This window comes from Mytilus edulis, chromosome 14 (assembly GCF_963676685.1).
Source record: "Mytilus edulis chromosome 14, xbMytEdul2.2, whole genome shotgun sequence".
Classification (NCBI taxonomy): Eukaryota; Metazoa; Mollusca; class Bivalvia; order Mytilida; family Mytilidae; genus Mytilus; species Mytilus edulis.
This window is the reverse complement of record NC_092357.1, coordinates 45,197,499-45,269,587: the sequence shown is the minus strand read 5'-3', so window position 1 is coordinate 45,269,587 and position 72,089 is coordinate 45,197,499. Positions and strand designations below refer to the sequence as shown.

Here is a 72,089-nt window from a genome sequence, read left to right as displayed (position 1 = left end):
TATACCGCTATTCAAAACTCATAAATCCATGGACAAAAAACAAAATCGGGGTAACAAACTAAAACCGAGGGAAACGCATTAAATATAAGAGGAGAACAACGACACAACACTGAAATGTAACACACACAGAAACGGACCAAGCATCTATTCAAACAAAATCCTACGAGAATAACAAGCATAACATTAAAACCAAATACATGAATTTGGGATAAACAAGTACCGTGACACGTCTTACCACAATGTGAATTTACACTAAAAAATAAGAGAAATCAAACGACGCGTAGCAAGTTAAATTTTAGGTTTTGTTTTTTTTTGCCAAGTTACTCATTCTGTCTTTTCTTAACTCAAAACTCCCGTCCTGCTTTTTTCAAATTTAATTCTAGTCCCCCCTCTTCCTCCCTGAAAAAAAATAACTGGCGCCTCCGTAGGGTAGTAATAGGTACCCATCCAACAGATTCAATTTCCTTGCAGGAAAGACCCATCGGTCATCGGTGTCACTTTTTTCATTATCTCAATTTCTTATGAAACGGTTGGCAAATTTCCACAAATGTTTCAGGAGTTTATGAAATACAAAATATCTGCATAAGGTGGTTCTAAGATTTAAATGCAAACTGAGGTCATTAACCAATGCTTTTGAAACTATCATGGGTTGTTCATCCGATGAGTAGCGAGTCATATTTTACACAAAACTTTTCTCGGTCTGAACATACATGAAATGTTTGCCACTCAACGTTAGGCAACCCAAAATCAATCAATCACAAACTATTATACAGAAAATACAAAATGAGCTGAAACTTTTGAAATTGAAACAAAGTTGGAAGGACATAAAGTAACAAAATACATGCCTTCGATGCTATATGATCGGGCGAAAATTTTCTATACTATATAGTGCAACAAGCCTCAAGTTGAACCAACCGTTGTATCAGAAAAAAATACACTGGTTATATAGCAGTTTGACAAACACCAATTTTGATCACTAAGTTTTATATTCCCTTCACAACACAACGTAATTACAACGTTTAGCTGACTTTACAGAGTTATCTCCTCGTAGTTTGAGGTACCACTTTCGTATTATTTGCAAGATATATTAAGGGCTCGCCAATGAATTCACACACGTATGTACCCCGTGTCTCCGTTGCCCCGCATGCACATCTACTGCATTAACATGAACCTCCCCCATTTTTTGCAGTAAGTTTCTTAAAAAATGTAATGGAAATAATTATTAATATCTATTTCTTATATTTCTTATCGTATACATGTTATTAAATATTCGTTCCATACAGAATTGCCTGCGAAAGGATCAATGCAGTTTTTAAATTAAATCCAATGTATACACAGGTAAACTCTGTGGTGTTGTGACACAGTCCCCACATTCAAAGTGTAATGTGTCAACCTCAGCGTCGTGAATATACCTTTTCGTAACATAGTCTAATGGATTGTGACTTTTGAAAAATATGGAGATATGGTATGATTGTCAATGAGACAACTATCGACCTGCGTTCAGATAAAATGGTATAAGTGATTATAGGCAAGTCTATGCCCTTTCACAATAAGAAAAACCGAAACCATATAAACAAGAAAGTAGTATGCATCGTATAGTTGGCTACAAAAGGCCCCAGCTGATATGAAAAATGTGCAAATAATTTAGCTGAGAAAACAAACGGTTTTTTGATAACACGTCGAAAAAACAGTATACGACAGACGTACGTGAATTAACAACACCAACTTATCTACAGGTTCTTGAGATGGGACAAGCACAAAAAAATTAAATAATGTTTTGGAGGAAACTTCCTGATTGTGCTTTGCCTCGAAATTGAAATGAAAGTTATTAACACTTTGTGTAAATACAATGTAGCATGTCATTCACTTTGAAGTTCTAAAATGTAATCGAAATCAAATAAAGGGGTTTGCGTCGATGTGTTAAAAAAAAACACTTTCGACATATTAACGTTTTATTTATTTGTCCTACTAATTGATACTACTCCAGGATTTTGTTTTTCGATTCATTTTTTTTCAAAGAATTCTGCTTAAACCGGTGCTTTAAATGCTGCATCAAACTTGACGTGATGTGAGAGTTACTGTTTGCTCACTACATTCAAGAAATCACTTTGACTCTTGGATGCAGAACATCAGTGGAAACCCTTTTCCTTCGCCCTTTTTTATTTTTTATTTTTTGCTGTGAATGTTTTTTTTTACTGATTTTGTGTCATAGATGGATTATCCATAAATCTGTTTAATTGTACAATTTAAAAGTTTTAGCATATTTTCCTTGTTTGCTTTGTGTTTGATGACCAAAAGCAAATATTTAAAAACAACGCAAATATGACATGTATTGGGTATGGAGAAAAGTGCATGTATACGTGCCACAGGAAAAGCAGAGATTCGAATACGTAAACATACTAATGTTTTTATAACTGAAGGATATAAACTTCTACAATAGTATATGTGACATCTTGATTGTAATGTAAAATAAACCCAGTATACAACTGCATATGATTGGAAAAAAGTTAAACAACGCAGTGAAAACGCACATCATGCTTAACTCCAAAACATTGAAATAAAATTAAATTAAAAAAAGCATACAAGATTAACAAAGGCCAGGGGATCCTGACATAGGATAGGCGCAAGCATGTGGCACGGTTAAATGTGTTTTGTGAAATTTCAACCCTCCCTATACTTTTAACCAATGTAGAATAAACAAACACACAGCAATACGCACAGTAAATCTGAGTTCCAAAGAAGTCCAAAGCCGATGTCAGAATATGTAACAAAAGAAACTAAGCAAATTACAATGTTACATAAATTAACAAACGACTTCTACCGTTTTTTGGTGTTTTTTTTATATAAAAACTTTCAAATGTTATAGTAAGAAAATGAACAGGCTAACTGTAAGTTGGTAATTGTAGGGTTCGTAATGCTTCGCTTATGTGAGGTTTGCTTTCAAATATCTTTTGTTTTTATGCATATTATTAATTTGCCTGTTTTACTAGTCACTGCATAGAACCATTTTTTTAGAACTATTGACAACGTTCCTTTGCGACCCTTCCTCTAACTTATACTGACCTAAACTATTAGTGTGTAAAACGGCCGATTCATATAAGCAACCCTTAATGAAAGTATAATAAGTAACTAAGGTTCTCATTTCCTCAGGCAAAAAAGTGTATTTACGCATCCGTGGTTTTTAAATGTTTCAGTACGAGCGTTCCTCATGAAGATTGAAACATAACAATATCGCTTCGAAATTTAAAATAAAAATAAGACTTTTTGTTCATGCGTTCAAAGCGCTTTTCTGGGTTTACCTTCATCATGAACGCTTACAGTGTAATATTTTGGAAGCAAAGGATGGAATAGAAGGTAATACTGATAAGATGTTATAACGTATTTTATTCCGTCATTCCAGTAACATGGCCATATACTAAAAGTAATGGTGTGATATAATTCGTTTCCTGATTATTAAGCTAGTCAGGTGCTGTTTTTGTTGGTGTATACATATTATGTTTTACAATGTATGTGTCGATCGGAAGAAAAATGTAAATGGAGATATTAAAAAATTAAAAAAAACACAGCTTCCACCTAGGTGTTTGTGCCTGTCTCAAACCAAAACTATCGTCAATGGTTGTGTCACGTCGTTTTTATGACAATGTTAAGTGTTGATGGCAAATCTTTGGTCGGATTCGAATTTGTTTGATTATTCACAACATTGTCTAAGACGTTTGAAGCTTGGTATGTCAGTTGGATATGTGTTTTTAGGTTGGATAAACGTATATTGCTTTTTAATTTTTTTTTTATTTCTGTCGTTTTGTTAACATTTACACTATACACTTCTTTTATTCGATCTAATGAAAAATTTATCTAATACATAACGCTTTGATTTGTTTTGGAAAATATTGGAAAGAGTTACATGTAAGTTGGTGTTGATATCGTTTTACAAATAAACTCAATCCAACGGTTTAGAATAATGCTGGTGAACAATGCAAGTCTGTGTTTATGGTTGTTTGAAATTCTGAGCCAATTTCCATTTGTTGAAAGCATGACTGTATCTCGACTTTTTATTCTTGTCACTCTGTTCATATACTGAGCACAATGATTCCAAAGAGTTAACTCTGTTTGCACAAACTATTCGTGCCAACCTCACCTTATCCTGTTTTGGACCAGGAGGCAGGTATATTACATTCCAGTTACAATTCGGACACGGCACCCAGTCAGGATCATATACATTAGTGTATGGTTTACCAAAAACCTGGGAAACTTCCAATGAACGATCAAAACAAAACTCAAATAAAGCTTTAGCAGCTTTAAGCAATAATGGGTTCTTATTGCTGCAATGTATACAGTCGTCTCCGATGTTATTATCAATTTGTTTTTTAAGACATTTTTTCAGCTGATTTTTTGACAATTCTGTAAAACAACGAGCGGCGTTTGAGTAAGCAATACACTGATACGTCACGTAATTTATGAAATATGCTGTAATTGCAGCTCGATTCTTTTCGCTTCCTGTGCAACATTTTGATGGTGGAAAGTCAATTATGCAATCGTAGGCTTCCCCTTGAAAAGTTTTCTTTATACCATCAATGCTGCTTGGAGAATAGACTTTCAATTGGTGGTCGTACGGACCTTCTATCATATGCTGAAACGCATTTATTCCACCATTTTTCATAAAATCAAACGAATCTTTGACATTGGTGCCCTTAAAGAATGTCGTGTATGCTACAAGCATGATGAAATCTTGTATTCGACCTTTTGCATAGTTCATTAGTTCTTCTGAGCACGAATAACCTAAATTGTGCACATGAGCACAGGGAATGTAATGGGAATAAAGAAGCATGATTGGATATTTATTTTTTGTTCCGGGATATATGGTTTTGATTGAATCAATTTAACAAATAAGCTGAAGGATGATAAGATAAAATAACATACCAACACATGTAAGCGAAGTTAACACCATTTTATGGATTTCTTTTTATTGATTGTTGAAAAACTAAACTGACTAATAAGTTGCGTGATGTCATTTTTTTCGACAGCTAGAATTTGATGTCAAATTTCAATTGATATATCAAATTCATCAGAAGGTTTGTATCGATAAAACATGCATATCATGTATTGGCATTATTTGTCTCTCCTACAACTTAATTTTTGTGGTATGATGGATATACAGTACACGTTCCTGTCATTCTGTTCAATTCTCAAATAAAGACTCTAGTTGCTGTAGTACTTTCTCTTTCTTTCAAGACAACGTTTCAGGCAGGGAGAGTTTATACTAATCTTGGCTAAGAATGTCCCTGGTACAAGTTTAAACAAAATAGAAATACGATAATTTGGCATATTGTTAAACTGTAAAAATATGATAGTTGTTAAAATATGCAACGAGAATGATCCTGTTCTAGACCGTATAAAATAGATGCTGTTCTAGACCCAGGTTCTAGACTGTATTCCTAACCCACAGTTAAATAATCAATGCGCTTCTAGACAAATACTTTGTTTAGAAAAATAACTTGTTCTCACCAGCAGGGCATGAAAAAGCGACCCTGTTGAAACCAACATGACATGAAAAAGCGACCCTGTTTTAAATTTGCGTCACACTCGTACCACTATATGAAGGCAACAGTAGTATACCGTTGTTCAAAACTCATAAATCTATGGACAAAAAACAAAATCGGGGTAACAAACTAAAACTCAGGGAAACGCATTAAATATAAGAGTAGAACAACGACACAACACTAAAATGTAACACACACAGAAACGGACCAAGCATCAGACACAATCCCACGAGAATAACAAATATAACATCAAAACCAAATACAAATACCAAATAAAATTATAGGAAGTAAACTTCCCGGGTAGACGGGCCTGATGACATATTCGTTGTAAGCAAGTTACTTTTAAAATTACCTATACAACTTATGTTGAAAACGAGGCTATTTTAAAATTTGTGAAAAATATTTTGTATAGGTGTACATTCATATAGATTTTACTAGCTTGTACAAATGTTTACAACATTCTATTTATTTTAAATTTCCCTTGAAAACTAAATAATAATAAAAAAAAAAACACTTTATACTCCTAAAGCTAGTCACTGTTTGCTTTCTGATCTTCTTATCGACTCTTCTGGGTCATAGATTTGTCTCTTGAGACTATCAAGATATAAAAAAGAATAACTAATTAAAACGCACCTTACTCATGAAGCTCACTTTAGTTTATACTGTATGGATATTGTACATGGTTGAAAGTCGTACAGTGACCCATCGTTGCTTTTATCCACCTAATACTGACTGCTGCTGATAGTTATCTCATTGGCAATCATGCCACATATATGTTTTATCATATCAATTTAAAAGAATGGGAGTGATAATATTAAATGTACCTCATTATTTTTTGAATTTTCGTATTCACATCTTCCTTAGGACTCATGAAACTATCTTCTTTACCCTGAAATAATATACTACTAATAATAATTCATTGAAATTTTGCAGGTAGACAGATCATACTTGTACAATATTTTAGGCAAAAAAAAAATTGGGGTCACCGATGTTATTTTCGAGATATGACGTCATCAAAAAGTAAAGAATCGCGTTATACCGAAATATAGAAATAGCGCTCTAAATTGCTAATTGAAGGCCAAATTATTGAAAAACGATGTTTTACTGGTAAAGCTAAATAGTCAATTGAAACTTTTACCTTATACACATTTATTTTTCTCAGTTCCTTATTTTTTTAAGGCCTTTGAACATTTCCCGCCGTTTTTAATTTCGATTTATTATAGATTTTTCTTGAAATAAAAAAAGTCTACTAATGTTTTTTCCTTCAAACTTCTGCATAAGTTACAGCTTCAGGGAAGATTTTAAAATCATAAATAAAAATGGGGGGTCACCGATGTTATAAATCCGCTAAAACGGAAACAATCTTAGTATCGATTTTTGGCGGGAACTATAACTAACGTTATAGAACGACGTTGCTAGCATAGGAGCACTTCTTGCAATGCTTGAAACTATAGGGTTAAACTAAACCTTGTCGCTACAAAATATAATAACATTTTTTCAGGGTATTTCGATTATTTATTGATATTTTTGTCAATCTATCGAAACGTTGAACATTAAATACAGTAACAGTTTATTATAAAAGTAATTGTAAAGTTGAAATCATCTGCATTTTTTAATTGCAGATTCATTGTATAGGGTAAACGATTGTCTGCCTCATGTCGTATTAAAGAAATAAATTTACAGCTTACAAATAAAGAATCTTCTACTTCGGAAGACTGATGGTATCCGGACTGAAACGTAACAAGTTCCAGTAGACTACAAACAGATTAAATTCACTAACTTGTTTATTCGCACCGGGAAGATTAAACCTTATATCCCGTGTTTAAAAATCCACATACTCGGTACTTGAAAAAAAAGCCCTTAATGACACCATTTTCGGAAGAAATTTTAAATTGGTTAACATTTCCGTAATTACATGTAGCGCTCCATATGTTTATATTAAGTCCGATTTCCAGGGCCTGATGACATATTCGTTGTAAGCAAGTTACTTTTAAAATTACCTATACAACTTATGTTGAAAACGAGGCTATTTTAAAATTTGTGAAAAATATTTTGTATAGGTGTACATTCATATAGATTTTACTAGCTTGTACAAATGTTTACAACATTCTATTTATTTTAAATTTCCCTTGAAAACTAAATAATAATAAAAAAAAAAACACTTTATACTCCTAAAGCTAGTCACTGTTTGCTTTCTGATCTTCTTATCGACTCTTCTGGGTCATAGATTTGTCTCTTGAGACTATCAAGATATAAAAAAGAATAACTAATTAAAACGCACCTTACTCATGAAGCTCACTTTAGTTTATACTGTATGGATATTGTACATGGTTGAAAGTCGTACAGTGACCCATCGTTGCTTTTATCCACCTAATACTGACTGCTGCTGATAGTTATCTCATTGGCAATCATGCCACATATATGTTTTATCATATCAATTTAAAAGAATGGGAGTGATAATATTAAATGTACCTCATTATTTTTTGAATTTTCGTATTCACATCTTCCTTAGGACTCATGAAACTATCTTCTTTACCCTGAAATAATATACTACTAATAATAATTCATTGAAATTTTGCAGGTAGACAGATCATACTTGTACAATATTTTAGGCAAAAAAAAAATTGGGGTCACCGATGTTATTTTCGAGATATGACGTCATCAAAAAGTAAAGAATCGCGTTATACCGAAATATAGAAATAGCGCTCTAAATTGCTAATTGAAGGCCAAATTATTGAAAAACGATGTTTTACTGGTAAAGCTAAATAGTCAATTGAAACTTTTACCTTATACACATTTATTTTTCTCAGTTCCTTATTTTTTTAAGGCCTTTGAACATTTCCCGCCGTTTTTAATTTCGATTTATTATAGATTTTTCTTGAAATAAAAAAAGTCTACTAATGTTTTTTCCTTCAAACTTCTGCATAAGTTACAGCTTCAGGGAAGATTTTAAAATCATAAATAAAAATGGGGGGTCACCGATGTTATAAATCCGCTAAAACGGAAACAATCTTAGTATCGATTTTTGGCGGGAACTATAACTAACGTTATAGAACGACGTTGCTAGCATAGGAGCACTTCTTGCAATGCTTGAAACTATAGGGTTAAACTAAACCTTGTCGCTACAAAATATAATAACATTTTTTCAGGGTATTTCGATTATTTATTGATATTTTTGTCAATCTATCGAAACGTTGAACATTAAATACAGTAACAGTTTATTATAAAAGTAATTGTAAAGTTGAAATCATCTGCATTTTTTAATTGCAGATTCATTGTATAGGGTAAACGATTGTCTGCCTCATGTCGTATTAAAGAAATAAATTTACAGCTTACAAATAAAGAATCTTCTACTTCGGAAGACTGATGGTATCCGGACTGAAACGTAACAAGTTCCAGTAGACTACAAACAGATTAAATTCACTAACTTGTTTATTCGCACCGGGAAGATTAAACCTTATATCCCGTGTTTAAAAATCCACATACTCGGTACTTGAAAAAAAAGCCCTTAATGACACCATTTTCGGAAGAAATTTTAAATTGGTTAACATTTCCGTAATTACATGTAGCGCTCCATATGTTTATATTAAGTCCGATTTCCAGGTAAATTTTGAGTTCGAGTTTTATATTGATTTCGAACATTTATTCGAGCAAGATTTCTAGTCAAAACTAGAGTTACACTTAGAAACTTTCGAGTTATACTGTTAGATAGAGTAAAAATTCTGGAAAGAGTACATACACATTTTGAGATCCGATAAAATTAGGAGTAAGAAATATTGCAGTTTCTATTTTCTGTTGGTGCAACTATCTTTCTTTGAATGTATATTCGTTCATTACATTTATCTTTCATGATGGTATATGTACTTTTTTTTTTACCAATACTGATGAATGATAGTTAATTTGAAAATACCTGATTGAATCGGTGTGTCAATTTAAGCACTCTCTGCTATATCATATTGGCCTTTTGTTTTTAAAAGAACCTAAGAATGAGCGGTTAATCAGCTACCTTTGTATTAAAAAACTAGTTGTCCTTTTCAGTCATTGTCGGAATCCGACAATCTGACTGTACCACTGTCGACAAGCAAGTAATCTGAACTAGCATTACTAGTTTGATTTTTTTCATTGTTTTCATGAATTTAGAAAAATTTTCAGTGGCGAATATTTCACGATCATCAGCACAAAACTTTTGTCTATATGAGTGGAATATACGAAGGACCATTAATGTGTTGGTTACAGTTAAGCAGTACTCTGTGAGACCCGTAACTCTACATAAACACATGTACGTGTGTGTGTTGAATATGTCTCTTGATGGTGACTTTTAAAGCCAAATGTATAGTACGTGTTAAGAAATTTGTATACGCCCGTTTACGGGACATACATGTATTATGGTTTATCGTTGTCCGTCCGTCCGTCGTCAACATGTCGGGCCGGCTTCAACCAATTGGCATAAAACTTTGGTGAAATTTTGTATCTAGTGGCGTGACATTTATTCGGACAATAACTCAATAAGTGTTTTCAGCAAATCTCGTGAAACTTTAGTGCATTGTTCATATCGATTGATGTAAGCTCAATTTAACGATTCTGAGAAATGGGGTTTTATTCATTAAAAATGGGGGCTTTTCAAGTTTCGTATGCTAACTCTAAGATGCTTTTACCAATTTTCATACAACTTTGATCAATTGTTTAAATCTGTTGATGCAAATTCCGTTTTGATTTTCATTAATTTCTTATATGACATTGAGAAGTTATGAAATTGTACCGCAAGGTTTCATATCCAAAATTGAGGTTGGGGGTTCATGTAATTGCTCCATACGTTCAGAAATTAGGGTTCAAAAACAAGCATTTTACGAGTTTTACTGTTTTACACAAACTTGTGTTTGAGTGAATGGATCTATCTAAAATTGTACTACAAGGTTCCACACTACAAAGGGAAGGCTGGGATTGAGTTTGGGGGTAATTACTACAAAAGGAATCGGGGGGAGTCGTAATTGTTTTCTGCACATTTTTGAAATTTCAATTTTTTTGAAATATATCAAGAAGAAATCTCTAATTGCACAATAGTTTTTTAAGACCTTCGACCATATTTATTTTGTGTCAGAAACTTATATTATGTCAAAATGTTTATCACAGTCCAAATTCAGTATATATATCAAGCTTCGATATTGTGTCTAAACGTGCCAAAACTGTTCAACCTCTGTGGGCGTATCAGGTTGCGCTCAGCGTAGCATTTTATTGTTGTTTGTTTAGGTCATCATTAGTAACAAATTATATTACTATGCATAGTGTTTGATATTCCCGGATAATTTGACGCCTAGCAGCCTTATTACTAACTTGCTGGTCCTACAGTTCGCTAACGACACTTTTAAGGAATACTACAAAATATGATTTTTTTTTGTGCCCTACATTTGTAATTATTTTAGCATGAACAAAGCATTAAAGAAAGATTGAGTATCATGTACAATACAACACGGTGCTAAATTTTCTTTGATTTCGACAGTCAGCAACCGATGTAAAATTTTGGATGATTTTCGTTATTTCATTAATGTTTTTAATTGAATATTTCAATAAACATGATTACTCTACAAATCACTCGTTTTCATGCCCCCCCCCCCCCCCCCCAAAAAAAAAAAAATCAAAAAAAAAAAAAAGTGAGAGGCATTAGATGTCAAAGGAACATTCGGGAAAGATTGAAAACACTTGAATAATTTCTGTCGTCACATGTGAAATAAAAACCGAGATCAAATAGCACTTCACACATTATTTACGTGCAGTGGCAAGTTTAATGCATACAAGTATTTAGAACTAGAACATATTAATTTTGACCCTGCTTTGTATTGACCCGACAGGCTGCTCCGGATAAATATAAATATGAAATGAGATTTTTGATGAATTATTTATACATGTAGTATAAAAAAAACTATAGTTATGACGTTTCATGCATGTGATATGAGAAAACTGTAGAAACTCATTGTTCCTATTTACAACCCTCTGTTCGACTGAAAACTACAAATTCCGGAAGGTGTACGCTTACATGCTGCTACTCTGGGTCTATTTGTACACCCCCTCCCCCCCCCCCCCCCCCCCCGAAAATAAACCATGAACTCTACATATCGCATCGTGACGATACGCTGCCAAAGAAAAGTATTTGTCACAACTTCGTTTTCGAGAAAATGGTCCGAGAGGGTACTAATTTCATATTGAATATGCTATGAATTTCCATCGTTCTTAGTGTTGATTATTCATGATGATTGGGTGTTTTGTATTGATATGTTCTGTTTATCATAAGGGTCTGGATAGAGGGTCAATATTTATTTTATGTTACCAATATGTTTTATTCTTTATATTTAAGCTTCATTCTCTATTCATCTGTGTTTTTGCCTTTTATTCTGCAGTATTTTCCCATTATTCTGTATTCCGTAAATTTACCCCAATACAATCAGATCCTTTTTTGTGGACACTTTTTTTTAATTTAATTATAACAGTTGTAAAAAATATGATATGTTCATTATGATTTCCCCATTAGTGGAACGTCCCTTCGAGCGGCTCGCTTTTTTTTCAAATTAGCGACCTTTACGACGGACACGAAAACGGCGACGTCATAATACAGTTACGACACTTAAGCGGCGCCGAGAGCGATGCGTACAAACAATAGTGTGATTTCCCTTTAAGTACGAATCCTAATTACCTTAGATTTCAACCTTTGGCGCGGTAAAAATCGCCCTTCTCAAGTTTTTAAGCTTTGATCATACACAAATATTTTCTGACATTGCCCTGATAATGTACATACATATATGTGCCGGTTGAATGTCATGAACATGTAATTCGTTGTTTGCTGTCTGTTGCATTTGTGTTTTTCGTTTATTTGTTTTATCGTAATTTTGGCTAAGCCTGTTTGTTTTCTTGTTTGAATTTACTAACAGTTGTAATGTCAAGGTATATATGGTATAGCTATTCTTGTTCAATGTTAATGGTCGTACGATAATCTATAGTAAGTTGTTTTAATTCACGTCTAGTATACATCTGTTGTGCAAACTTGTCTTATTGGCAATCATATCATTATGCACATCTCTGTACTTGATTATTAATTCAGTACGTTGGGAGATATAATAGTTTGTCAGAGCATTTTTGCATTTCTCTTCGTTATGACTCAAAAAATGGTCTGCTGTACACCGGGACTTAAAGTGTCAATTTGAAAAGTTAGTTTATATAGTTTGTGTTTATCAACAACATATTATCGTCCTTACTATGCGTGTAATATTTGCTGTTTGACGTTACTTTTAATTTTTATAATCTTAGATTTGAGCCCTGTATGGCTATCAATATTAAATAGAACCATTCCGCTAATTGTAATGGTTATAATATTCAGACCATTGAGTGTAACAGGATATTATTCATGATATTTCGTGTTGATTGCTTTTAAAAGGAATAGCATTGGCTGGGAGAAGCTTAGACAGTTTTATTGAATACGAAATAGGAATGTTTATTTTTTAACTTTACGACAAAAGAGATGATTTCAGCTTTCCAATTGTGAACTTTCCATTTCTAAGTAGCAAAATTCCAGAAGCACCTGCATACGGAGTATACATCTCCTAATTGATACGATATTCCCGTGCTTGAATTTCCTTTCATGATTTTCTTGATAGAGGGTTACTGCTCACAAGGAAGCTATTAAACCAAGAGTTCCAAATGGTGAAGTTGAAATCATCCCTTCGTAAATTTTACGGACGCCATCACGAGTTGGTTGACCGTTATGGAATAACCGTTTCACAAATGATATCGGATATGTTCCTTATCTCGTAACTACAATCCCCTTCCCTTTCATAAATGTGACCTACCGAATTAGACTATTTACATGATTTGTAATCACATAAGCAACACGACGGGTGCCACATGTGGAGCAGGATCTGCTTACCCTTCCAGAGCACCTGAGATCAGCCCTAGTTTTGGTGGGGTTCGTGTTGTTTATTCTTTAGTTTTCTATGTTGTGTCATGTGTACTGTTGTATTTCTGTTTGTCTTTTTTATTTTTAGCCATGGCGTCGTCAGTTTGTTTAGATTTATGAGTTCGACTGTCCCTTTGGTATCTTTCGTCCCTCTTTTATTGTAAAGTTTATTTTCAAACGGTTTATGTTTATTTCCAAAAGGAACAACAACAAAAAAACTCACCAAAACGGATTAATCGATATATATCTCCAATTTTCTCAGTACCATTATAATTGTCTTTAATTTGAAAATTTTCAAAATTAAATTCTCTTACTAATAACCTATATTACTTAAGCGTCTGAAATATTTTGAAGAGTAAAATTAAACTCTTAAACAGACCATTTATGAACGTCGTTTAAGTGAATTCGGGATTTATATGTATTAAACACTCTTCACTTTTCGGGATTCGAGGAAAAACATATTTAGCAAACACTGTTGAGGAACACAAATGAAAAAAAAATCATTCTGTATCATAAATTTAATTTGTTAATATTTACAACTCTTAAAACCAGCTGACATTTTTTTCATTTCTTCATGTTTAATAACCTTACAAATGGGAATACATGTATACACGACTTCCCAAATTTAATCTAAAATTCAACTACATTACCCATCACTTTTAATATAGAAACAATACAAGATATAAGTATATTTAAGTATATACGACATGTTCCAGATTGTTGGAATCTTGTTGAGTACAGTCATCCCATAATTCACGTGCATATTACATAATTGGTCTCATAAGAATAGCATATTAGTAATAGTCTTGTTCCGATTAAAATCAATAAACCAATCCTTAGACCATACTAAAATTTGTTCTAAATCTTAATCTTATCAAATTACCAGCTATGTCATATACACGAATAAGGAATAGTTGGGAACCTAATACAGAGCTTTGTGGAACTCCTGCATAAGTACTCTCAAAAGGCAAATGTGAACTTGAAACATGCAGAAACGCATGGGTGCGTCTAAACACTGCTAAGGAGTCCTTAGTGCACTAAGGACTTATTACATGCCACTAAGGACTAGATGAAGTGCTGTAACATGTAATTTCTTTTCATATTATGGTAGAGAATGATTTTTTATGCATACATTTCAATATTTGTAGAAAAATAATCATAGATAAATAAGATATTCAACATTATTTAGACACGTGCCCGTATTTCTTTGATGTGCCGAAAATCGATGAACCGTTTGACACGTGTCAAAATTACATAACTTATTACACGGGAATCATGCTATTTGTTGTGTTTAATGGACAAGATTGGTAAAGTTGCATACTAATAAATGAATTGTTGTTGAAATACTATTTATGTTGTTTTTTTCAGAAAGAAGAAGTATTTTTCTCAAGTGTAATTTGTAATTATTTCTTATGATAAATTTGTCCCCAGAACAATATATTATATCTAATATATTGTTCATATAATAAATGACAGAATATATATATTTCTTAATTTTTTTAAATAGTAAAATGTAACCAGAGACACATAATACAATTGTATTATATGTCTCTGATGTAACATAACTGATAAAAACGTCAATTATTATTCTTGGTATCTTATTGTTGAAATTTTTCAAGGGCGAATCGTTACCAAAACTTCGAAAATTATATAGGATAGCAATGTGTTGTTGGTTGGGTTTTTTGGGGAACGGTATGGTAGCAATTCTAAAAATATGAAATGGAGATGATTTTTTTCAATCCGTTTTTCAGAAATTTCAATATATGCTTTGTTTTATCAAATTTTATTCTGCACAAAAACAAAGTATTTACCGAAATTTTCTTACTTGACGAATCTTAATCAGAACAAAAAAAAGTATACTGAGCACAGTGAAGAAAAGGACAGCAGTCCTTTTGCGCCAATTACTGATTTTTAGGGGTATCATTTGCGCCAAATTTTATTTTCAAAATGTATCAATTGCGCCAATATTCGGAACTCATTTGCGCCAATATACCTGTAAACATAGTTATCATAAATATTAATGATTACTGTATATTTATTCTTATTTTTGCCTAAAAAGGTATCATTTGTTAGGAGATATTTCACCATAAAGATGAGTTTCTGAAGAGAATCAAATGACTTAAGCAGCATTAGACAGTCAATGTACAGAGAAAGAATAAAACTTATTGCTTTGCTTAACAAAGAAAATAGAATTTAAGTGTTTGCTCTTTATGTTTTAGCCACATATGTTGATGACACAGAGCTTTGTTCATCATGCGTATGGGCTTTATTATTATTATGAAATAATATAAACTATTTTATGGATTTCATCCTTCAATGTTTGTGTTTTTGGACATTAAATAGAAGTTTAAAGCTACTACATACATTAAATTTGGAAGTACCCATGCAGCAGCAGTAAGAAAAACACATGTTTCAGATAGACAATAGACAGGTTTGGAGCCAATTCAGCACCCAAATTTTTTTGACATGTAATTACATCCCCCTACCTAATATTTCATGCATTTAATATCAAGAAATAAATTGGGAAGGTGTATCAAAAAGAACATGCAAGTTACACATGTGTTATAGTAGTCTCAGGTTTACACTAGGGAGTATATTAGACAACGAAAACCAAAGGATGATAACTGTGTCATTGGACCAATCGATGTACTTTGCGCTGACTCCACTGTTTTTAGAAAATAGAAAGTTGAAAAATAAAAATCATGATTGTTATTTTTCGGAATTTACGCATGTTTTAGTGGTGCCATTTGTATATACCCGCATCTTTGTCAGAATTAAAATAAAAACAAACAAGAATGTGTCCATAGTACAAATGTTAAATGGACCATGAAATTGGAAAAAAATATAATTAGACCGTATTAAAATTAGAAAGATCATATCATAAGGAACATGTGTACTAAGTTTCAAGTTGATTGGACTTCAATTTCATCAAAAACTACCATGACCAAAAACTTTAACTTGAAGCGGGACAGACGGACGAACGAACGAACAGACGAACGAACGGACAGACAGACGGACGAACGGACGCACATACCAGAAAACATAATGCCCCTCTACTATCGTAGGTATAAAAAATTATAAATATGTATATTCATTTTGTCTTCATGTCTCTTACATAAACATTTTACCAAGCTGACCACACTCTTACTTATTAGTTGGCGCACATCAAAGATAAAACCTATTGCATATAACTTTGTCGGGAAAAAAGGAAACAAATGCAAAATCATTTGTCCTTTTTATCATTTTAAATAAGAACAACACATTTTATTATGATAATCAAGTATTAATATTTTCGATACAATTGTTAATTACTTAAATCAAAGAATATGCTTGTTTAATCAGTTGTTATATTATTTGACACGTGTCAATCGGTTCATTGATTTTCGGTATATCAAAGAAAAATGGGCACGTGTCTAGAAAATATTGAATATATTTTTATTTATGATTATTTTTCTATAAAATTTGAAATGTATGCATTAAATATCAATCTCTAACATAATATGTAAAAATAACACGTATAACAGTAGTCCTTCTAGTCCTTAGTGGCATTGTATAGTCCTTAGTGCACTAAGGAGTCCTTAGCAGTGTTTAGACGTACCGGAAACGCATTTTGTATATTTGAAATATAACTTAGTAAGTGATTAAATACGTTTTTTTTTCTTCAAATACTTTGCCAACTACTGATAATGATGAGATTAATTGATCTAAAATTGGAAATCAGTGATTTGTACCCGGTTTTGAAAATAAATAAATGCTCAAAGTCAACTCGTTTTTTTTAAAGAAGTTTTGAAAATAAAACAGTCAAATGCATTTTTTTTTTTACATAAGGCACAAATAAATTTACATGTCACATTATGAGATCAAAATACCTTAAATACCCCAGACCAGAGATATCGTGTATATTCGACTGAATATACCATATTGAGATTTTTACATTGATTCTTCAAGTTGTTACGTAATAAGATCTGGGCCCAGGTAAAAAAGATCCAGCAGGTGGTGTATATTCTAAAGTGTTTATCGCCTTCCATTATACATGCTGACGATGACATTTAGCTTGAGGGCCATTTTTTTTCGCAAAGACAAACACAAATTAAATAATTTTATTATTCTGTTGAAAAATCATTTTTTTAAAAGAAAGGTAAACAGATAAGCATAACCGTAGGCCGTACGGTGACCTATTATAATATAATAGTTGTTTATGTTTGTGTCGTGTTGGTCTTTTGTTAGTAGTTGTCTCATTGGCAATCATACCGCATCTTCTTTTTTATATAACGTCTTCGCAATTTCTTGTTCAGATTCATGGACACGGATGTCAGAATGAATAAGAAAGCAATAAATTCTTAAACAAATATATTGTAAAATGAACACCAAACACATTTTGATAGAATAGTGTACTGATAAATTTTCTTGTGTATTATCTATGTTCTGGAAACTTCAACATCCCAAACAATACTTAAATTAAAGTCTTAAGGTTAATAAAGTAAATAGATATTGTTTTAAAGATTATTTGCAAGGCTGCATGCCCATATTGCATCTATCGTTTTCATATATTTCGTTTCCGCCATGCACACGGTGGGTATGGTTGTCCTGCGAGAGAACGTACTGTGCTGGTGATTTGGTCCTGACGGGTGCTGGTGGGTCCTGATTCTGTGCTGGTGGGTCCTGATTCTGTGCTGGTGGGTTTGTTTACATTGTATCAGACGGCAATAAAACGACTGTTTTGTTGCTTAATTTTTCTCTGATGTGTCATAAGTACCATGCAAAGTACATTACAACAATATTATATTGCAAAAGTCGTGCAAGTTCGTTAAACGGAATTGTCCTGACGCTGTGCTGGTGATAAGAAAAAAAAGGTCCTGATTCTGTGCTCCATGTCCTGGTTCTGTGCTTTTATATTTTAGTTAAAAGGGGCATATATTCAAGATCATTGATGCTGTACTGTTATTGACTAATTAGCTGTTGTCTGCTTTCTTGAAATTGACATTGTTGTGAAACTGTTTACTGTTATTATGAGAGAAAAAATACCCCTATTTTATTTATTTTTTAAATTAACTGTAATCTTATTTATTGGCCTGTTAATTGAACCCTTCTTGTCCCCTTTTAAGATAAGAAAATATGTTTACGATTTTCGGGATCACGATCATTTTGCAAAATCACCAAAATACGTTGTAATTTATTCAATACTTATATAAAGTAGATGATGTGGTATGTTTGTTGTCAATGGACAAATTTCCATAAGAAACCAAAGGAAGTATGTGTTAACAACCATACGTCATCGTACGACCTTCAACAATAACCCATAAGTTAGAGCGAGGTTACAGTGAAAGCTTGGAAACGTTTCCCGTAAGATTTAAAAGTTGTATTGTAAAAGAAAAATGTATCTATTAAGAATCACTTGCTGTAAGATTTTTCCAACATATTTTTTTTTTGTCTAAACGGTTATCAGGTGGGTTTTTTTTTCGAAAGTTCGATAGAACACTAAAAAAAATCACTATTTTATGAAAGGGCAGGCTAGAATAATTATGTCAGAGAATGAAGACGAGATAACCTAGAGAACTCTAACAAAATTAAGATTTCTTAGCTTTTTCATTTCAAACTGAATATTTTTATAAAGATTTACGGGGGAGGAAGTGAACAATGTGTCCTTCTTTTCTATATTTAAATATTTTTCATGAATAAAAATAAAATGTGCCTTGATTATAATTGAAAATGAGTAAATGGAAAAAATACCCAACTAAAATACACTTTTATTTTAATATTGGTTATATCACTAATCTTTAAGTTTTGTGTGTCAAACACACCATCTCCGTAGTAATGACTCCTTACTAAGATATTTCACTTCATTCATTTTTTTTCTGCATTTTTTTATATTGAGAATTCATAGAATTATTCTATTAAAATGTAGCCTTAATTTATATTTAAAAAAAATTGAATCTTAAGTCAGATATATCAAACATTTTTGTTTCCATCTATCCGTTTTCAGGACTTTAACAATCAAGAATAACACGCCTGGAAAGTAAAATGCGTACTCGGCTGTCTGTCTGCACCCCAGGCTCCTAAAAAAACAAGCCGGGGTGGGGGTTCAAAGATGCAAATTAAGTACTTATATCAATATTTTATCTTTTCGTGTACGGTGTATGACCCCTCCTGTGGCCTGTCAATTCCGAAATGTGCAAACTGCAATAGTATCAAAACAGCACAGACAATGAATAATAGAGATATAATTTTGTACTTATATCAAGGGGAAACTTCTTGCAAAGCATTATTAATTATGGTTCATTATTGTATTTAGCAGAAATAGAGAATTTAGTGAAAATAAAATCACTTTTTTTGTAGAAAAATCACAGACCTTTGTACAGAGATTTTTGTTATGTTTAGCATGAGATCAACACATTAATGGTTATTACCGAGTAAACAAAATAAAAATGTCTATCTACCTTGCACATTTCAGAAAATTCAGATCAGATAACGAAACTGGGTCCAGCAACATTTATAAGCAATATAAGATTTTGACCCTCACATTTTCCATTCACCACAAATATTCTCGTTACAACGAATCATTTTAAATACAAAAATACCAGTTGCAGCCTTTTGTTTATCTGTTAATATATGTATACGGATAAATTTATGAAAGGCTGCAGGGTCATCAGGGTGAGGAGTCCATGTCATCTGAAATAAATGCTAAGCATAGATCTAGAAAGCGACAGATAATTATGACATAAAAAATAATCTCTTCTTTTCGACTTTTTTCGAACAAATTGACACATAAAATGAATTATATAGTATTGTGGAATTTTTAACTTAATATTTTAGATACTATATATTGTTATCTGATATTGGACGAAAGATGTTGACCTTTTATGTTATAATGTAATACAAGTTTAGATCATTTGAAAACACATATTGAACAGCCAAATGGATGCACAAGAGCTAAAACAGGAGTCATAGATCCTGTTGGCAACAATTATCTGGCTAATTTTATTGATTTTGTAACATTTGTTTCAAATATGACCAACTTCTTATCCAAAATCACCAGCACCGTATCAGGACCCACCAGCACAGTATCAGGACATGAATAAATTGAGAAAATGCAAAATTTTGATTAATTGCAATGTTTTTTTCACAAAATTGTTTTATGGTGTGTATTGCGGTATAGAAAGCGGACTCTATGAACATTTTTGTTTTATTTTTTCAGTTCAAGATTTTCTGAAAATGAGCATTTTTGTGTTACTCTTACTAAAACAGTTTAGAGGGTCAATTTTATAATGGTTTATATATGAAACCATAAGAAACGAAATTGAAAAATCTCAACTGTTTTCTTCCATTTGTTATGAGTGAAAACGTCAAAAATCATCATTTTCGCCTTTGTTTACATTTTTTCATTGATCACCAGCACCTGTCAGGACCGAATCACCAGCATAGTACGTTCTCTCGCAGGACAACCATACCCACCGTTATGCATGAGTTTAATCTTTACTCTGACTTTATTCTACATATATATATATAAATTATTCAGAGATCGATTTATGACCTTTATGCTTAGAATAATTAACCCACAATATATATGTATATGGTATACGGCATTTATATACATTTACATGCATAATAATAATTCCTTAGATTGTAAGTGGTTTTATGTCCAGTGTAAACTAAGTCAAACATTTTTATGAAGGAAGTTTCTAATTCGTAGGAGATTTTACGACATATTTTGCACAATGTAATTTAAAATATTATTTCCTTGTTTCAAAGTAAAAAAAATAAGTATTTATTTACTTTTTTTTTCGTATTTAAAAAAAAACAAACGTGGATTTGTTAATAGAACTTACTGCATACGACCAATTAAATTGTATTTACAATGAGGTTTATATTTAGGTGTGTGCCAAATAGGGGAACAATAAACTGGTAAGTTAATGACCATTTAGACTTCGTTTAGATAACACACGTCTTCACTATATATCTTTATTTCTCAACAAACCAAATTACAATGGTATAGAGATACACACAATAATTACATAGTGTATATGTACAGACTTACAATAAATTATACGAATTATACGAAAGCAAGAGGAGGTACATATAATATATTACGATATACATATTAAACTAAATGATATCAAGTACATGAATTACTCAGGAGAGCCTATCTGAATATTTACAAGTCTTATATATTTGCACAAGTTATTAAGATCAGAAAGATTTTTACTATTCATCAGTTCATTAAATTTCAATGCATTTGGTTGATTTCTATATTTTTTTCTCAAAAACTGTTTACGATCATCATTGAATACAGAACACATAAAAATATAATGAAATTCATCTCCGATGTCGCCAGAATTACAAAGTAAGCATTTTCTATTTTCTCTTGCAACGTTTTGCCATCTACCAGTCTCAATAGGAAATCTATGACTTCCTGTTCTCAATCTACATAATGTAATAATATTTCTATCATCTAAATTTTTTAAATAATATTCAAATTCACAGTTTTCTTTATACATACGGTAGTTTATAGCTTTTGGCGATTCTTGCACGTTAGTGTGCCATTTCTGTTTAAATTGATCAACAAGATTTTGTTTAACAATAGTATAAAGCCATGTATCGTTTACAAAATATTGGGTATCCCACACAAATGATAAACCAGATTCATCAAGAATGGATTTAACATGTTTCAACCATGTAATATCATTTTTATATTTATACAATGAGTACTTGCATAGTATTGCAGGAAGTTTTTCTTGTTTTCCAGACAACGATTTAGTCCAGTAGTTAATTATACGGAGTTTTATATCAATTTCCAAAGGATATCTGCCCAATTCTCCGTATATCATGAAATTAGGTGTAGAATTTTTAACCTTAAGCAAAAGTTTGCAGAATTTCATATGAACCCTTTCTATAATCGAATTATTACCAAAACCCCAGACTTCACTCCCATAAATTAAAATAGGTTTAACAACCTTATCAAATAATTCAATTTGACATTCAATAGAAAGATTGTGCAATCTGCCTTTTTTGATAACGTCGTACATAGCACACATTGCTTTATTTGCTTGTGCTTTTTTAGCCTTTAAAAAACTTCCTGTTCTACTGAATAAGACACCTAGATAAGTAAACTCATTAACAATTTCTAGTACAATATCTTCATAATTAAACTTAATATTATTAGGTAGTCTACCTTTAGAGAAAATTACAATTTTACTTTTTTGTACATTCACTTAAGCTTTCAGTTTCCACAATTTACAGTATTCAGATAAAGTATCCAGTTGCTTTTGTAAGTCAACCTGAGACTCTGATAACAAGACTGTGTCGTCTGCATATAATATAATAAAAAGTTTAAGATAACAATCTAGTTCAGTTTCTAATTCATCTGATAGAGATTTCAAACCATCTATGTTCTTTTCTATTAGAAAATCTTCTAGATCATTTACATATAAAGAAAAAAGTATAGGAGATAAATTTTCCCCTTGCCTAACACCAACATTACATGGGAAAAATTCAGAAAATTCATTACTATAAAAAATTCTAGATTTTATGTTACTGTACATATTTGTAATAGTATGACACATTTTACCATTCACAGAGTATTTAAGTAATTTTGACCAAAGTCCTGCATGCCAAACAGTATCAAAGGCCTTTGCAAAATCAATAAAGGCACAATAAAGTTTTTTCTTTTTCTGTTTTAACAGTTCAAATAATAGATGAAGTACAAAAATGCTATCGGTAGTAGAATATTTTTTCCTAAATCCAAACTGGTTTTCCTTAAGCAATAAGAAATTCTCTAAAAATGAGCTTACTCTAAGATTGAGTACTGAAGTAAAAAGTTTACCCAAGCAGCTTAAAATAGTGATGGGTCTATAATTTTGTGGATCACACTGATCTCCTTTATTCTTATAAAAAGGTATAATATTTCCAATAAGCCAGGATTCTGGTACATTTCCCGAACTAAATATAACATTAAAAAGTTTAACATAAACAGGCATAAAAATATTACATGTAGACTTTATGTATTCATTTATAATTAAATCATCACCACATGCTTTTCCATTTTTTAGTTTTTTTATACATGTAAAAATTTCTACCTCAGTAATACTACTGTTAATAATTTCATTCAATTCTTGCAATTCTTCTGAAATAGGTATGTTTTCATCTTCAGAAGTTGAAGAATTAAGACTTCGAATGTAAACAGCGAGTTTTAATGTCAGTCCCATTGTTGTCTTAAAAATAAAGCAACAACGGATGTTTCTAAGGGTTTGCTTTCCGACTGTTACTTTATAATTATTTAAAATCTTTCTAAGAGGCATTTCGATCAAAGAAATAAATATAAAACATTTTTAAAAAGCATACATTTTTGTACTTTATTCTATTACAAATTATGTTACGGAATTATTATTCAACCTGCAGTTTCACATTGAAATTGTTTTGAATTTTGCTAATTTCCTCAGTTTAAAAACAGACTTTAAAGTGTTAAAGAGAGAGAAGAGAATATTTAGACAGATCGCGACTTATTATTTTCGCGGTGTAAGGGAAGTAACTTAACCTTAACGGATGCAAGTAACAGAGCGATAGGTGCTGTTTTATCACAGGTTATTGATGGTGAGGAACATTTTTACATATGGGAGTCGGACCCTTTCGAAAACAGAGCGCCGGTATTGTGTTACAAGGCATGAACTGCTAGCCGTGGTTCATTTTGTTAAACATTTTCGGCATTTCTTGTACGGTAGGCGGTTTATTATAAGGACAGATCACAGCTCAGTACAATGGCTCACCCAGAGGGTCCACTAGGCCGTTGGCTGGAAGTTATAAGTTCATACGATATGGTTATTAAACATAGAACAGGTACCCAACATCGCAATGTCGATGCTTTGAGTTGTATCCCTTGTAAGCAGTGTGGCTTTAATGAGAACTGGGAAGCAGTTGGCTTAGTCAATATGGTACAATTTCAGGGGGCAGGATGATGATCTTGAGCTACAAATGTAGATATAAGATAATTGCTAGAAACAGACAAGGACTTGCAGACTGTCATAGGATGGTTGACTACTGGATCAAAACCTTCATACTCACAAACCGACAAGTTAAGGCAATACATGTACCTCAGAATCAGTGGGCATGGGAATTACAAGAACACATAGAAGAGGCACATCAGATTGTTCAGCGACATGTTTCTGATCAAATGTTAAGTCAAAAGTAAAACCATGACATAAATGTCAGTTGGGCTAAATTTGAACCTGGCAACATGGTTTATGTATACATGTACTTTCCGCTTAGAACCCCTGGTTTGTCACCAAAGTTCACTAACCAGTGGCGTGATCGTCCTTATAAGGTGATTAAGATAAACTCAAGTGTCACATACACCGTCAGTTGTGTACGTAAGGGAACGGGTCAAGTGATACATGTCAATAGACCACGTTCGAGTTCATCCGTCACCGGCAAAGACTCGTCAATTATGCACGCCTTTATCATTTATGACGTCATTTACCAGATACAGGGGGTCGCCTGTATCCCTGCACTATTTACGTTCATCAAGCGTCTTAGTGATCGTCTTTGTGCAGGATAAACTAGAAATAATGGTTGCTCTGTAGGTACTTACTGACAATTCCCTAATGACAGCAGTTACAATATAGAATTATAGTTTTCCAACCACTCGCTCAACATTGGAAGGGAAGTAACGACGCCCCTAAACGCACAAATGACGGTGATAAAGGCGCGTATAATTGACGAGTTTTTTTCCGGTGACGGATGAACTCGAAAGTGGTCTATAGGATGCGCCCTTGTCCCCAACAAGTACTAAGGGGAGTTGACGAACAAAGTCGTGTGAAAACAGGAGAGCTAGAATGAAAGATTCATGACGAAGAAGTTATCAGTGAGTCTTTGCCCTTATTAGATCTAGATGGTCATGAGGATGTAGACAATGATCGGCCAAGGAGGTTAAGAAAACCTCCATCGTGGATGAAGGACTACGAACGGTAAATTTTGTGTTTTGAGTTGTAAATAGACAGTGTAAATATGTATTTTTGATATTAAAATGAATATGTGTGAAATGGTGCTATTGTGAACAAGTATTTAGTTAAGAATATTAAAAATGTATGTTTTGAAAAATTTAAGGAAGAATGGTATGACAAGAGTATGTCAGATGATAGAAATAAATTACTTACAAATAGAATGTTTAAAAATGTATATGGCGTAGAAAATTATTTAATTTTTAATATACCAGGTAGATACAGGAGTGCTTTAGCAAAATTTAGATGTGGTGTAGCACCCATCAGAATTGAAACTGGTCGTTATGAGAATATTTATATAGAAAATAGATTATGTTTTAACTGTACTGATGACGTTGAAGATACAAAAACATGTTTTGTTAAACTGTCCTGTATATTCAGATATTCTTAATGTTATTTTTAATCATGCTAGTATTGTTGATGAGAATTTTTTACATATGTCTGATAATTAGAAATGTATATTTCTTTTCATAAATGAAAATATGGTATTTGATACTGCCAAAATCTGTTATGAAATTTTAATAAAGCGAAAATGTATTTTATATTCATGATAGTTGACTTAAGTTGTATTTGTATTATAATTTAAGAAAAATTGTTGTATAGTCTCTCATAACTCTTTATAGAGTGGCTCTTGTTGTTAGTTTTAAAAAGCTGTATCTATAATACTAAAATTACGAAGTCCAATTTGTCAGCCGTCATCGGGTAAAAACGACAAATCAAAGAATTCGACTATATATATAACTAATATAGGACAATGGTGTAGATTAAAAATTACACCACTCAAGACCCTTTTGTTTTCCAAACAAATAATATTGCCAATAATTAACAAGTTCCGGGTCGAATCCGATACCGATACCAATAGTATATTCATCGGTTACCTATTACCTTATCTGTACGTTCCGCATTTGACAGGCGCACCACCAAACGGTGTATTTAGGATTTTGCAACATACACGGGTCATAATCAAAGGGCTGACACTACTAAATTCAATCATTGTCAAATTGTTCCCTATTGTATTTTTATTCAACAATCAGCAAGATTTTCTAAGATAACTAATATAGGACAATGTTGTTGATTAAAAATACTCCATTCCTGGATAGCCAGAACCTTTTGTTTTCCAAATAATTAATATTACCAATAATTGATAAGTTCCAAGTCGACGGGTTCAAACAGAAAAATTTGAAAGCAGAGAAAACTGTGTATCTTATAATCGACATGACTTTATCAGATGACAATACCAATTACTAAAATAAGGCTTATATATATATAATTAGGCATAGTTATATACTTTAAATCAGTCACGGACCTGCGATATCACGGGTGTGTACTTGTATTTTATAAGATATAGATAAGATAAGATAATTTTTATTAACCAATCAAAGTGCCCAAAATTTGAGCTATACAATCAAATGAATGAATTACAAAATAAAGCACAGAAAGTGATTAGAATGATAAAAGTACATTAAGACAATAAAAAAAAACACATAAATACACATTTACACTAATTAACCTGATATAAACCAAGTTATTGACAAAACATAGTTGCTATGGGTGCCACTGTGATCTGGAGAAATTACATGTAACACTGAGTGGTGAGACTTAAATAAAGTGTTTGTCTTGTCTTGTCTTGTCTTTCATTTGGTCTCTTGTTAAGAGTTGTCTAATTGGCAATCATATCACATCTTCTTTTTTCAAAACAATCAAGGAAACAATAAGTCTGCGAACAATTATAGATAAACCTGCAATACTACAGTAATGGTCATACCTAGAAAACCAAACGCTAACATAAAGATGAAACTACCGGCAAAATCCGATGAGAATCATTACAGGTAGTAGTATGAAATGGGGTCAGTCACCCACCAAAAACCCACCGGAAGTCACGTCACAGCTAATCCTCTTAACTATGACGTTAAATCCGGTCTATAATCTCTTAATCCTCTTAACTGCTACTTAACATCCGGGTTATAATCCTCTTAACTGAAGTGGGTTAATCTCTTAATCCTCTTAACTGCTACTTAACATCCTGGTTATAATCCTCTTAACTGAAGTGGATTAATCTCCTAATCCTCTGAACTGCTACTTAACATCCTGGTTATAATCCTCTTAACTGAAGTGGATTAATCTCTTAATCTTCTTAACTTGTACTTAATATCCTGGTTATAATCCTCTTAACTGAAGTGGATTAATCTCTTAATCTTCTTAACTTGTACTTAACATCCTGGTTAAAATCCGGTGGGGGGAAAAATTAACGGACATGTTTTTTTAATCCCCCCTACCCTCCTAAGTATTATCTTGTAAACGTGGCATACACGTTGAGACATGCACGTTTACATCCTAAAGTGTAATCTTGTAAACGTATAATCTAAATGTAAAAAGTTTATAAACTAAGAAAAACGTTTACTATATAGCATACATCATTAGTAATTTCATAAGAACAAACAGTATGAATCTCCAAAATTTTAATATGTATACACTCTTAAGAGAAAGAGAACTAACAGGGAAGATCAGACGATCACGAAAAGGTCCCAAAAAGACTGCAAATTTGATAAGGAACAGGGTTGATAAACTTCATCATGAAGAACTATCTCGGTGTCCAGTAGAAACATGGCTTCTGAAAAACGGTTACATTGTTTGTATTCTATACAACTTTGAACACCACCCAGAGTTTATTGAAGATCTATATTTTTGTGGATGTTACTTTGATGCAGTGTTAGCAGACTACAAGTTTATGGATCCTGTCAACTACCAATAAGAAAAAAATCCATGTATATCATTTACATGTGTACAACGGTCCTTTTAAGGACCAACAAATCATTCAAAAAGAGTGTATTATTGTTGTACATGATCAGTTAGTTTTTCTTCTCCAACGAATATGAAATATCTACAAAAGGTTCACAACTTGTTTATTTTCGAAGAAAAGAAAACTAGATTGTATATTTTATTACTTTCAATTGATAAACATACATTATTTCAACTAAAACAACAATATGATAACAAAAGTTTTCATATTGAACATTGGAAATTAGATCTTCTTAATGAAATTCTACTATAAAATATAGTCATATATATATATATTTTGTGTATTTAAAAAAAAATATATTTTGAGTTAACATGTTAGAGAGGATGAGCACAGAAAACCTTCAAACAAAGTGGTGTTTTTTCGGACAGAATGTTCCAAAAGCAGAGATCGTGTATTTTTGTCAGATGATAATAGTTTTCATAATTGTTATTGCGGCAGTTGTTAATTTATCAACACAAAATGGGAGTATAGAACTATGGGTTAGTTTATTAAGTGGTTGTACCGGTTACATTTTACCAAACCCTTCTATAAATAAAATATAAATGAGATTTAGATAAAAAGAAGGGAGGGAAAAAGTATTCGAGTAACCCTCCTTCTAACCACGTGACCGAAACGTTCACCATACGTTTCGTTTATCTCTTAATGAATCATCATGAACAATTTAAGCCGCTACCACAACTATAAAAGCACACAGGTATATCAATGGCACAGGCACAGGTTGATTTATCCAAGGAGGTGTACGGTTGTGACTTTGATCACTTGCATACTGATTTATTCAAGAAACAGATCGAGTGTTTAATTGATGAAACAACAAAAGTGGTGGTGAAGAAAAGAGGAAAACATACTCGAATACAGCTTATCACTAAAGAAAATTGGACGAAACTGTGTTATCTAAAGGACAGCATCTTATTTCTCCATTCATTTATAGACGAACACTGATAGTACAATGGTGGCAATTAAAGTTGGTATGGAAAAAAGACTGCTTTCAACTATATTACTGTTTTCTTTTGCTGAATTATTGGATGAAATGGTGCAACAATTATCAAAGAAGTTTTGTCAGGGATGCAAAGTGGAACATGGATCACAACATAGACACGAATGTTTGATGGATAGTGAACTAGATAAACTCGAAAAACATTTTGATCAGGCGTTCTGTGAGTTTAAATACAGTCACATACTAGGAAAATACAGAGAAAATGTGAGAACATTGACCTTGGAAAATAGTGTCGTTTTAAACTTTTTCATTCTTCATGTTTTGTTCATGGACACGCTTCGATCAGAAAAAATGAAAGTGAGTGTTTATAATTTAATGGAAAGGAAATTAAAACTTGAAGGACGTTTCACACAGTAATATTGTATTTTGTGTAAATATATGTATATTTCATTGAATAAATTTATATTGATGTGGAATTTTTCGTTGTGTATTTATTTTCTGGTAAAGATACAAAATGTTATATCATTTCATAAGTTTTCGTATTCATTCGTATATTTCCGTATGTATATATATTTCCGGTAGTATTCGGAAACATTCGTTTATTTCCGAATGTATAATTATTTCCGGTAGTAGTCGGAAACATTCGTTTATTTCCGAATGTAAAGTAATTTCCGATCATTTCCGGAATCGTTCGTTGATATCTGCTTTTTCATTCCGGAATTATTGGGTTGCTTCCGTATTTTACTTCATTGGTTGCATTTTATTGTGTACTTAATTTCTTTTTTCTGGTTATGTATATTGTTTCTTTTTTTTTCTTGATGGTGATGTATTTTGATTCTTGTTTCACTCTCTGGTGGTATATTTACTTGTCAAATAAAATAAACCAAAATAATTAGAAACATCAGTGTATAAAACAAACACATATCTCGAAAAATAAACACAACGACATAAGACAATTAAGGTGTAGACAACAAACAAACAAACAAAAAAACAATGTGTGAAGACCAGGAGAAAGTGCTTTTACCATTTCAGTCACCGTGTTGTATACAAATAGTTGGACCTACTCAGTCAGGAAAAACCATGCTTACATATAAAATACTAGCTCAATCTGAATACCTATTTACAAAAACACCAAAGAAAACCATTTATTGCTACTCTGCATATCAGGATTTGTTTTCAGAGATGGAGAGGAAAATTGAAAACATAACCTTTCACGAAGGTTTACCAACTAGTGAGGAAATTGATAAATGATCAGAAAATAAAGAACATATGATTCTTTGTCTTGATGATTTATTGTGTCAAGCTGCAAACTCTAGTGATGTTTTAAATCTTTTTACCGTTAAATCTCATCATTGTAACATATCAGTTTTGTTTTTGATGCAAAATCTTTTCCCTCCTGGAAAATGCATTCGTACTATTTCGTTAAATGCGACATACATAATCTGTCTTAAAAACCAACGTGACAAACACCAGTTATCAGTATTAGGAAGACAGATTATCCCAGGTCAATTAGACTATTTCATGTCAGCTTATGAAAAGGCAGTTTCTTTAATATATGGATATATTATTATTGATTTGTCAACACACACAGATAAAAAATATTTATTGAGAACAAAAATTTTCAAAGGAGAAGATCCAGTAATTTTTGTTCCGAAATGAGTAAACAAGTTTTAGCCCATGTACATTTTTTATCACTTTTAATTTCATGTGAGGAAGAACAGAAAATTGCATTGTTGAAGACTATGAACGATAAACAATTTCAACTTTTAGTTGAATGTTTTTTAAGTGTGTTATGTGGGGTATTTCCGCTTAGTCAATCAGATAAAAAGAAACTCATGAGATATAAAAACATTATTCGGAAAATAACAGATAGAGAGACAACACGTATTCAAAGAAAAAAATTGTTACTCAAATATCGTAACATTATTTCTATCATTGTTAAACCAATACTTGATACAATTTCAAAATGACGAAAGAAATGATTCTTCTGCCAAAACATAGATATGAAAGTATAATACGAACAGAAAACACTGAAAGCGATAAACAAACTAGTGCTAAGGAAGAAATTTCACCCCAGGAGGATATTAAAACAGAAAAAAAAAGTTCAGATGATTTGAACACTTTGATCGAGTTAACCATACCAGTGAAATACAGAGAAAAGGCAAAAACACTATTGCAATTTCTTCAGAGTCAGTCTACAATAAGTTGGAACAAACATGGAAAAGTTAAGATCAACAAAGAAACTGTACCAAACTCTCATATTGTTGACTTATTGCGGGATGTTGTCATTCCTTATGGATGCAAACAACTACCAAGTGGACATGAAATATTTTATGATTTTCTTAAAAATATTCACATACCTATGGGACTAATTTCAAATAGAATGAGAAAACAACTGGTTCAATCTGATATACAAACAACAGAGGAAAATGAACAATTAGCTGAAAGTGAACCAGAGAAAAATAAGAAGAGGAAGATTAATAAACTTTTTGTTAGGAGGGAACTCTCGAGACTGCTTGAAGAAAAACCTAAACTAAAATGGAAAAGATTCAAACTATAGCATCATTACTAATGAACAATTGATAAAATATGTTATTTTCTATGCCAAAATAAAGATGGATAAAAAAGTGTTTTTTGGTTTTTTTTAAAATTTTATTTCCATGTTACAATCTAAAAACTAACTTGAGTTGTTCCATATACTTTAATGTAAAAAAAAAAATCATTAAAAAAAAACAGCAGAAAAAAACAATAAAAAAAACAACAACAAAAATACTTTCAATGTACAAAAAAAAAACCATAATATATATATTTTTTTCATTTTCAGGTACAACCCCAATATTATACATAAATTTTTGATTTGATAAAAAAAAAACCTATAAAAACTATTCTTATGATTACTTTTAATAAGACTCTTGTAGTTGTTAGAAGTAACATCTTATCAAAATAACCTGAGTATGAATGAGGAACTTGATTCTCTCCTGAGTAAATACTATTATGACGTTGGAGGACCAGCTTCATATGCTTCTGCCGAAAAACTATATCACATTGTAAATGCAGAGGGCAAAAAAGTTGGAAGATATAAAATAAGACGGTGGTTAAATTCACAAGATAATTACAGTTTACAAAAAACACCTCGTCGTTCTTTTAAAAGAATAAGAGTTTACACTACGGGGATGAATAATTTGTGGGATGCTGATTTAATGGACCTAAAACAATTTTCAAAAGAAAATGAAAATTTAAAATACGTATTAGTTGTTGTTGATTGTTTTTCACGCTATCTTTGGTTACAACCATTGAAAAATAAAACGGGAGACGAAGTCACCTCTGCATTAAAAAAGATTTTCACTGAGGTAAAACCAGAAAAAATTCGAACAGATAAGGGACAAGAATTTCTAGCAAAAAAGACACAATCGTTATTTAAAAGTAACGGTGTCCGACATTTTTCGGCTCAAAATGAACTTCATGCAAATTATGCTGAAAGGGTCCTACAAACTATAAAGAATAAAATTTTTCGCTTTTTCACAAAGAATAGAACTCACAGATATATTAACAACTTGCAAAATTTTGCAAAAAGCTATAATCGTACTCCACATAGAAGTTTACAAAACATTGCACCTAAAGATGTTAATTCTGTCAACGAAAGTGATATTTGGGGGAAAATGTATTTAAGTAAAACAGAGAAGAAACCAAAAGAAATAAAAGTACAAACAAACAAAAAGAAACGGAGGAAAAAACAATTCAAATACAAAATCGGGTCTTTAGTTCGACTGTCAAATATTGTTCATATTTTTGATCGATCCTATAGCCAAAGATGGACGGAAGAGATATTCAAAGTGGTGCAAAGATTCAGACAACAAAATATTGATCTTTACAGGCTTTCAAATATAAAAGGAGATGAATTTATAAGGGGAACCTTTTATGATAGTGAGCTCCAAAGAGTAGAGAAAGATGAAAATAGTCTTTGGATAATTGAAAAAATTATAAAGAAAAGAAAAAGACGAGGAAAAACTGAGTACTTGGTTCGTTTTCAAGGGTGGCCTCCTTCGTATGACGAATACATACCAGCAGAACAAATTCAATCTTTATCATAATGGAACATATAATTTTCATTCGAAGTGATCAATCAGATGCATATTACCCTAATAATTCACCGTTTAAGTTCAAAGTGTGTTTAAATGAAGTTTTACAATTACAAGGTGAATGGAAACTGGGAATATTAGATTTTTACATTGATCAAAAAGTTACAAAAAAGAACAATCATCAATTATACTTGTTTTGTGATGTATGCAGTGGAGTAAATGTTTTCCCTAATATACAATATTCACTTTTGAGAAGAATATTTCCCACGGATATGAGTACATGGAATTATATTTTTTCTTTTCCAATATATTTACCAGTAAAGAAAAACGAAATTCAAGTCTTAGAATTTCTTATAAAAGACGAACACGGAGAAAACGCTTCATTTTTGAAGAATAATTTGTCGTTTACACTACAATTTATACCAAGCTTATTTTAGCGCAGATATGACAAATACTGATAAAATGTACATTCCTAAATAAATGTTAACCAATGGACAAGATATTATCAGAATGTAGTTAGTGGTCAATCAAATGCTTACGTAAATCATATGAAATCTGGATATAACAAAGGATCGCAATCGGGATCATTTATGATACCAATTTCGAATAAATCTTATCCAATTCGTGCAGAAAAAGAAAACAATTTTGTTGTGCGTTTAGTGTCACCTAGTGAACAAATTGTAAATCAAGCAAAAGAAGAGATAAAAATTGACGATGAGAGTATAAATAAAACGGACGGAAAGAGAAAATATCATCATTCGCCACAAAGCAGAGGAGGTGAAAAGAAGCCGAAAAAATCGAAAAAAGATAAAACTGTTAAAAAACATAAAAGGGATATTTTTTCATCATAATGTCCTTGTTAACAAAAGATAATTTTATTGAAGCACAACCCTCAGAGTTACAGATTTTTGAGATACCTCCATATCAAGTAGGTGTTGAAAGTATAACATACGAGGAATGTAGACCTGTTAGTCAAATAACCGCTTACAATCCTATAGAATTCGATCTATGTGCAAACAATGGTATGGACTATATTGATCTTAAAAGATCAAAACTATACGTGAAATTAAAAGTGAAAAAAGCAAATGGTGAGGATTTACAAGATGGCGATACGGTAGGACCTGTGAACTTATTTTTACAGTCGCTTTGGTCGCAATTGGATGTTTATATACAGGGACAAATGGTAACGTCTAGTAATACGTATTACCCGTATAAATGTATGATGAAAACGTTACTGCAGTATGGCCAGGACGCAAAGAGTACACAATTATCTTCTAGTCTGTACTTAAAAGATAGATATGGTCACATGGATGAAATATCGACAAACACTGGACTGTATGAACGCAGAAAATTTATTTCTAATTCAAAAACATTAGAAATGGACGGACCAATTTTTTCCGATATCTTTGAGATGGATAGATACCTGTTAAATATGTTATCCCTTAAACTAAAACTATACCGCAACGATCCAAGTTTTTGTTTGATGTCTGGAGAAATTGATACCAACTACCATATTTCTGTGGAAGATGTCGTGATCAAGCTTTGCAAGATCAGACCTAACCCAGCTATAATTGTCGCTCATTCAGAAGCTTTAAAGACAACAAATGCTAAGTATCCTTTCACAAAAACTATGATGAAAAATTTTACAATCATGCAAGGAAGCACCTCGTTAATCGTAGAAAATGTTTTCCAAGATGTGAAACCGAAAAGTATTGTGCTCGGATTGGTTTCTTCAACTGCTATGTCTGGAGCATATACAAAAAACCCATTCAACTTTATGAATTATGATTTAAAACAGGTGACTTTGTTTTGTGACGGAATACCAGTTGATGGCATACCACTCAAACTTGATTTCAACGAGAATAGTGGTGCAACGAACGTTTCCCCTTATGTAAAAATGTTCGAAACACGAGGAAAGTGGATGTTGGATACGGGGAATGAAATAACACGGGCTGAATTCAACAATGGATATACACTTCTATGCTTCAACTTAGAACCATTCTTTTCGGATACCAAATATCTTTCACTACTGAAGCAGGGAAAAATACGATTGGAATGTCAGTTCGGTACTCCATTACCAGAAACAGCTGCCTTACTGATTTTAGCTGAAAACTATGGATATTTTGAAATAACAGAGAATCGACAAATAAAGATTGAACACTAACATTTCCATGTAAATTGAACTTATCATGACTATAACTGTTTGTTTTTATTGTGTACATCTATCTTTTTTGTAATGTGTGTTTTACTAATAAATATATTCAAATAAACGAAAACAAACAACTGCGTTCATTGATACATTATGTTTTATTTCAATCAGACAGGATGCAAAAAAAAAACAGGAATAAAGAAAATATATATGTAAAAATACAATACATGAAAAAAGTAACCCAATTACCCTCAAACATACTAACGAAAACTATATACAATAAGTTTTAATAAAAAATATGATGCATCTACAATCTCCCTCACTATATGTAAAAATCATATTTAAATCACCACAAATTTTGATATACAAAAAAAAAATCCCCACTTCGTTCTCTTGTTATAAATACAAAAAGAAAAAACAAAACAAAACAAAACAAAACAAACAAAACCCCCAAAAAAATTAATGAATATTTAAATTTATAATTAAATACATATAAACAATAACCCTCAAATGAACAAATAATTACATCCCTCACTATATGTTAAATTAGTATTTAAATCACCACAAATCTTGATTTAGAAAAAAAAAATTCAACAAAATAATATCACAAATACGAAATAGTTATAACAAATAGAAAATAACAAATAAGAATTGAAATGTCTTTAAACGTTTTACATGATGAATGTTTATATGTTATCTTTATGTCCAAAGGCTCTCGTTGTCACACCATCATTTAAAATCCATCTTTTATCATCAAAAGGAACTAATGACTTTTTATTAATAGTTTTGGAATATAAAACATGGCTTTCGCTTCTTATAATATTCATTTCAGAACGTGTAACAGTTTTATCGAAAAGACAATTTTTATACATTTCATGTTTAAGTTTTCTGGATGCAGTTTTTGTTACTCCTTTTGCAGTATGCTTTTCTCCACCTTCAAAAGAAAATGAATACATCTTCGATCTCAGTCCAACAAATTCACTTATTGGGGTTCCACTTGTTTCATCCTTGAATTTACCTATTACTTTTTTATTTTCGATATCATGTAAAAAATGTTCTGGTGGATAATCACTCGTATCGTACATATCTTGATATTGATGCATATCTTCATACACATCTTCCGTTTCAACGTGATATAAAAAGCTATCAGTATCAGAAAAACACACACGAATTTTATCACCATACAGAGATTTCATATGGTTATAATGAAAATCGTACATCAAAAACTTGGATAAGTCTAAAATGCAAAAACCTACATATATTGGTTGTTTCATTAAAACATTCACACGTTTTTTCTCTACTGCCACCAAATTTTCGTTAAATATTTTGCAAGATGCGTAGGATGGTTTCGCTGTTTCTTTATTAAGTTTCTCTTCCGTGTGACAAAGTTTTACATCTTTATGCTTGCGTGTATTGAGGAGAGTTCGACCAAAAATTGAATTATTCATCAGCTTATATAAACATTTTTCAAATTCATTCTTTGCATTTTTCCTTTTTTCTGTGTTAAAGTCTATATACTTCTTCAACCAGGGACATTGTTTAAACTTGAGTACTCTATGTATCTTTTTGATCTTCAATCCTAACTCTACATATAGTTGTAAGTTTCTATAATGCACTATGTACTTTTCCTTGTCGTATAGGTTAGGAACGAGTTTTTCAATCTTTGTTAAACATTGTTTTCCAGTTAAATTTTGCAATAATTCCTTTGAATACGGAGATAAATGTTCTACTTGAATATGCTTTCTTTCTGGAGCTAAGGGAAAATCCGAATGAGAAGAATGAAGTGACGAAGGATATTCAAGGTCAACTTCGAAAATGTATCCGTCTGAACCGTCAGCTTTTAATTTTGTGATATCTAATTTTATTTTCTCCTCCTCGGTAAGCCAGTTGAAATGACCATACGGAAGACATTGAGACATGCTCCAACCATATAAATTATTTGCGTCTAAATAAGATAAATAGGAAGTAGGTTCAGTTGGTTCATACGTATCGAATAAGTATGGATTGTTTGCTTTAGCATATCGATGAAAAATACTAGATACACCGCCTCGTATTCCCTTCTCTACAAACAGCATCATATCTATATCAGTGATTAAATCGAGTACAATTCCAGTTTTCTTCAGCATGGCACTCCAACTAAATCCGGGGGTGGTGAAATAATGACACGGATCCAAATCATAGTCGTGTAAAGAAATGTCTCTAAATTTTTCAAAAACATCTGCCAAAAGAGCTACATCCATTTTAAGATACACATCGGAGTATTCCCCCAATGTTTTTACTTTCAGTTTGTCCCACACTGTTTGCGCAAATTGATAATCTTCATCAGATATGTGAGTGTCTCCTAATTTGTTAAAAAAATCTTCTTTGGATGGTAAACAAGGTTTTTCCAATTTCTGCTCGGTATCGACATAATCATAGGGGAATACTCCTTTTCGTAGCAATAGAGAAAATACATCTGGATCCGGAAAAGTTTTAGATAAGTAATTGAAATGTTTTTGTCCTTCGTCAGCTAGATTTTTTGTTAAAGTTGCCAGTGAACTGTTTAAAAATTGCAAAGAATCGATAAAGCGGAGATTTCCTATAGAAAATGACATATATTTTTCTTTGTTGTGTGGAATAACAGTGATGTCTTGTTCCTTAAACTTTCCTATTTTTACTCATGATGAGATTTGCATCAAATCCTTTCAAATTATGAATAACAACAGGTATAAATTTCGGTATTTTGATCTGTAAATTGCAGTTATTACAAGAAATGCCACGAATGGACCCAGTCACGTGATCGTGTTCCTTGACTTTGTAATTTTTGCTGCTGAAAGCTTTTTTACATACATAACATTTTTTGGCATATTTGTAGTCTAATTTATCATACTCAGTTATTATCATTGGCTCGATGCGGCTAAGTATGTTTCTAATTTCTTTCTCCTCTTCAAGAAGATGACGGATAAAGTTCTCCACAACATCAGGTCCACGGTATATGACGGGTGGTTTGTCGTATCGCTTATCAATTGACACTCTTTGATATCCAAAACTGTACGGTTCCATTTGTTGGTATGTAGTTGTACTTGACATGTTTGGATTCGGATGACAAGTATCGACTTTCCTTGTTAAACACTCAAAATCAGCATAGATTACAAACGGAATTCGGGCGGTTTTCGCATATTCTTTGAATTCCAGAACTTCTCCCTCCTTGGGAAGTGTAATTTTCTGAAAATCAAATTTTCCACAGTCTGCTTTATGCCTCTCTAGTTTGCATTTATCAGTAAATCCTTGCAAGCAAAGATAACAAAAAAAATGTTCCTCACGATGTTTCTTTGTCCTCGATAAAAACCTGTTAAAGTTGTTTATCAGTACATAATGACTTTTGTTGTTTTCTTTTAAATATAATATATTCACATGATGACAGAAGGTTTTCTTTGTGATGTATAACGGGTAGATTTCTCCTTCTTCGTATCCAAAAATGTTAACTGAAATAGTGGTATTCTGTTTTTTCGAATTGTGATATTTGAGATAACGGAGTGGGATACTCGATACCAGTCATGTTAACTGAGTTAACAAATGGAACATAATTCTCTACATTTTCTGGATTTTGTTGAAAGTTATGCATACTGGAAAGAACAGTCCATAAAAAACATTTGTTGTCCAAGTTCTGAATGTTGAGTATACAGTTCGATCTTTTGAGTGATGTTGGTAGTTCTAAATAACTACCTCCTTTTAATGGTTTGTACTTTGTGACGCACAGATCAAGTTGTAAAACCTCTTCAAGTTGCCATCCACTCCCATTCTTGATGAATTCTTCGAAAGAAATGAATATTTTTTGAAATCCTTTATTCAACTCGTGAGGTATTTCACTAGCACCAGATTGTAAAATGGTACTCACTTTAGTATTGAAATGCGGTTCAGCTTCGTCGTATTTGCCATCTGGTGAATATTTAATCATTCTTACATGTACACTCATATAAAACTTTATATTGTTTTTGAGTAGTCTCTCCTCTAATATTTGCGCAATATCCACTTGTTTTTCTTTGAAAAATAACATCAAGTCATATCTTTCTTCATTGTTGCTGGGTTGTAATTGAATATTTTCCACACCATCGTTCAGAGCTGTTGCTGTTAACGATCTTTTCTCTCTTGCATTGCGTACTCGTTCCTCGGGAAGTTGGTCAACATCTTCTGTCCTCTGACGTTTACGGGGGGGGGGGGGGGGGGGGGGGGGGGGTTGTACGTCGTCTTCCTTCTGTACGTTTTTCTTTACATCATGTTTTCTCTTCATATGTTTAGTTAAAACATCTTTTCTTTTCGTGGTGAAACCACAATGTTCACATTCATAGTTTATATTCGAATGGTTCTGTTGGTGTCGAATCAAATAAGCTTTTCTTGCATACCTCATACCGCATGTTTGACACTCAAAATTTGATACATTATCTTCATCTGGAACACTGTCATATTTTCCCGTAGTAGTTTGATCAAATTGTTTTTCAGTTGGATTTTGCTGCTTAACTGATTGTAAGACTGTATTAAAGTCCTGCGCTGACAGTTGCTGTAACTTCTGTAACACATCATGTGGAATATCTTTTACCAGTTGGTCAATCATATGTTGGTTAAAATTTTCCATCTTGAATGAATGATTGAAACTAGTTCACATTGCATTATATACTAAGGGGTTTAAACGTGGATGTATCAACGTGTATGCCACGTTTACAAGATCATACGTAGGAGGGTAGGGGGGATTAAAAAACATGTCCGTTAATTTTCCCCCCCACCGGATTTTAACCAGGATGTTAAGTACAAGTTAAGAAGATTAAGAGATTAATCCACTTCAGTTAAGAGGATTATAACCAGGATGTTAAGTAGCATTTAAGAGGATTAGGAGATAAATCCACTTCAGTTAAGAGGATTATAACCCGGATGTTAAGTAGCAGTTAAGAGGATTAAGAGATTAATCTACTTCAGTTAAGAGGATTATAACCCGGATGTTAAGTAGCAGTTAAGAGGATTAAGAGATTATAGACCGGATACTACGTCATAGTTAAGAGGATTAGCTGTGACGTGACTTCCGGTGGGTTTTTGGTGGGTGACTGACCCCATTTCATACTACTACAGGTTGAAAAATGAAACCTTTCATCCCTTTATATTTGAAAATAAAATTGAGAATGGAAATAGGGAACATGTCAAAGATACAGTCACCCGACCAAAGAAGTGAAAACAGCCGAAGGCCAAATATAGCGAGAAATCCCGCACGACTCCGACTCCCCCCCCCCCCCCCCCACAAAAAAATAAATAAATTACTTGTTCAGTAATAATGAACGTCATACAAATCTCCGAAATAAAAAAAAAAGAAGAAAAAAAAAATGAACTAAAATTAAATAACACACAACTCACAACGGCCAGAGGCTTCTGACTTGGGACACGCGCAAAAACGCAGCGAGGTTAAACTTGATGTTTTGTGATAATTTAACTCTCCCCCTATATATATATCTCAAGCCAGTGTAGAAAAAAAACCAAACACATAGCAATACTCAAAATAAAACTCCCGCTTACATGTTTATTACCGCCACATTCTGCATGAATGTGCCTGTACCAAGTCAGGAGCCTGTAAATCAGTGGTTGTCGTTTGTTTATGTGTTACTTATTTGTTAATTGTTAAAGTTTTGTACATAAATCAGACCGTTTTCTCGTTTGAATTGTTTTACATTTGTTGTGTCTGGGCCTTTTAAAGCTGACTATGCGGTATAGGCTTTGCTCATTGTTGAAGGCCGTACGGTGACCTACATGTATAGTTGTTAGTTTCTGTGTCATTTTGGTCTCTTGTGGAAAGTTGTCTCATTGGCAAAAAAATCAACATCTTCTTTTTAATTTACTAGTTAGCAAAATAACAATGATACATGACCTACTCTAAATAAAATTGCCTTTCTTACTTACTTGCCTTCTTTATTAGAAACAATTTCGTATTCTTAATAATGAAACAGGTGATAAAAAGAACTCACAAGTGCTTAGCGTAAAGGTACATTTAATCAACATGCTCACATGCTTTGGAAAATAAAAGAAGAAAAAATGTGTCCATAGTACACGGATGCTCTGGACACTCGCACTATCATTTTTATGCCAGTGTCACATGGTTTGTTATTTTACGGAACAGCTGCAGCTAAATTCAACAGTTAAGGAATATGGAAAGCCAACGGGGTCAAAATTGTTAATTCGTGACTTGTCAATTTGTAACTTGTAACTGTGTGATTTGTAATGTATATTGATGTTTTGAAACTTGTCGATTTGTTAAATGTCGATTTGTAAATTGTCTATTTGTATATTGATGTTTTGTAACTTGCCGATTTGTAAATTGTCAATGTGTATATTGATATTTTGTAACATGTCGATTCGTATATTGTCAATTTGTATATTGATGTTTTGTAACTTGTCGATTCGTAAATTGTCAATTTGTATATTGATGTTTTGTAACTTGCCGATTTGTAAATTGTCAATGTGTATATTGATGATTTGTAACTTGTCGATTAGTTAAATGTCAATGTGTGAAATGTTGTATTATGCTAACGATCATTATGACGACAGATGGCGCTCGATGTAGAGCTCTTCTTATGTGTATAAGCCTCATGTAAGTATGTGCACCGCCATATGGAATATATACCAAGGATTTGTATAGTTAGATTCTACTATACAAATCCTTGTATATACCAAAGTAATTTAAATCAATTCTGTACACCACATATATATAAAAGAAAACAAATAGATAAATGCATTTGTTTGTTTTATATGGCATGTATACCAGGGACTCAGTTATATATAGAGGTGACCTCAAATAAACATGTCTGTTTACGAATGTACTGGTCACCCATCTGGCCTTGGATTGGGTTTGTCACTTCCTGTATTAAGGTATATATATAGATGTGTCGCTGGAACGGGCTTCCTCATCAACTTCGCAAATATAGTACTGTCACTTGGCAGGAAATTTCCGTACTCAATATTTAACCGGGTCAAAATAAGACTAAATACATGAAATACAAGACGGGGCTTGACAATTTATACTAGTATTGTCATGGGCCGCAAAATTTTGACTAAATGTATAATGGGAGAAAGGTTTGACACCCATTATTCCTTAATATTATAATCTCAATATGAAAATTTCAGAAAAGAATGTAGTTATCTAATGATCTTTTTAAACAAGAAGTAAATGGAAGAAAAATATTTATATATTTCGCTCCTGCATGAGTAATGAAGATAACAAATGTTTTATCATATCATATTTGTACTTTACAAAAAAACTGAAGTGAAAAATTATTCTAAATGAGTCACTTATTTATTGTATACTATATATCAAAAACTGTTATAAAATCTAAAGGAATCAGAAAACTAAACGATGACCTAAAATGAACTACCAATATTTCCAACGTAGCCAAGAAGGCAAACTAACACTAGGATTCCTGAAAAGAAATTTGAGATATTGTTTATCGGAATGCAAGAAAACCGCATATATATTTCAATGATCAGGTCAATAATGGGATATCATATTGTCAATAGTATGGAACCAGAACACATCTACAAACATCAATATTAAAGCTTGAAAGAACTTGATACAGCGACAACCTGCGAGATTTATAACAGGAGACAAATCCAGAGAAGCTGGTTAAGTCTCTAACACGCTCACCATGCAAACTGAAACTACAAGACAAACAGACAAGACGCTCAAGCCAGAAGCTAATATTTCTGTACGAGGTGCGTGGTCCAGGGGCTGGTTTCTCAGTGCTATGGAACCAGACAATTAAAAAAAAACTCGTACAAAGAGAACACTGAATTGCTGCCAAGGGCCCGATTTAACAATTGTCATAAAACTGAGAATGGAAATGTGAAATGTGTCAAAGAGACAACAACCCGACAATAGAGCAGACAACAGCCGAAGGCCACCAATATGGGTCTTCAATGCAGCGAGAAACTCCCGCACCCGGAGGAGATCTTCAACTGGCCCGTAAACAAATATGTATACTAGTTCAGTGATAATGGACGTCATACTAAACTCCGAATTATACACAAGAAACTAGAATTAAAAATCATACAAGACTTACAAAGGCAGGTTGCTCCTGACTTGGGACAGGCGCAAAAATGAGGCGGGGTTAAACATTTTGTTTTTTTATCTCACACCCCTTTTAATACATCCACTTTTAAACATAGTGACGCCCTATCCCTTTGACTTGTCAGAGAAAAGATCTCACCATCTCGCTATTTGCATGACAGAGGCAATTATCTCCAATATAGTTACACTAATTTTATTTCCCCATGAAAATATTTGAACATGATTTTGGGTTTGTCCCAGGTGTATGTACTAGGTATTGAGTAGATGGTTCATGTAGCCAGGGATCCTGACTTACTGCTCTACAGAAGAGACAGGCGGAATACAACATAGTTTGGGAATTGGATATTATGATTATATTGTTACAAATTCATTGCAAATGATTTTTTTAAATTTCATATGACATGCAAATTTCAAAACAAATAGCTTTATTGATAAACATCGTGAATCATTTCGGTGAGTTCGATTCGATCGACAAAATATTAGATTTGGTAAGGTTGCCGGGCTATAAGGAGGTGTGTCACCGGTTGGGGTTCATATGTGGAGGACCGGGCGTTAATCATCTGTTGAGATCGAGAGCTCGTGAATATTTTGGTCTTTTTGGTTGTAAATTTTTATAGAAAGGAAATCTGGTAGCGGCAATTTTTAAGCTTCTTGACCAGAACTATTCAGTAAGCATGTATATTAATATCATATGTCAGCCCTTTCCCCTCCTGTCAGAATAAAATGGTCCAATATTAGCATTTTAGGATTAATTGAAATCGTTTACTACTATAGTATCAGGTTTTTCCAGTAATGATGTAGCTTTTATAGCCGACTGTATGGTATTCTCATTGTTGAAGGCCGTAGATTGCCTATTCTTGCTTACATTGTCTTTATTTGAACTTCGCTTTGGTGGATAGTTGTCTCATTGGCAATCATACGGTTTATTACTACATCTCCTTCTTGTATTTACCTGAATAATCCAGTCTTAATATACCACTGATCAACGACTAGTTCATTAAACTCGAAATTAGGATAGATCGATAACGTTGAGGGAGGCTAAACTAGTCGGGATGCATTTTTATATAGTTTAATCCGTTCTCGAACGAAAGTCCACGTCAGTAAACAAAATAGAACTGGGATCCTGTACACATGCAATTTTTGTTTTGTTTTCTTTTAGACGCATTTGCTGTAATTAATTGATTAAACTTTCTTAGGTTTATATTTCAAATGGAGGTGCTCCTACTTACAGGAGGCTTATACACCGAAGAAGAAACCGAGCGCCATCTGTCGTCATAATGATCGTTAGCATAATACAAAGATGACATTTCGGTCCGTGTAACACTTATCAATTCAAAGTTTTAAAAAGTTTTGAAATTTTAGATTTTTGGAATTTTGATCAAAGTTTTAAAATATCAAAATTTCAAATTGTGTTAAAGTTTTGAAATTTTGAAATTTTAACCAAAGTATTAAAATATCAAAATTCTAAATATCGTTTATAAATTTGATAGTTTAGAAATTTGACCAAACTTTTAAAATACTAAACCTAACGCGCAATTTTGATTATTTCACTTTTTGAAAGTTTAATTTTTTAAATCTTTGCTTAAAATATCAAAATAGAAAAGGGGCAATAAGAGGGATACCTGTAAAAAGCGAAACGAGATAAAAAGCGGAACGAAACGAAGTTATCGTACGACAATCGACTTTTAGCAAACTAAAAGTTCACATGTACACCCAGTCAGAATGGGGCGTACAAAGAGAAGCCACACTGTCAGCTGCATGATGGATTTTTTCCATTGTTGGCCGTACACCAATGTCGCTCTCGAAAAACCAGTACAATGTTAAACGCTGAATTTGAAGTAAAGAATTCACATACGGAACGCTGAAACTGAAATTTGAAATTCAAGCAAAATAAGAACGAAACAATTAAAGAGGTGTTTGACCAAAGTGAAGTTAAAACATATTTAAATCCATCTATAAGGTCTACTTTGTCCTAGGAAGTTGAATCTTACGTTTCTTCGTAATTTGTATGTAAACAACCTATTTTAAATTATCGATTTTTTATTGTTGCCAGTAACAAATATTTCATGAATGTTCCGGAACAAAATAGCAATAAATGCAACAGGGAGAGAGTGTGCATAATGAGGACATATAAAACCTTTCAATTAGTTTAATTGTGGTCTGGAGCTGGCGTATGACAGTAACTGCTAGCCTTATGTATAGTAGTCTTTTGTTATTTTTTATCATTGTCATGCATGTTAATTAGTTTCTTAGTTTGTTTCCTATTCTGACATAGGACTTGTATTTCCTATTGAAGTGCGTTTTACTGTTCGTATTACTGTGTGTTTTTCATTCTTTATTGGCTAGAGGTATAGGGGAGGGTTTATTGGCTAGAGGTATAGGGGAGGGTTGTTATCTCATGAAACATGTTAAACCCCGCCGCATTTGTGCGCCTGTCCCAATCCAGGAGCCTCTGTCCTTCTAAGTCTTGTATGATTTTGATTTTAGTACATTTTTATGTTTCGGAGTTTAGTATTACGTCTATAATCGCTGAACCAGTACACTTTTTTGTCTCGGGCCAGCTGAAATACGCCTATCACAACTTTTATTGCGACGCTATATTTAAGTATTCCTTCCGTATCATTTCTTGGAACTGAAATACGTCATAAAAGGCAATATATTATCATCATGCAATCGATAAACAAGAAAGGAAAACGTTTTAAATTGTATGCCAGCCCACCGAAGCGCTTTTTCTGGATCTACCTTCATCAGGAACGTCAAAAAGGCGAATAATACTATATGGTTTACTGCGAGGTGGTCATTTTTCACTAATACTTCTAAATGTTGGGCACTGGGAACACAAAATAGCTTTGAATTATTTATCTCAAACGCTAACCTTATATAAGAGATTTAAATTAACGTAGTTGATTCCGGTTTAAATAGGTTTAATTATATTATTTTTTTTGATAGATGCACATGTGATGTCTAATATGTTTCATAAAAAAAACCCGACTTCTTCTTTTAATTATTTATTTTGTTATTAAGAATGATTTGATATATTTCATGCTATTTATTTATAACTAAGAATAGTTCTTATCAGAGCCGTGTTTACATCAGTGATTACAGGTACCCCTCTTGTCGCCCCTTTATACTTTTGATATTTTAAGCAAACATTTATAATATAAAAAATTAAACTTTCAAAAAGTGAAATAATCAAAATTGCACATTAGGTTTAGTTTTTTAAAAGTTTGATCAAGTTTCTAAAATATCAAATTTATAAACGATATTTAGAATTTTGATATTTTAATAATTTGGTTAAAATTTCAAAATTTCAAAACTTTAACACAATTTGAAATTTTGATATTTTAAAACTTTGATCAAAATTCCAAAAATCTAAAATTTCAAAACTTTTTAAAACTTTGAATTGATAAGTGCTACACGGACCCATTTCACACATTGACATTTCACACATTGACATTTAACTAATCGACAAGTTACAAATCATCAATATACACATTGACAATCTACAAATCGGCAAGTTACAAAACATCAATATATAAATTGACAATTTACGAATCGACAAGTTACAAAACATCAATATACAAATTGACAATTTACGAATTGACAAGTTACTAAACATCCATATAGAATTTACAAATAGGCAAACATCAACATACAAATTGACAATTTGCAAATCGACATTTAACGAATTGACAAGTTACAAAACATCAATATACAAATTGACAATTTACGAATCGACAAATCGGCAAACATCAATATACAAATTGACAATTTGCAAATCGACATTTAACGAATTGACAAGTTACAAAACATCAAAATTGGCAAATCGACATTTAACGAATTGACAAGTTACAAAACATCAAAATTGGCAAATCACACAGTTACAAGTTACAAATTGACAAGTAACGACGTAAGAATTTTGACCCCGTTGGCTTTCCATAAAGGAATGGTGTGTAACTAAAGTTCTAATTAATGGAATGGTGAATTTAACTCCTTCAAACTTTAATGCGTATTTTTTTTTCTTATAATGAAGTTGTAATTTAATGATGTCAATACTAAAAATAAAGGACTTGGTTCGATCTACTAGTACTTTATTCTTTGAAATTTATATCATTGAATGTATACAATTATTATTTTCTTTGTTGTTGTATATAGAAAGTAAGGGATGTTTATTGATTCATTTGAAAGAAAAAATTTACGTCGAACTACCACTCCACTTCACAATTCGAGTTACTTCGCTTTTCCCTTGTAAAATGAAACTATGATATGGTTGTCAAAAAGATGATCTTAAGTCATATAGAAAAATAAAATAAAAATACTATTACCTCTTTACCTAAAAGAAATTAAATGAAAACATAGAAGAAAATATGGGTTGATGAATGGCAGCTTACATCTCGTCCGATGGGTTCGTTATCATTTGAACCCTCGGTTTGAACCAATAGGTGGCTGGGTATACATATAAATTGTCACTTGGTCTTTTCTGACCAAGTGTATAACCCTCAATGAATTGGACGTTCGTTTAGCTGTTCGGGATATACAAATACGCAGCTACGTCTGGATGTTTCGTGTAAAGAGAAAACCACGATATCTGCGCGTTAAGAAACCTTGCATATCATTTTTTGAAGAGTCAGTAGATCGGATTGACCAATGAACCATGCCAGGCAGACACGTACAGCTTACAATCCTTCCATACAACTAATATAGCTGACCTCTTGCTATAGTTTAAGAAACACAGATCAAAACATTGCTGTCCCTATCTAATATACCCATATTTGCAAAGCACAGTCCAAATTTCCCCGTCCTTCATCCCGGACGGCCTGTCCTCTATTTAAGGATCTACATATTGCATTTGTTGACAATTTGTTCTCGTCCCCAATATGCGCGAAATATTTGCCACTGGACACTTAGCAACACGCATGATGAAATTAAGAGTTCATTACCTTAACAAATTGTCTGATTTTGTAATGCATTTGTGATCGAAGTTGCCGTTTTTGTCATGTACACTCCGATTATATCATGGAATTGCGTATTGGCGAGATTAAAGCTTATTTTGATTTTAAATTATTGTCACGGACACAATGAAGGCTTGATCAGGTCTACCAAAATAATAGGAAATCAAGCATCTGTCTGTAAATGATCAACGTGTAGAGAAAATACTGAGAGAGTAATAAAAAAAGTATAATGATTATGGCAATTACAAGGAAACAATTTTAGAAGAGGTCCATTTTACTCTCGCAGATTTTCTGCAATAAAATAGATTACGCATACATATTTAATATTTAAGAAATAAAGAGCTGGGTTACAATATCGGGGGCGTGTTTAGTCTCTTTAAAGAATACAACGTAACTGCTTTCGTACCATTTTCTAACGGTCACATGGCTAAACGTTGCACAGGTAAGAAAAGACATGGCATTTTAAACATATAGATTATATATGCTGTGAAAGACGACTAACCAGTAAGTTTTGTAAATGTTCGGCATAATAAATAAGAGAATCTTACAAAAATATTTTAAAAGGAGATATTAACTATTATGTATTTTTTGTATTCGTTTATAAATATTGCAGTTAATATTTTTTTTATGATGCATTATCAAACTTCTGAAACATAATAAATATGTTTAGTTCAAACGAATATGTGTTTATAAGAACAATTAATCATAAAATAAACTATCGTTGATTTCTAAATTGTGCATGTATCTTTAGCAATTATTGTAACCACTGAAGGAGATTCAACAGGAGATCACAGAGGTGTGATTATTTTCATTAAAAATAGATTATCATTTAAAATAATATATATCATTCGAAGGTCTATCGGAAACAGCCAGTGTTTACATGAACCATTAACATCGTTGTACTTTAGATCTCTCTTCTAAATACCCCCCTTTTTTCCCCAAAAAGGGATTATTTTATTCTGAATGGTCCGTTGGTCTGTCTCGTGTCATGTTTAAATTTGGGCTAAGATAGTTTGTCTAAGTTTGGTCTCATAACAACTTGAAATGTATATGCATTATATTATAAGGTCCACCAATACATCCACGCAATCATAGGTTTGAACGTAGTTTTCAATTTAGACTCGTTTTTATATATTATATTATATACATATATATATGTATATATAATCTTTAAAAAATGTAATTTACTGTTGTTTTTTTTTTATAATTTCTGATGATAAAACTGGTACATGTATGGTCTATGCTCATTATTGAAGGCCGCACGGTGACCTAGAGTTTTTAATTTCTGTGTCATTTTGGTCTCTTGAGTGAGAGTTGTCTCATTGGAAATCATACCACCTCTCCTTTTTTATATTACCTTTTGCAATAGGGTTGCATAAAACTACTTATAAATAAATACATTATTAACACTACAATAAAAACTTTCTTTTCGCTTTTTTATACAGATTGCTTAGGGACAAAATATGGCTCTTCAACAAAACTCGTGTAATACGATATGTACAGGTAACACCATAAGTATTGAATGGCAGGGACAACAAGAAAAACCCGAACAAATTAACAAGTACATTGTTAAATATAGAGCCAAAGATAGTAAAGATGAGTTTGCATTGGAGCGAACTTCAGAAAGCAAAATACAGATGTCAAATCTTAGAAGTGAAACTTTCTATGAAATTAAGATATATGTGGAAGATTCAAATGGAGATGAGTCTGAATTGTTGAAAACCGAAGTAAAAACATTACCCTCAGTTGCGTCTAAGTTACTAAAATCTGCTGACAGAATATGCGATGATTCTGACGTTTACCGCTTGAGTCCAGTTAAAATTACAAACCCTTCAAACGGAATACAGATTCGCGAATTCCGTAAGTTATATATCATCAACATTACGTTTCAAAAAGTTAAATTAAAACCATCTACTTCTTTAAACTTCGGCTTCGATATATGAAGTAGTCGTTTTGTCTTTTCTGTAAAAAAAATATTATTCCATAAAAGTTTTTTCAAAATAATGTGTCCTTGCTTTTTATTGAAAAACAAAACATATGTATTTTTTGAAGAAAAATATAGTTCGAAGTTCGAGACATCTGAAAGCTTTAAATTAGCTAGTATTGGGACTCGAAACATCTTTATATATTAATTGAAGTGTTGTCTAATGTAAATCTTATCACTTTTTTTTCAAATTCATTACTAAACAGTCATGCATTTTATTTAGTTTCAGACGTAAACAGCAAAGATGAACGATTTATCTTACTGCTTGGTGCCAGTGGATCAGGCAAAAGTACATTGGTTGATGCAATTATAAACCATGTAACGGATGTTTCTTTCGCTGACAACTTCCGATTTAAGATAACGGACGAGGTAGGCACCGTTGTTTAACTAAAATAATATAAAATAGTGCTTAACCTTTTAGAAAATAAAGTTGGACACTTTTTCATATTGTAATTATGATGTATTTAAAAAAAATATTACAAATATTTTTTCCATATTACAGTACATTGGACAAAAGTGAGTTCCCAGTACAAAAAAGTCCTATCATTTCAACTAAAATCGATAATTTTCAAAAAATTATTACAAAGTAACTGTATGAGCGATTTTTTAAATATAGATACCAAAAGTTGAAGAAATACCTGAAGTTTTATTGTTTATTTGGTTATAATATTACTCATGCTGATTTTAATTTTCTGACGAGATAAACACAATGAAAAAAAATTCTTGAAAAGTTTGCTGTTACAAAATGATTGAAATTATTATAAATTAAGGAATGTATCTCCCTCATGCAAAGCTCTGATTCCTTGCACGGATTTGGCTATACTTTTTGGACCTTTTGGATTATAGCTCTTCATCTTTTATATAAGCTTTGGATTTCAAATATTTTGGCCTCGAGCATCACTGAAGAGACATGTATTGTCGAAATGCGCATCTGGTGCAAGAAAATTGGTACCGTTATTTTTTTTTTTTTTTGCAATCATTCTAACCAAATTAAAATCGTAATTTTTTTTATTTGTGTTTATCTTATCAGATGATGTAAACAAAACTCAAGAAAATTATGACTAAATAAACAATAAAACTTCAGACATTTTTACATCTTTTTGTATCTATTTTATAAAAATCGCTCATACAGTTAGTTGGTAATATTTTTTTGAAAAATATCGATTTTGGTTGAAATGATAGGACATTTTTTGAGTGAAAACTCACTTTTGTCCCATGCATATGTTTGTGTGTACAATTGACTGTTTTCGTTTGAAATCACATATTGAATTTTGCAGAAAAAACAAGAAAAAGAAGATATTGTTTGCTACAAAATAAGATATCAGAAAGGCTTTAATGTCGGATTCAACCTTAATATTATTGATGTTCCGGGATTCGAATCCGGATATAATGAAAGTATTTACCAGCAATTATCAGCTCTCTTTCAATCAGTCCAGTACATAAGTGCAGCTTGCCTTGTTGTTCCGTCAATTTGCCGACTTACCGAAGAATACAGATGCATTTTCAATAACATTTTATCAATATTTGAAAAAGACATTACATATGTTATTCCACTTTTAACATTTGATGACGGTGGTGAAATAACAGCGCTTACATCAATGAAAGATGCTAAAGTCCCATTTGAGGATCACATGACGTTAAGATTTAATAATTCGCAACTGTTTAATGGCAAGGAGCAGTTGGAGAATTGGGTTGGACGTCGGAAAACAATGCAACTTTTATTGGACAAGCTTAAGGACTCCGTTAATTGTTCAGCAGAGAAAACGATAGAAGTACTCGAAAGCCGTATCAAACTAGAAAAGTCTTCTGAAGATATAAAAACGCTTAAACGACTAATAGAACAAACAGAAAATAATTTAAAAGAGAATGGTATGACAAAAAGCTCGATGACTCAACATGTAAAACAAAATGGCAAACCCAGCAAAAATGAAAGAGACACTTCAAAAAACCGTCCTACTATTAAAGATGAAACTGACTGTAAAAATAAGGACACAGATGAAACGCTACTGAAGGAGAATCGAGCATTTACGCACGCAATAGCAGCGATCTTAGAAATAAGTTCAAGGCATGTGGAATGTATAAAGACAACGGCTCTTCTCTGTGATGTTCCAAAAGAATTTGAACAATGAGAAACTGCAAAGAAAAACATTTTTCAATATGTACTGTATAAATGTTATTATTTTTCAATATGTACTGTATAAATGTTATTATTTTTCAATATGTACTGTATAAATGTTATTATTGTATGCTTCTTATGATGACAAAACAAATAGTTCTAATATAAAAAAAAAAGAAGATTTTCATTTGATGTATATAAAATAGTATAATAAATATATACAAAGCAACGAGAAAATAAAAAAGCTTTAAGATTGAACGAAGCATACATAAACCATTACATATCAATTTTCATTATCATTCCTTTTAAATAAGTATAAAAAAGAAGATGTGGTATATTTTCCAATGAGACAACTCTTCACAAGAGTTCAACTGACACAGAAATGAACAATTAAAGGTCACCGTACGGCCTGTGACAATGAACAAACCAATACCGCATCATCAGCTATGAAAGGCCCCGACATGACAAAAATAAAACAAATCAAACGAATTGTTAATTGTTAGTTCAAGACATGTGGAATGTATAAAGACAACCGCTCTGTGATGTTCAATAAAGAAACGGACTAATTCATGTCAAAAAATGAACGACAACAAATAGGAAACACAAACGATAACCACTGAATTAGGCTCCTAACATAAAACAGACACTTGTCACTTGACGTCCGTCGTCCGTCGTCGTTAACTTTTACAAAAATCTTCTTATCTGAAATTGATGGGCCAAAGTTAAACCAAACATGGCTACAATCGTCATTGGGGTAACTAGTTAAAAAAATTGTGTCTGGTGACCCGGCCAACAAACCAAAATGGCCACCATGGCAAAAAATAGAACACATGGGTAAAATGCAGATTTTGGCTTATATCTCTGAAACCAATACGTTTAGAGTAAATCTGACACGAGGAAAAATTAGGTCAAAATGTGTCAGCTCGAAAATTTTCAGAAAAATCGGACAACCGGTTGCTGGAGTGCTGCCCACACTTGGTAATTTTAAGGAAATTGTGTATTGTTTGGTTATTATTTTGAATATTATTATAGATAGCGATAAACTATAAACAGCAAAAATGGTCTGCAAATTAGGATATAAAAATAAATTAAATGACTAAAATGGTCAACTGAACCCTTAAGGCGTTATTGTTCTTTCTGTTAGATGTTTAAAACATGTTTATAATCTTACTAACGTCTTTTCCTCTGAGACTAATTTAACCAAACGTTACCACAATCATCATTAGAGCATACAGTTTTTAAAAGGTTTGATGAACAAGCCGACCAAACAAGATGGCTGCCATGGCTAAAAATAGAACATAGGGGTAAATGCATTTTTTTACTTATATTTCTGAAACTAAAGCCTTTAGAGATTTCATAAATAGAAAATGGATTGTCTCTGATAAAATGTAAGCCTTCAAACCTAGTATGCATTCTTTTTCTTCTCTATTTGCTGTTTCTGCACCATATGTCTTATTATAATATTATTATGTATGTCTATGTGTTTCTGGATACCATTGTATCAACATAGGTTCTTCAGAATAATATATATAGTGTCTAAGAATGTAACATTAACACACTAATGAGTGTTATAAAATTAGTTGTTATATTTTATATTATTCACGCAATATCTCGCTAAACAAATTAGCTTCATCGGGCGTGTGCATCTATTTAGGTGAAATCGGATGCATGACAAAAATATCTTTGTAGCTTGAACTACAAAAATTTGTGAAAAAGTTTAACATATTTATAATGTCATGTATTAGAGCAAATCTGATTAGGCAAAAATGTTCATCAGATTAAGATCGATCGGCCTTGAAAACTTCAGACGAATCAGACTACATGTGTTATGGTTGCTGTCCATAAAAAAAATGGTAATTTTAAGGAACATTTGAAGTGTTTGGTTTTTATCTTGAATATTATAACAGAATGTACGCAAACAAGTTCAGCAAAGTAAGATCTACAAATAAGTCAACATGACCAAAATGATCAATTGACCGCATAAGGAGTTATTCCCCATTAAAGTAAATTTTAAACAATTTTTCGTAAATGTTTGTAATCTTTTACAAAAGTCTTCTCTGAAACAACTGAGACAAATTTAACTAAACTTGGTCACAATAATCTTTAGGATACCTTATTCAATAAAATGTGTCAGCATAAGAACGAGAAGTGCAACGTGAAACATAGTGGCTTACAACAAAGTTTGGAAGAGGTTATATCTTTTAGTTCTTATTCTTCCTGTATTAACAGAGGACACTTTAAGAATCCAAACCATTGTCGTAACGCTAGTCTATTCCTTCACCGTAAATTCTGTAATTATCATCCAATTAGGATGCGGTGTGTCAAAGTTAGAGTGGGTTAACTATAATACATCCCAGCTGATTTAGATAAGACGAAAAAACATTTACAATTCATTTGTCCACGATGTACTCTTCCGGGAAATGATGTTTTTTGTATGTCCACGATGTACTCTACCGGGAAAGTTGTTAGCAGCGTCTACAGTCAAATGTTAAAAGACGCCTACCTAAAATTGCAAAACCTGGCAGCTAGTTAAAAATATTTTTTCTAGATAACTTTTTATATATGTTGTTTTATTTTGAATCGAATTATGTCTTTGCTGAATAAAAGGAGATTTTTTGGTTTTAACGCCCATGATACAGTAACAAAACTACAAAACTGACGCAACGATATCAAGAGGTCACCATACATTCTTCAACCCTTAACCTGACAAAATGTGTACATGGACAACTTTAAAAACTTTTTTTCTTTTAATGAACCCTAACAAATAAAATAACTGCGAAGAATAGTTAAAAAGAGTTGGGTCTGTTTGATGTCCATTTATATAAATTAGTACACTAACTGTAAAGTATGACACGAGTTGAATAATAATGAAAAAAGACGATTATGTTTTATGTCATATTGTATGAATGTATTTTGTAGAAACCCGTTCAAGCTTTTTCTTTTATGCAAAACAGTTTCGATTAAATAAAGGGAAGCTCTGTTGTTATAGTATTTTGTAAAAGAAATAATGATCAATACTTTAATGGAAAAAAAATATACAAAACACACGGCGTATTTTGATTTTGGTAAATTTATATTGTGAACGACCGTATGTTTGGTCCAATAAAACAATAGTTCATGTTCGTAATATCAAAAAACACGATAGATGAAAAAAAGTAACGTTCTGTAATGAATTCATGATTTTTTTCATTAGTTTGAATGTGCTTGTAACTAGCTTCCAGTAAATGAGAGTACTAACAAATTGATTGTTTGTGTCTTTTGTGTTAAGATCATCGACATGATTTGTTTCCATCTAATTAGTACAGTCTTTTTTAATTTTTTAATTGATTTTTGAAGGTTTGTCTTCCTTGTTGAGCTATTACACCAGTCCCTATATTACTGCCTTTAGAATGGTTTGATGCCAAACAACATATTTATTCTTGCCTTATTCGTCATTTGCAAATCCCAAAGTCCAGAGTACATGCATGTAATCCATCGTATTTGTATTTCTCTACTTTTTTTTAAAATTACATGACTTTTTTTGTACAAGTTTTTCTCTTTTGAATCGCTTTGCATTTATTTTTTTGGAGCCTTTTATAGCTTTTGAGTTGTATGGAATGTGTTTATTGTTTAATGACATCAGGTGATCTAATATAGTTGCTAACATCTTTGTCATTTGGTCTCAACTGGATAGTTGTTTCGATTGCAGTCTTGTCTCCAAATTGTATTTTAAATACAGTTTTTCTTTTAAACGAGGAATCTTGTTAAAGTAATATATTGTCTCTCGCTTATTTGTCAAATTACAAATATTTCGGTATTTAAATAAGTATGAATCAAAGTTAAAAGTATACAACTCACAGTTTTTATTATACAATTTACATTGAAATACTGATACTTTAAGTATACCAGGACATGCGCTAAAACGACAAAAATGTCGTAAATACTGTTTTTCGTTCAAAAATTCACAAATATTTGAACCCCCTTTGACAGATTTTTTTTCCCGTGCTGAAAAGCGTTAAACAATATTCACACACTCATGGTAAATTAAAGAAAGACTCTCCATATATATGTTATAGATAATGCATATTTTAAGGTTTTTCTTTTCGTAGAACACACCGAGGGGTGTCAGGATTGATCAAATGAAAGACCGACCGGAGGGAGGTCTTTCTTTGAACAATCCTGACACCCCGAGGTGTGTTCTACGACAAGAAAAACTTTAAAATATGCATTATCTGACTTATATACCGTAAAAAAATATTAATTTTATAAAGATTTGTAGAATTAGTATCCTTTTTTACCGACAACACTAAAGTGGGATATTCCTTTCTAATACGTTCAGGTTTTAATACGCCCTGCGGCTCATTTAAAATGTGAAATAAAACTCACTAAATAATTTAGATATAAACCTTTTAAAAATTGTTATCCATACACAATAAAAATATTACTGTAACTGCATGAAGTAAGACACAAATGTATTGTTACCATCCGATAACGGTGTGTGACAAATACAAGACACATTGTAAGTTATTTATTGTACCACTTAGCTTATGAAAAAGGGGGAGAGGGTATGGTTTTTTTTCTATTTGTTATGTTATTTCTATCGCGGAAAAGTTGTTATTTATTTAACCATTTTACTTGAATCGAATGAAAAATTCAAAAAGATTGTCTTTCGAATAGCAATACATTTTATTAAAAGATAATCAGGATAAAATTATATACCCTCCGCACCCGACCCTTTCGTGAGTTACGTTAATATTATTCAATAGAATATAAGATTATTTTATTAGTTGATCATTTAATAGAGTAAAAGGTAAACATAAATTTTAAAAAGATAAAAACTGACAAGAAGACGAATATAAATACATGTAGGTCACAGTATGATTTCCAATTCAGTGTGTATCGTTCTGAACATGCATGAAATATTTGCCACTAGACGTTAAGCAAGCAACCAAAAATCAATCAACCTATTCAGTTTGACTCAATAAGATTTTCAAAATCTTTCCCACGAATATGTTAAATCTGGATTTGTTTTATGAAAGTCTACATTAAAATTCATCTGACATCTATGATAATGTTTCTTTATTATATAGCGATAAATCAACAAAACTTCACGTTACATGTATTTGTTTCTAAAATTAAATTGCGGGACTACAATGACGGTTTCTTTTACATCTATCATCGGTTGAACTTTAAATTTCCAAATCGGCAACAAAAAACTATAAGACGAATACAATTTTGAAGTAAATCATAGATTGCATGTTTATCAAGGAAAATAATGACCTTACACAGGTCATTATTTTATGCCTTGGAGCATATACCATTGAAACATGGTATCGTCCGGGTTGATTCTGAAAAAGAATGACCTGACGTTCTGAAAGAAAATAACTCCATATAGGTATATAATTCTATTTATATATCTAAATATTTCTTTTTATTTAAGAAATATTAAAAATAAAATTACAGTTTCGATGTATTTGTATTGATAAAACTCTATATTATATAAAGACACATATTCAACTTACATAAGCACTGATAGGGTTTATATTCGAGGCCAACGAGAGTTTTATACATCTTGAAGAGGTCATGCAAGGATTTCCTACGTATTTTTTCACTCCTTTCAACTATGAAAATCATGCATTTCATGTTATCAAATATATCTTTTTTATGATTTTCAACTAGATTTGAATATAAAACCGATTGCTAGCAGCCAGTTAGATATTGAATATCGAATATGGAATATCGAATAACGAACTAGCCGCTAACTGCACATCCATCACGAATACTTCAAAGTTATTAGTCAGAGATGGTATATAGCATAGTCAAATATTTAAAATGAGAAACACAGAAAAATAAATACAATATAATTTCAAACGGACTTCATACGTTCACTAAATAACATAATATTAGTACCACTATGGTACCTCGTTTTATGTGCTCTTTACATTATGAATTGTCATAATATGCACAAACCTTTTTATCAATTAATACCATTTAAACTTTTTCGTCACGTTAATTGCTATACATATTTCGTAAGCTTATTGATTTTTATCATCTTATTTTTTTTTACTGTGAAGTCTTGTTAATTGTTGACAATAAATTATCCATCGTATTTGTTATTTATCGTTCTAGAATTTGACCTCTGCTTTTACCGCATACCCGATAAAGCTATGGCACTTTTAATATTAGGTTGCAAGCCATTAGACTTTTGAAAAGCCCACCAGGAGTGACCTTGTATAACACAGTTATTTGTGTACTTATTTAATTAAAACGCATATAGAACCATACCATTTTTGAACCAGTGTCAAAAAAACTTTCAAATAATACCGGAAGAGACATTTTTTTAAAACAGGGAGTAAGGTACTATCTCCCTTATTTAAACATAAAATATGGAAACAGTATATTTTATGAATCAAGGTACAATAAGATAGCATTTGACTCTGGAAATGACATTTTAAACCGAGTTTTGATATGTCCGTAAACAAATGAATCATAAGACGTGGGAAGACCTTCAATTTTCGCTGACTCATTGGTTATATTTTTGTCCGCATTGTTTTGTTCTTTAGTTGTATTGTTGTTTCAGAATACATCGCGTAGATATTTGGTATATGTTTAAACTGTAAACCGTTTAAGATAACGATAAAACTATAACTCCAATTTACTCGTTATATCCTCAGGTTGTTGAGATTGATTAGACTGATGCGTATGGGAGACTTCAGATGAGAGTTATCTCCCCTTATGCATTAGATATATCCATTTGTAACAGGTAAACCATTAGTGATATAGACCTAAGGTTTATTGATTTGAGGTACAATGTAAAATAAAAATAAAATTAGGTCAATGTCAAACACGTAGGTCAAGGTCACATTTTTTTTGTATTGTTTACTTCTTTTCAAAAACAGTTTAAGATAATGACAACATCTAGAGAATTTGTTAGTTGCGACATATTGAAGACTCATTGAAGTTCATACATTTTAGTTGAATGAGTCATTGACATAGAATAGCTGTTTCCTCACCTTGTCTATGTACCATAATGTGTATAGTGATATAACTCGTTAACCATATCGCATTAAGACCTAAGATATTTTGGATTTTATTTTTTGCGTATCAAAATATATCCATTCGGATGGGAAGACCTTCAATCATTCTCTGACAAATGGCTTTCTAATTATTTTTTTTACCGTATTAATTTATGTTTTATTCTTGCATAGTATTATTGTTGTTTCATAAGATAAATCATTGATATTTGAAATATGATATCCAACAGTTTATACTCTTTTACTTTTACCGAACACTTTTAGTTGTAGGAATTATCTCCCATAACACTGTTATATTTTGGTGGCCACGAATCCTTTCCAACCATGAAAGATACCGACAAATTTGTTTTACTATTAATTTTAATCACTATAAAACACACGAATATGTGACAAAGAAGCACAAAAAGGTTACAGGCAAAGTACATAAGAACAAATAAAGACAGGAATACAAAATATTTACAACCGTACAATAACACAGTGACGTGGTATACTTTAAATAGCACGGATGACTTTTGAAGACGAAACGCACGTCTTGCTCAAATGCAAATTTTCAATCCTGGTATCTATGATGAGTTTATTGCGACTTTTGATGACTTATGTAAATTTTGTATGGCTTTTTTAAGTAAGTTCAATACTACGTTATGCCTGTGACTGCATATAAACCTTATATATCAAATTTTGCAGTTATTTTCATTGTCATTGATATAAAAGATAACATGTCAGCTTCATTTCATTATTTTTTTAGATTATCTCTCTCTTAATGGGTTCTCAAATTATGTTCTTCAAATATCTATGAAAGAATTGTCCAGACACGTTAGATCTGAACATTGCATAGGCATTTTTTCTTAAATCCGAGAGTTATACTATGTTTCTTGCTGACAATCAACAATAGTTTTCTGTGTTTAAATTAAAAATGGATATGTAAATTAAACATTGTTAACAGAACATTTACATGCACCATGTTTATTGTTTTCTTTGTTATTCCTGTTGTTGAATACATAACTATTCAGTTTGATATTAATATTTCATGACTTGGCTAAGAAGTACTCGAATAAGATTCTACTTTTGCAACCGAGTTTGTTTTCATATATTTTCTGGACTAAATTACTATTTAAAACAATTTTACAAAAACTGGACGTCTTACATGTTATACTATATAAAAAAATCTTTTTGCAGTGGTATTACCAAATGGAAAATGAATATACATATAACAGGTCCGAGACCACAATTGTCGTCCTTTGATCTCGAATTTCGTTGTTCACGAATATAGTCCCTAGTGTTGACAGACGGTTACCTGCCATTTAATTTTATACCCCTTCCAAATTTATTTCGCCATGTTTAATGCCTCAAATTGCAAGTAGGGGGTTGGGGAAATTACACTGTAAAATCATTTGGGTCTAGATTTAAAAGGAAAGTAGTGATTTGGTCTAGCTGAAAAAGGTTAAAAATAAGCACTTCGGATGCTGTCAAAAGATTTCAAGACGCCCTAAACATAAATTTGTCCATATTTTGAGTTAAAGCCGATGAAGTTTTCTATAATTTTGATATAATTTATCCCAAAAGTAATACAACACACTGTAAAATTTCATTGAGAAAGCGCAGGTGGATTTTTTTTAATTTTCATTTATGTTCTAAAAGAAATACACTACGAAATAAGTGTGGTCTCGGACCTAAGAGGTGACAATCTGTAAATATAGAATCTGTACTTTGGCAACTTCCCTAAATAATTTGATGGTGTCAATTTGTTCAATAGCATGTAACTAAAGGATTTAAACTTTTGTTTTTATAGAATTTCTGCAAAAATGACCAATTTTGGCATTTTATGGTCAAAATAGGCATTTTATAGCTTTTTCAATATTGATGCATAAATGGCATCCTGACTTTCTATCTGACAGGTTTTCATGTGTCAATATTTGTGTATTTATGCCTTTATCTAGTTCTTTAACTTATTTATGAACTCTGAATCTACAGAAAAGAAAATTATCTCAGACAATATGTGCAAAATGTGTTGTATAAATTTCTAACGCCCTGTTTGGATGAAGTCAAAAGTGTGGAGCTTTTGGTACATACAATGTGTAGTCCATAATAAAGACCTCACTAAATTTCTATCAAAAGCACTTTACAATGTCTATTGTTCCTGTTCCATTTCACATAATATCTTTCTTTTCTTCTGTAGGATAGCAAGTGGTTTAGATATAAGCCTGTTGAGACTAAAATTGCATGCAAGTTTTTCACTAAAAAGGCAAAAATCGTTGTATCAGACCATACTGTCTGCAAGAAAAGTTAGTTGCAAGAGTCGTTTCGTGCTTATATTTGTTGTATCATGTCACATGAGTATAGAAATAATAACAAAGACACAAATTTTTACATCTTATAGCCTCAATATTCATTTTTTAATGTAAATATGTGGCACGGCCTAAATTGACCCTAAATTTTTTCCAGTCTTACTTGGCCTAAGACCCTTGTAAACTAATATGATATGTTATTTGTAATTTTTCTTTCCATTTAAAGTATATTCAATACATATGTAAGGGTTATTTACAACCAAAAAGCTTCACAAATTTGAAATTGCTGGAAAATATCACACCTTCATGTAAGGCTCCCCTCCATTGAAAAAACTCAATTTTTAGGTGCAGGCTGATATAAATTTGACTTTTGAATAATTATGCTAAGTCTGATAAATCAAATAAGTACTCTGTTTCTTTTAGTACATGAAAATATATATATATAGGCATTTAAAAAGTTTTTTTTTGCAATATTTTAATTTTTAAAGGCCCAAATGTTGATAGTTGAATTTTTCAATTTTAATGTCAAAATTTAACACGCAAAGATGAGTATAGAATTTAACATATTGTCTATCATATATATACTATTGTTATGAAACTTTGTAAGCATCGTTATAATTTATTAAGCTTTGGTCATACTAAGTTTTTTTTAAGATTTGTCAACTCTTTCTATCCTAAGAGGTGACAATCTGTAAATATAGAATCTGTACTTTTGGCAACTTCCCTAAATGATTTGATGGTGTCAATTTGTTCAATAGCATGAAACTAAAGGATTTAAACTTTTATAGAATATTTGCAAAAATTACCAATTTTGGCATTTTATGGTCAAAATAGGCATTTTATAGCTTCTTCAATATTGATGCATAAATGGCATCCTTACTTTCTATCTGACAGGTTTTCATGTGTCAATATTTGTGTATCTATGACTTTATCTAGTTCTTTTACTTATTTATGAACTCTGAATCTACAGAAAAGAAGATTATATTAGACAATTTGTGCAAAATGTGTTGTATAAAGACCCTTGCCTAACGCCCTGTTTGGATGAAGTCAAAAGTGTGGAGCTTGGTACATAAAATTTGAAGTCCACAATAAAGATCTCACTAAACATGTATCAAAAGCACTTAACAATATCTATTGTACCTGTTCCATTTCACATAATATCTTTCTTTTCTTCTGTAGGATAGCAAGTGGTTTAAATATAAGCCTGTTGAGACTAAAATTGCATGCAAGTTTTTCACTAAAAAGGCAAAAATCTTTGTATCAGACCATACTGTCTGCAAGAAAAGTTAGTTGCATTGAAAGTCTTTTTGTGCTTAGATTTATTGTATCATGTCACATGAGTATAGAAATGACAAAAAAAGACACATTTTTTTTTACATCTTATAGCCTCAATATGCATTTTTAATGTATATATGTGGCACGGCCTAAATTGACCCTAAATTTTTTCAAGTTTTATTTGGCCTAAGACCCTTTTAAACTAATATGATATGTTATTTGTAATTTTTCTTTCCATTTAAAGTACATTCAATACATATGTAAGGGCTATTTATAACCAAAAAGCTTCACAAATTTAAAATTGCTGGAAAATATTACATCTTCATGTAAGGCTCCCCTTCATTGAAAAACTAAATTTTTAGGTGCAGGCTGATATAAATTTGACTTTTGAATAATTATGCTAAGTCTGATAAATCAAATAAGTAGACTAATGTAGACTTCAAACATCATTGTTAGCTACAATAAAAATGAGAATTAAATAAAGTACTGGTTCTTATGTTTCTTTAGATCATGCTGTAATACAGGGTACATATGTAAAATGATTGTAAGATACTAATCAAGAAAAAATTGTTCATCTGAAGTAAATGTTAACCAAGTGTTGATATGCAAGTCACATATTTTATCTTGGACACAATAGATAGTCAATAATTTGGTGAACAACCTAGACCTCACCCTAAGTCACAATGTAAAGTGCAAATCTAGAACTTGCTTTTTTACCAAGGGGACTACATAGTATTTATAATTACAGGTGTCGGCGTTGATGAACACATTTTTTTTTCTTTTCAAATTTGATATGATAGTTTGAATACGAATAATGCAACACATCGTTTATGAACGACGATGTTTAAGGGAAGTAAAATGATGGAAAAAAGTTACCGCAGTATATCAAATCATTTGATAAAAGCTATATCATTGTATTGTATTTTTTACAATTATATCATTTAGTTTACCTATTAACCAAATTATGATGTTTTTGCGGTAATATTCATACAAACTATGGCAATTTGGCACAACCTGTTGCTTGAGAAAATGCACGGTGACCTATTATTTTAATTTTGTTTTAACATTTCACCATGTATACTGCGTTTTGGCAAAGTATAAACAAATTATATCAATGTAATATATACTCAATACCTCTTTAAACAGTTTTTATTAAAATATAAGCCTAAAACAGTCCACTCTGTACACAATTTGTATAGAACGGCAAGTTATTGGCTTATATCTTTTATGGAAATTATAGCGAATATGATGAACCATATGACTTTTATCGCACATTAATGGCAAATAAAATATATTAATGTCGTTAACATTGTCACATCTCAACTTTAACTTGCTTATAACTTTGCACCACAGCATATGCAAGAATTATTTTTAAAACACTAGTTTCTCAAAATATTTTAGTTTTTAACATGTTTATACTGAACACAAATCCTGAAACGGTACTTTTCAACTTTGCATACAAATGATGTATATTTAGAGTTGGTAATCAATTTAATAACGACAGATCCGTTATAACCAAAAGAAAATAAAACAAGGTTAACAAAGACTTAGACGAGGTTTTAAATTATCATAAGTAAAACTAGCTTTGTTATACCTATTGGTGAAGTGTCAATCAAATTAAGTTGTGTTTACATTGTAATAAATACTATCATCGTGGAATTACCCTTGTAAAACTGTGTAATGGCATTGTTGTTTAGAGAAGTGTTAGATAAAATTGTTGATTTTCTTCTATAATTGATAAGATCCTCGTATACATTTTCTACAATTATTAGCTCTAGTGTTTACCAAGTAGTGGATAACAATAAAAAAGCTTCACACTGGGAAACACTATTGTTGATTCATTTCTTTTCGGGTTAATCAATTTTCGAACATAGCGGAAAACTTGTATTGACACGGATTTTTGATTTTGTGGTTTTCCAAACGTCTGCATTTAAACATTCAACAGTTTTGCAATTCATTGAACATTTTAAGGCGAGGTTTTCCTATCCCACATAATTAAAGGAATGTTGTATCCAACAAATTTTAATGAATCAACAGTATACAAGAGTCGTAGGTTTACGTGAATGTATTCGTGATGGTAAGTGCATATGCATGCTCCATTTTTAGCAATAAAAACGTTGGAAGAAATGTTTACATGTACAAAGTAAGTATAGCAAGTAATATGAAGACATTTGCCTCTTGAAAAAAGGTTGAATTTAATTTCTTGATGCCTTACCAGCAAAGGTGTTTAGGACACTGTCCTGGACGTTTACTATTAAAGAAGGATTGCAAAAAAAACTGGACTAACAAAGCGCTCAAGACATCTTACATGAATCAAAACTAGCATTTCGCTCTTTAGCTTCCATTTTTCAAAAGTTTATTTAGATCATCCTGATTTAATATGCCTATGCTTGGTATAATGTCTTGTGCCAAATGTTTGTCTAACAGCAATATATTCTAAATGTTCACCACTCAAAAGATGTAATGAATCATGAACTATTCAGAATTGTTCTTTGAATCATTTTGTTTTTATATTGCAAACCGTGACAATGTGGTGTCACAAACAAAACTCTGTTTACTTAATTTGAACTTATATATGTTAGCGGCAACAAGTGAAAATAGGCATGGAGATTAAATTCTGTACAATAAGCAAACGCCTAGGCATTAAATTATAACCTGAAATTTCCAGGCCTATTCCCTGAAATCTGATGATGACTATGCAACCCGTTGCCAAACATCATTTCAGGCAGCAGGATCATTTTGGGATTTTTGTTCGTCCAAATACATCTTAATTAGGCGAAATAGTCTTCATTAATTTAGTACTATTTGGAAACTTATATCTACCAAAAACTAATATTATCTGATTTAAAAGATCTTCAAATTTTAGTATAATCGTATTCAAAACATCATTTCATCAGTTTTATTGGATAGTTATGTAAATCTTTTTTAAAATATGTTAAGTACCATTTACCAGGTGTCTTTTTACCTTTTCATCGGGATTTTAAATATTTAGACAAATTCAAATTTCAAGATCCCTAGGGGAATATTAGGTGAAAATGAAATAATACACCAAAGGTAAAAGTACAAGGATAATTTCGCATGCAAGGATTACACTTTCAAAATCAGAAAATAAGGCAATTATAGACTATAACAATTTTAAAAAATATTATGACTAGAGGTTTGGAAAACTGGTTACTAAGGTGAAAGAGAATGTCGAGGGAAATTTCTAAGTTTACGATTTTCTGGAGGAACTGTAAGGAAGTGTGTGGAAATAATATATGGAGAGATGTAGAAATGTCAAAGCCGCCTATTATAATAGGACGTATAATTATACAACTTGATAATGGCTGTGTGATTTTTTTCCATGATTAAACTGTATCGATTCGTCCATTTTGTAAAAATTGTCACATGATTAGTTCTGATTAGAGAAGTAAGTTGCATTACAACTAGTTTTATGCAAAGAGTTTTACAATAGAGGACAGGTTGATTTTTTCGATTGTCGATTATTTAAAGATAATCACTATATTTTAATTAGGTTGTACAGAAATCACACGAAAAGATATGTTACTAGAGCTTTTCAGTCAAATAGAGCTTCACAGTTGACTTTTTATTTAGATAAAGTTTTCACAATATTTGGTGATTCACACTAACTGCAACAGGGACATTGCAGATTAAGGTTAATAATTTATATTAATAAACGCTAATGTTACCAGAACGAGTCATTGTTCATGGAAAGTCAATACATCTCCACTCACAAGATAGTATGGAGTGCTCAAGCTCATCATTGGATTAAAATTTTATATTTACGCCACACGCGGGTTTAGTCTACAAAAGACTCAGTAAATGAAAAAATTAAAAAGGCCAAATAAAGCAAGAAGTATACATGCATTGAGGAATACAAATTCCTTAAAGTTTTTCCAAATACAGCAAAGATAATACAGGAAAAATCTATTCCTTAGGTAGAAACGCCTAAGTATTTCAAAAAATTATAATTTTGTTAACAGTCATAATTATGAACATATCAATGATAACTCAAGTCAACACAGAAGTGCTGACTACTGGGCTGGTGGAACCCTCGTCAACAGATTTTTGTAAAATGACCACTCACCACCCTCAATAAGGGAATACCCCATAAACGAGCTAAAATCGAAAAAAACCAATAAACAGTTCAAAGAAAGATTGAACCACAAAACGAAAAATAAAATACAGGTTTTATTGTTGAATAAAAAACAATTTCAGGATGTGTGTTATTCCAGTACAACTAGCTTGTGAATTAATAGTCTTTTTCGAGGTAAGTTGCAGTACTGAGTTTTTGCACACTTCGCTTGTGTATTTAAGTCCCACACGGTATGTGGGTTCGTGTCAAACCTTAATCTACCAGGATTATAAAAAAGAAGATGTGGTATGATTGCAAACGAGACAACTTTCCATAAGAGGCCAAATGATACAGCAATTAACAACTATATGTCACCGTAAGGCCTTCAGCAATGAGCAAAGCAAATACCGCATTGAAGCATATGTCAGTTTTCCCATATAAAGTCGGTGTATCTTTTATGTAAAACATGTCTTCTTCTGAACATTACTAGCCGCCGCAAAATTAAAGATGCGTTAAGCAACAATCAACAGATAAATCTAGCATAAAACTCTTGATGTTTTCTTGGTTGACGTTAACACTTTCGTTTTTGATGATCCTTGTAACCTTCATTTTTACTGTAAACACACAGTTTTTTTATTTTGTATTTGGAAAGTACTGTAATTAGTTTTCGGGTTGATCGCTTTAATTGTGTATGACATTATCATCTTAGTCGTTATACTTTGTTTTATCTGAGTCAAATCATTGCTTTACTTTTGTTTCGTTCGCATCACATCAGTTAGATTATTGTGCGGGGCTTCTTTATTACTTCGTGATTCATATGACAGATATATATTTATATAACTGGTGGTTTGTTAATATTTTTAAAGATAAGCCACGCCTCTCTCTTATTTAAATGTACAACGCGTATTACATTAGTTTCCACACTGTCAAGCTACTACCAAGGACGACGTGTCAATATATTGTGATCCTTAAATAAGGTATTTAAAGTTACAACTGGACTTCTATAATATAAACGTTTTTGATTGTTTATATTTATAATCAATCTATTTTTAATATAATATGTGTGTTCAAAGTATCAACCAAAATGATTATTTATGCTAATTTGTACTTGATTTTTTTTAGATATTTTTCAAAACATATGATGACACTTCTTGCACTATGTTTTAATCGATTTATTGCATATATCTAGCTTTAGTGTACATAGTCTACACATGAAAATTTAACTCTTTATCTTTTGAAAATAAAATGTTCATTCTTAATCGATATTGAATATAAAATTTCCATTTGAAGGGTGATTCAATAATGTATAAGATTATTGCCAAAATATATTTCAGTGAATCACTCTCTCGAGCTCTCTCTCTGTGTCTCATTCTTAAACTAAAAAATATATTATCCATTTTTTCTGAATTCAGAAAAGTTTCTACCGACATATCATGCATATTTAAACATGTTAAACGATCCGAATGTATTCTTGTATTTTTTTTTATTTCTAAACACCATTTACTGCCATTTGTTTTTAGGAAACACAAATGATCAACTGATGTTGCAGAACAATGGATTTTCAAGAAGTTCCGTTTAAAACAGGATATACAACTAACACTATATTTATTGAATGGGTCATCAGACGAGGTCAATTTGATAAATATATAGTTAAATACAGAGCCAAAGATAAAGGAGACCAGTTTTTAGTTGTTCGAACTACAAACAGTAGCATACAGATATCAAATTTAGAAAGTGCTACTTTATATGAAATAAAAATTTACCTAGAAGATAGAAGTGGTGACGAGATTTTCCTTTTTAAAACCGAATCGAGAACAAGATCATCAATTGCGTCTCAGCTATTGAATATTTCTGACAAAATATGCGATAAACCTGTCTTATATCGCGTGCGTCCTGTAAAACGTACAACAATTGACGAGAACATTCATGTGCACGAATATTGTAAGTTGTAAATATGTGTTGCTGCAAAAAACAAATTGCAAATTATTGTAGTTTTACTTGCGAATGTTACTTTCAGTACTTGCCAGCCTAAATGTATTCCTCTTGCAATTTCTGTTTTACCCTTTTTTAATTTGATAGTATGATGTATATATATATATATATATATCTTTGTGTTATACTACTTTGTATTATTTCGCTTCCCGTACATCATTAGCGTACGCTCATTATGGCACGGATTGTTATTGATGAAGTTTGTTTCAGAAAATTTATTTGGACAATTACAACTTTAATCGGTGGTTTCTGTATTTTCTTAGACAATTTGGAAATGATATATATTGCATTTGTAAAAGCAATTTGTGATATGCGCTTCAATCATTTAGGTTAATAGAAAAGTTGTATATAAATGTTTGACTTACAATGGTCGAAGACCGCTCCTTAAAAAAATATAAGATATAATGTGACATTGCATATTATATTAGATGGACACTAATAATGTGATCAATGATACTTTATTAAATGTAACTGCAAGAGAGTGAAGTTTGCTAAGTATTATTAACCATGTTTGACATTTTAAACAAAGAAACATTGCCAACATTGACATCGTAGAAACATATCGTAAACATGTTTTTGTTGTTGTTTGTCACCTTTTTTAATTAATCTTATTTTTTATTCAAATTTTTCATTTATATATCCCATCAGTGAACATGTCACTCGAAAAGCTAATGCAGACACTTTGTGTGTAGTTTCAGATGCAATTAAAACACACGAAAGAACTATCCTGCTAGTTGGTGCCAGTGGATCAGGAAAAAGTACATTGGTAGATGCAATTATAAATTATGCAACAGATGTTTCATTTGCTGATAAGTTTCGGTTTAAAATCACTGATGAAAGAGGAACAAATTCGGTAAGAATTTTTTTTACTTGATATATCAAAGAAAAAGAATACGAAAAAGATTATGAATTTGAAACAAAACTGTTGTAAAACCTTCAAACACAATCAACTGTTTAAGAAATGTAACCGACAGTTTTATCGCAATTCTATTCAATTGAAATATCACTTCACTTCTGATCTGTACAAGGGTATATCCCTATTGATAGTTTACTGCTCGTTATATTCGTATTGTTCAAATGATATGTTTTGTAGAGTAGTCCATTATATATTGTAGATACAAAGACAAGAAGATATTGTTTGTTACAAAATAAGATGGCAAGATGGATCAAATGTCGAATTCGACCTCAATGTGATTGAGGTTCCTGGATTCGATTCAGGGAATAAAGACATTATTTACAAAAATCTCATTACTCTGTTCCAAACAATTGGGCACATCAGTGCAGCTTGTCTTGTAGTGTCGTCATTTAGTAGACTTACTGCAGAGCAAAGAAGTATTTTTGATAACATCTTATCTATATTTGGAAAAGATATTAAGTATGTTATTCCGCTTATAACATTTGACGATGGTGGTGAACTGAATGCACTTAGCTCACTTAGAGCTGCAAAAGTGCCGTATGATGAGCTCAATCATTTTAGGTTCAACAACTCGCAATTATTGGGTGGGAATGAGCAAATAGAAATTTGGAACAAAAGACAGAATACAATGCGCGATTTATTTGGTAGGTCTTCTGTCTTTGTGAATTATCCATTAGAAAAAACAATAGAGGTTCTCAAAAGTCGAACCAAATTAAATATGTATTTACATGAAGCAAAAACGTATAAACAAGACATCGACAGAATGGATGATAATATAGAAGATTACCGTTTAAACAAGGATCGCCAACAGCACACTCCGAAAATGCACGAAATAAGTCAAGATGCAGACAAAATCTGCATTAACTGTAATACATGCAAACAAACATGCGTTTTCGATTGCTCATTAGCGATAAGATTATTTTGGTATTTTGTTTGTTTTTTTGAAAATGTTTGGGCATATCTTTGCTGCATATGTTCCCTGTTTCCGTGTTGTTTACGTATATTAAGATGTTCCTGCAAGCGTGCTTGCTGCTGTTGTATTAAATGTCTTCACAGATGTCTTGGATGCAACTGCTCTTGTTCATTTGCTCACCACAACAAGGAATATGGAAGATATAACGATGATACCAGAGACACGCCTAGGAACACACCGCACGCTAAAAGCCTTTCCAGTCGTAAAAAAGAAAACAATACTAAAAATAAAAAAGACAAGTTGATAAATAAATTCGTTGAAACATTCGAGAATATCTCAATACACGCCGAATTTTTAAAAACAAATGCTATTTTCAAAGAGCTTCCAACCGAGATAGAACATTTTAGAAGATACAAAACAAAACTGGAAGGTAGTTCTATTATAAAAACTATATATTAAACTGTCCAGCCTACCAGTGTTAACATATTACGAATTAACAGCACATAGGTAGTGTAAATGTTAATGCATGTTGATGACGATATTTGGCAAACGCTCCAATTCAATAAAATAAAAGGCCACTATCATCTTGTTTATTTTTTTTATTTTTCATATTTTTGAAAACTTTTACATTCATCGTTCAATGTTTCATACACAATAGTTTGGATATCCAACTCAATTGTCATCAAAATAAATCATTAAAGTTCAATCGAAAACATGTCAGATTGCACAGAAAAAACGCTATGAATGGATCTATTCTCTTATTTTGTGTCATAACATTAACCTCAACGAACCAGTTTATGCATGGCTTCATTCAAATTCAAACGTGTGTGTATACGTTTTTGTTTTAAATCTGTCATAATTAATGAGCGTTCCTCATTAAAAGTAAATCCAGAAAGCAATTCGAACGCAAAATAAAAGGGGGACAATGGAATGGGTGCGACAAGACATGTTCTATTACAGATAACATCATCTCTACATTTTGCCGATATAAATTCACGTCTGTTCACAAGTTTTGGATTTATGCGATCTGAAATAATTTCCCCCGATTTATATTTAA

General features: G+C 31.9%; 4 protein-coding genes across 4 annotated transcripts; all 4 read left to right on the top strand.

Annotated features, from left to right (window-relative positions):
* The first annotated feature begins 32,157 nt into the window (after positions 1-32,157).
* LOC139504241 (SCAN domain-containing protein 3-like) lies at positions 32,158-33,294 on the top strand. The gene has a single exon (XM_071294307.1). The coding sequence runs from the start codon at positions 32,158-32,160 to the stop codon at positions 33,292-33,294; it is 1,137 nt and encodes a 378-aa protein (XP_071150408.1).
* An 838-nt stretch (positions 33,295-34,132) lies between these two features.
* Positions 34,133-35,446, top strand: LOC139504239 (uncharacterized protein F54H12.2-like). The gene has a single exon (XM_071294306.1). The coding sequence runs from the start codon at positions 34,133-34,135 to the stop codon at positions 35,444-35,446; it is 1,314 nt and encodes a 437-aa protein (XP_071150407.1).
* Positions 35,447-49,914: 14,468 nt separating this feature from the next.
* On the top strand, positions 49,915-52,646 carry LOC139503884 (uncharacterized). Its single transcript, XM_071293875.1, has 3 exons — positions 49,915-50,323; positions 50,671-50,816; positions 51,725-52,646. The coding sequence occupies exons 1-3, from the start codon at positions 49,927-49,929 to the stop codon at positions 52,574-52,576; spliced, it is 1,395 nt and encodes a 464-aa protein (XP_071149976.1). The 5' UTR covers positions 49,915-49,926; the 3' UTR covers positions 52,577-52,646.
* A 15,448-nt stretch (positions 52,647-68,094) lies between these two features.
* On the top strand, positions 68,095-71,621 carry LOC139502580 (uncharacterized). The gene is made up of 4 exons (XM_071292085.1): positions 68,095-68,188; positions 68,732-69,152; positions 69,896-70,056; positions 70,319-71,621. The coding sequence occupies exons 2-4, from the start codon at positions 68,765-68,767 to the stop codon at positions 71,489-71,491; spliced, it is 1,722 nt and encodes a 573-aa protein (XP_071148186.1). The 5' UTR covers positions 68,095-68,188; positions 68,732-68,764; the 3' UTR covers positions 71,492-71,621.
* Positions 71,622-72,089: the final 468 nt, after the last annotated feature.

Bases quoted from the DNA above. Each gene is read 5' to 3' on its own strand.
- LOC139502580 (XM_071292085.1), top strand. From the start codon at position 68,765: ATGGATTTTCAAGAAGTTCCGTTTAAAACAGGATATACAACTAACACT. The intron at 69,153-69,895 runs GTAAGTTGTAAA...CTTTGTGTGTAG, and splicing joins CATTCATGTGCACGAATATT to TTTCAGATGCAATTAAAACA. The intron at 70,057-70,318 runs GTAAGAATTTTT...TATATATTGTAG, and splicing joins ATGAAAGAGGAACAAATTCG to ATACAAAGACAAGAAGATAT.
- LOC139504239 (XM_071294306.1), top strand. From the start codon at position 34,133: ATGTCCTTGTTAACAAAAGATAATTTTATTGAAGCACAACCCTCAGAG.
- LOC139503884 (XM_071293875.1), top strand. From the start codon at position 49,927: ATGGCTCTTCAACAAAACTCGTGTAATACGATATGTACAGGTAACACC. The intron at 50,324-50,670 runs GTAAGTTATATA...CATTTTATTTAG, and splicing joins AATACAGATTCGCGAATTCC to TTTCAGACGTAAACAGCAAA. The intron at 50,817-51,724 runs GTAGGCACCGTT...TGAATTTTGCAG, and splicing joins GATTTAAGATAACGGACGAG to AAAAAACAAGAAAAAGAAGA.
- LOC139504241 (XM_071294307.1), top strand. From the start codon at position 32,158: ATGAATGAGGAACTTGATTCTCTCCTGAGTAAATACTATTATGACGTT.